Source organism: Zootoca vivipara, chromosome 13 (assembly GCF_963506605.1).
Source record: "Zootoca vivipara chromosome 13, rZooViv1.1, whole genome shotgun sequence".
NCBI lineage: Eukaryota > Metazoa > Chordata > Lepidosauria > Squamata > Lacertidae > Zootoca > Zootoca vivipara.
In genome coordinates, this window is record NC_083288.1 from 50,425,040 (window position 1) to 50,495,177 (window position 70,138).

A 70,138-nucleotide genomic window follows, 5' to 3' on the forward strand; every position below is an offset into this window, starting at 1 on the left:
AAACGGCATGCAAAAATGCGTGCATTAGGAGGAACAGGTACTTAACGGTTTGGCAGACTTTTGCGGGCATTTGAAATAAATTGCAGAGCGATGCAGAAATGCAGTTTTGAGACTGGAAGGTTGAAGAATGGGGGGGAATGAGAGACTAAGAGAAGCCCACTACCAAAGAGAAGGTTAAGGGGTGATATGATAGCCATGTTCAAATATATGAAAGGATGTCATATAGAGGAGGGAGAAAGGTTGTTTTCTGCTGCTCCAGAGAAGCGGACACGGAGCAATGGATTCAAACTTCAAGAAAGAAGATTCCACCTAAACATTAGGAAGAACTTCCTGACAGTGAGAGCTGTTCGGCAGTGGAATTTGCTGCCAAGAAGTGTGGTGGAGTCTCCTCCTTTGGAGGTCTTTAAGCAGAGGCTTGACAGGCATATGTCAAGAATGCTTTGATGGTGTTTCCTGCTTGGCAGGGGGTTGGACTGGATGGCCCTTGTGGTCTCTTCCAACTCTATGATTCTATGATTCTATGAAATGATTAGCACATCCTTGGGTGCCAGGAAAATAGCCACTTGCCAATCAGCTAACGTTAACGGGTGCTGTTTTGCCAGCACGAATGCGCTGGCAAGGCAGACCCCTTGCCCCGCAGGCCAGCTCTGACAGGTGAGTTTTTTGAGACATCATCACAAAGTATTTTATTGGCAGATGGGTGCCCCTTGCCCACCTCCTCAAGTTGGCTCCCCGGTGGGGGAAGAGATAAAGATCTGGCCTTATCTGAAGGGTTTGTCCCACAGAAGATGGCGCGAACGCCACCCGAACCAACAGATCCGGATTGCAATAAAGGAGATTCTCTTTGTGTCGTAGAAAGCTTTAATGAAAAAACTGTGCAGAAAGGGGGAAGTGAAAGGTGTTGTTTTACAGTGGGACAGGCTCCATCGGAAAGTGGTAGACTACCGTGCAGGGGTGTTGTTGTTGTTTAGTCGTTTAGTCGTGTCCGACTCTTCGTGACCCCATGGACCAGAGCACGCCAGGCACTCCTGTCTTCCACTGCCTCCCGCAGTTTGGTCAAACTCATGTTCGTAGCTTCGAGAACACTGTCCAACCATCTTGTCCCCTGTCGTCCCCTTCTCCTAGTGCCCTCCATCTTTCCCAACATCAGGGTCTTTTCCAGGGAGTCTTCTCTTCTCATGAGGTGGCCAAAGTACTGGAGCCTCAGCTTCAGGATCTGTCCTTCCAGTGAGCACTCAGGGCTGATTCCCTTAAGAATGGATAGGTTTGATCTTCTTGCAGTCCATGGGACTCTCAAGAGTCTCCTCCAGCACCATAATTCAAAAGCATCCATTCTTCGGCGATCAGCCTTCTTTTAGCAGGGGTGTTACGAAGACAAAAAGGAAAGGGGAGAGAAGGGTTTCGGTACTCCTGAGATGAAAAAGGTGGGATGGAAAACAAACAAGACAGTAAAACAGAACCAAACAGTAAAACCAAAAATAAAAGAAAAAATTGTTATATATATATATATATATATATATATATATATATATATATATATATAATTTTCATTCCAAATTCTTCTTTTTTGACTTCCTTCATCCTGTACACGGTTTTCTATTTTCTCCTTCTCAACTGCCTCTTTTTTGAATTATTTTTACGATTTTCCCAAATTGTAACTTAAGAACCATAAATCTTCCTGTTTTGCTTTTGGGGGGGGGCAAGGGTCGTGGTTTGTTCTGTTTTTGTCGTCCCTGTAATTGATTTATGTTCTAAATAATTTCGATAAAATTAGAAAAATATATATAGAAAAAATAAGAAAAATACGGGACGCAAATAATCAGCATTCTCATTACCAATGCTAACAATACAGGCGGTCGCCAGATTTCCAGTCCTCCTTTTCTGATACGCTCTGGCTGGACAAAGTCAGCCTGCGATCCCCTGCAGAAATGCACCCCGCACATGCTCAGGGGCAGCTTCCTTCCGGCCTGGGAGCCAGGATTAAGCCCAGCCAACCGGCTCGCTGGAGGCATCGCTTGTATGTAGGCCAGGAGGCCTCATCGTGCATCCGAGAAACTGGACCCGTTTGAGACCGTTTTTTATCATTTCGGCCTGGGGGGGGACGGACGCACGGCTGGGCTAGGCCTGGCAAGAGAGGAAATGTCCCCATAGGCAGGCAAGCCACGCTCACCCGCTCACCAGGGCCAGTTGAGTTTACACGGTTGCTGGGCAACCGCCTCTCCGTGCAAGAATTCACTTTGGGCCCATTAACAGGATCTATTTATACCACAATGGCGGGCGGGGGGGGGGGGCGGCAGGGCCAGCAGGATAAGAGGCGAGGAACACTGGGTGTGTACGTGCAAATTCTGCTCACCACCACACACACCCAAAATATTAAAAAAAACCTTTTACCGGCCGGTTTGAAACCTAGTTACGTTCAGGCTGGGTGAAGAAACCGGGATTTATTTTTATTTTTAACAAGCAGGTTTGAAATTAAGCGACATATCATCTCTGGGGAGGTAACCACGGGCTTCTTGAATCGTCCCCCACCCATCCTCGTAAGGAGAGCTATATTGCTTTACGGCGGTAATCAGGGACGGAGAATTAAATTTGCTTTTAATTCACTGGCAGGCCGGTTTTCTTTGAGGCAGATGCGTCCCTCAAAAGCTGCTTGTGCTACAAAAGACCCAACAATAAAAATGTTCAAAATCCTCTTCCACCCCCCCACCCCCCACTAAGGTGCACAGACCAGCACGCCACCAAAGAAAAAAAAATCAGCTAGGTTAAAAGACAACACCTACCGTAATTTGCAGATTTAAATTCGTGCCCAAGGCTGTGGTTTTTTAAAAAGCCTGTTTTGAAGGGCCATTTGGACATCTCTCACATGGAACTGAAATCCATATTTTTGGGGGGCGGGCGGGCAGGGAGATGGCTGAAAGGGGCACTCTGTTCTGGCTAACCTACTCATAGGGTGGTCAAGAGCAGGCACCCCCAAACTGCAGCCCTCCAGATGTTTTAGCCTACAACTCCCATGATCATAGCTGCCAAGTCTCCCGTATTCCCCGGGAAACCCCCGTTTTTCCAGCTGTCCCCAGCAGAAAAAATGGATTTTTTTTGTTTTCCCCCGGTTTATTCTGGCGCGGCGGCCATTTTGGAACTGGGCGGAGCATGCTCAGAAGTGACTTTTGATGCTGCTCTGCCCAGTTCCAAAATGGCTGCAGCGCGACTTCTGGTGCGGCGGCCATTTTGGAACTGGGCACAGCAGCATCAAAAGTCACTTCTGAGCATGCTCCGCCCAGTTCCAAAATGGTGGCAGCGCTACTTCCGGTCCGGTCCCTTATTTTTCAGAGAGGAACTTGGCACGTATGCCCATGATCCCTAGCTGACAGGACCAGTGGTCGGGGAAGCTGGGAATTGTTGTCCAAAACATCTGGAGGGCCAAAGTTTTGGGGGGGTGCCTGGTCAAGAGCACCCCAGACCCTAAGATTTCAAGTCCCAATCCTGAGACCTTGTGATTTCATGGGGACCAGCCCTGGAGATGGAAATTAATTGGGATAGAAGTGCAGGACCCACCCCACAAATGTGCTGAAGGACCTGCCTGACCTCCTATGAACCTCCTCACCTGTGATGATCATCACCTGAACATCTTCTCCAGCTTCCACCATCAGACTTTAGACTGGTGGCCATCCGAGGAGGAGGCCTTTTTTGTGGTGGCTCCTCATCAGCTTCCCGAGGCGAGACCTTCTAGGTTGCCCCAAATGCGCAGAACTGCTTTCCTTCTTGCCCCCACCTCCCATTAATATATTCTGCAAAAAGACACGAGGGGAACTGGGCGATCTGCTCACAGAAATAAAGTCGGGTGGGGTGCGGGAAGGGAACAAACAGGTTTTTTTTCTTGAAATTCCTCAACTGCAACCACAACACCCAACTGTGGAATCTCATCGATTTACAGAAGCAAGAAATCTGTGGGCAGAGGCTGCCCCCTTGTGGTACTAAAGCGAGTCTTGCAGCCCCCTTCCCATAATAGCCCATAAAACAAGAAATTCAAACAATGATTCCTGCTTCTCTGAGATAAAGGACTAGAAATTATTTGCACGCCAAGAATATTCCCCCCTTATCCCATCCACAATGGTCATTTCAAAATGTGGGTAGCTTCAACCTTCATCCCTTGTGTGACCTATTTCCATGTAAAAGTGAGGGCCAAGATTTGCAGCGATCGCAAGCTCCAAATTCTCCCCACCCCAACAGAAACCCATGCAACTTGAAAGCCTGTATTTAAAAATGCACCGCAAGTTCTCTGCATTAACTTACCTTGCAGGATTAAATGTACATTTTTACAGTTGATGTTTGCACGAAACAAGGTTCTTTGCTTTTAAGATTAAAAAATAAAAATAAAAATCCTAATTTAAGAATAGGCACTCTTAGACATTTTAAAGTACAGTGGTACCTCTAGTTGGGTTCACCTCCTTTGGGATACATACACAGCAAACCCGGAAGTATTTTTCCAGGTTTTGCTGCGTGCGCATGCGCAAAAAATACTAAACCACACCGTGCGCATGCACAAAAGCAGCACCTCTGGTTGCGAATTCCTGGGGATGCGGCCAGACCTCTGGAACGGATCCCATTCGCATCCAGAGGTACTACTGTACTAGTATTAGGTAAAGGTAAAGGGACCCCTGAGCATTAGGTCCAGTCATGACCAACTCTGGGGTTGCGCGCTCATCTCGCATTATTGGCCGAGGGAGCCGGCGTATAGCTTCCAGGTCATGTGGCCAGCATGACAAAGCCGCTTCTGGCAAACCAGAGCAGCGCACGGAAACGCCGTTTACCTTCCCGCTGTAGCAGTACCTATTTATCTACTTGCATTTTGACGTGCTTTCGAACTGCTAGGTTGGCAGGAGCTGGGACCAAGCAACAGGAGCTCACCCCGTCACAGGGATTTCGAACCGCCGACCTTCTGATCAGCAAGCCCTAAACTCTGTGGTTTAACCACAGCGCCACTTGTATTATATCATTTATAAAACGGAAGGCAGCAAACCACTCTCTGGAGGAATTTCTACTCCACCTCTGCATCTTTTTGTAATCCTGCGTCAGAATTCGCACCAACGCCCTCCCCCTTCAGAAAGGCGACGACTTAGAAAAAACAAGAGCTACGATCATAATAAACTTTTATTAATCATCTACATCACTTACTTGCCAACGAGAGGATGTATTCTTTAGCCAGAAAATGGCAACTGGTGACCAACATTCACGAACCCCACCACAACAGCCCTCCCCCAAGCGAAAACTATTTACATAGCACAGAAAAGTGGGGGGGGGGGCGCAATGGAAAAATCCCAAAAGAAGCAAACATTCTCCCCTTATATAAAAAAGCAAGCACACACACACACACACACACACACACATACTTACACAAGTCTCAGATTCACACACACAGATGCCCCAAAATCTTTCCCTGTGTGCAGCTAGTGCTTCCGCTAGCCAGGCGAGAGAAGGAAACTGCTGGTCCTCCGGGGCCAGGAGAGATTCCTTCCCCCTCAGTGAACAGCTCGTGCCTCCGGACCCATATGGGCACAGCGACAACTCTGACCCCACATCTCTCCAGGGCATGCACAAGATCTAGCCCCTTCCCCAGAACGGCAGCACTCCATTCTCTCAGAAACGCGCTGTTTTCAAACGTCCCCTTGCACGACGCACATTCTCTCTTTGGTACAAAAGCGTCACACGTAGAAACATATAAACACGGCGACATTTATGGGCCGGGGGGCACCCTCGGCGCGCCAGGGGTCCCGTGGCAGTTTCGAGCATTGGCGCTGGGCTCCCTTGCAAACCGCAGCAGACACAAGGAAGATGGTCGAGGCTACGGGTGGGCCTGCGGCTTCTCCTCTGCCCCGGCGTCCGGGGAGCACCACCACAGCTGGAGAGAGTTGTCGCCGCGGTCTTGATGGCGAGAGGACGGCCTTCTCCCTGTCTCCTGCTCGTCCTCCTCGCTGTCCCACGGGTCAGGGAATTTGCGCTGGCCGGAGGCCGTGGCCAGAAGGGGCAGGCTGGGGTGGAGGCTAAGAGAAGGAGGCAGAAAGTCAGAGGGTGTCAGGCTTCGGGGAATCTGATCCCCCCTCCCTCACCGCTGGGAAAACAAGAAGTTCTCACCATGGTATTTTATCCAATATTCACAGAGAGACGTATGGTGCCGGCTCTCTGATCATGGCAGTGCTCTGTGTAAAGTCCCACCCCCTCCATCTCTCCTGTTCATACCTGCCAAGTTCATCTCTGAAAAATAAGGGACCGGACCGAAATTAGCATACCGGAAGTAGCGCGGCGGCCATTTTGGAACTGGGCGGAGCATGCTCAGAAGTGACTTTTGATGCTGCTGTGCCCAGTTCCAAAATGGCTGCCGCACCAGAAGTTGCGCTGCAGTCATTTTGGAACTGGGCAGAGCAGCATCAAAAGTCGCTTCTGAGCATGCTGCGCCCAGTTCCAAAATGGCCGCCGCGCCAGAATAAACCAGGGAAAAACAAAAAAAACCGTTTTTTCGGCTGGGGACAGCTGGAAAAACGGGGGTTTCCCGGAGAAAACGGGAGACTTGGCAGCTATGCTCCTGTTATATATCATCCTTACCCCGGATGATCTGAGCTTCCTGCCTCTGAGCTTTCTGCTCCCCTCCTCTCTCTCTCTCTTAAAGATTCTTTTATTACAAAACAATTCACATAGAACATAGACAAAACGAAAAACAACATAAACAGACCATAGACACTGACTACCAACACCTCATTTGACATTACATACCCTTTAACTTCCGATTCACCTCATTCTGCTTTTTAGACCTTACTCGTCTATATAAGCATTCATTTTTATCATTCTTTTCAGTTAATTACCAGGGGGGGAAATTACTTTACCATTTCCTTAAACTTCAAGATTCAATCCAAATCTGTCAGGAGATTTGTGTTATTACAGTACTTTTTAAGATATTGTTTGAACATTGTCCAATCTTTACTAAATTTCTGGCGAGAATTTCCTCTTATTCTCCCAGTCACCCTTGCAAGTTCCAAATATTCTATCATCTTTGCTTGCCAATCGGTTTTTGTGGTTTCCAATTTTTTGCTATTAAATCACATTTCCAATTTTTTGCTATTAAATCCTTGCCGCTGTGGCTACGTACATAAAGAGGGTTATGTACATAAAGTGGGGGGGGGGTTTGTGTATCAATGGACATAATGCGTAACGAAAAGGCTTCAGGTTTTGTTTTTTTTGAAACGAGAATTGAAAGATCTTTTTGAATTCATTGTATATTGTATACCCCAAAATTCTCTTATCTTCACACAGTCCCACCACATGTGCATAAAGGTTCTGCTCTCCTACTCTCAATGCCCGCCGGGTTTTGGGAGAAGGGGGGGATCTGGAATGCTTTCTAAAGACACAGTTTGTCAGCTGTCTCTCCCCTGGTGGTGCTTCTTCCTCCTGCTCCCCTCCCAATATTTTCCAGCTTCTCTCCTCTGCAGCCTCTGGACTATGCCCTTCTGCAAACCACTGTTCTAAATCTATACTGTCCCACCTATTTCAGCAACCAGAAACACCGTAACCAGACACTGGAGAGACCTGTCAGGAGTAAGCATGGACCCAATGGTACCAAATAGTATGGGAAACAGCCTTACTAGAAAAATTAACCAATAAGCTGAAACTGACACGGGGACAAATAGAAGAAGACAGCTTCACCCCGGTATGGCTCCCCGTTATCACATACACAGCCCAACAAGACAATGACAAAAATCCACCAACAGCATACAAATCAATATGGCCAACCTGATCCAAAACACCCACCCACCCCGCTCACACATGAAACAGAGACCACCACAGCCAACCACAAAGGAACAACCATACCCTAGGCCAACCCCCCCATCTCTCCCCCATCTACCTCTTTTCCCCTTTTCTTCCCAATGTCTCAATAAATGAAACTGATTTGTAAAAATGTTACGAGACATTGCACTATAAACCAAGAAAATCTTTAATATTTTTTTAAAAAAAATCTATACAGTGGTGCCTCGCAAGACTCGTTCCGCGAGTCAATTCGATTTGTGAAAAAGTCGTCTTGCAAATCGCGGCTTCCCATAGGAATGCATTGGAATTTCTTTTTTTTGCCCATAGAAATGCAATAATTACATTTCAATGCATTCCTATGGGAAACCGCGATTCGCAAGACAAATTTTTCGCAAGACGAATTCGTCTTGCGAGTTACCATCAGATCGCAAGACACATTTGTCTTGTGAAAAATTTGTCTTGCAGGGCATTCGTCTTGCGAGGTACCACTGTACTGTCTGCCTCTTCTCTGGGAAGTGCAGGAGGAGGAGGCAACGGTCCCCACCATTCCCCTTCAGTCTAGTCCCTGACATCGGGTGGGAAAGTAAGGGTGGGGGGGAATGCCACCCGCCCACCCTCAGTGCCAGTCCCTCAACAGGCCTCAGGAGGAATGGCTGACCGAGTTGGGCATGCTTCGCCTGGAGGAGACTGAGAGGAGATGAGGGCCATCTTCAAATATCTGCAATAACCCCAACCTGAAAACCCGCTTCCACCTCCAAATTAAGGGCAGGGCCTCAACACACACACACACACACACACACACACACACACACACCACAATAAGTACCTGATCCCGTTGACACAGTCGCTCAGAGCCTGGAACTGCAAGATGGGCTCCAGCAGGGGGTGAGCCAGGTTGTTGCTGCCACTGGGGGGCCGAGCCGTGTCCCAGACGCTGACCAGTCCGTCTGTGTCGCCGCTCAGGAGAAATCTCCCACTCCTGCGGAGGAAAAAGCACCACGGGCCAAGCTGCGAGGTCGTCCCGGGGAGACGAAGTTGGTGGGCCGGGCCTGGAGGTGCCCCTAAAGGGCACCAGGAAGCCCCCACCAGATCCCAGAAGGGGCCGAATCCAGGGGTCTCCTTCTATGGCCCTTTCCTTGTAGCCTGGGTGCATGCAGGCCGCTGGGTGCATGCCTTGTAGCCTGGGTGCTAGCGGGCCGCTCCCAGCGCCGGCCTCCATGGGCGCCTAGAGGATCCCCGCCCCCGCCCCCTCCTGCCGCCGCCGCCCCGGCTTCGGCCCCGCGACAGCCATGGGCGCCCCCGGAGCCATCTTCGTCACCAGCCTCCGTTGTTCTGGCGAAGGAAGGAGGCGGAAACAGCAGCAGCGGGAGCAGCCCGGCCCGAGCGTGCCTCACCTTCCCTGGCCTCTGCCCATCCTGAGCTCCTCGCCCTCAGGAGGCCGGCCTCCATGGGCGCCTAGAGGATGCGGAGCAGCGACGGAGGAGCCCGTGAGAGGAGCGGCGAGGTCGCGGCCTTCCCTCCCTCTCTGCGCTCGGCCACGAGGCACGACGGGAGAGCGAGTTTGTTTACTTGCGTTCCCGGCGCCCCCCCCCCCGCGGCCGAGCGCAGAGAGAGAGGGAGGGAAGGCCGCGGCCCCGCTGCTCCTCTCACATATCTTCTAGCGCCCGTTTTCTAAACGGGCTGAATGACACTAGTGCAAAGATAAAGGTGGAAATAGAGATTCAAAGAAGCAGAATTGTGGCGGAGGGAAGCTGCAGGTGGGGGGGGGAGAGTATTATGTGATAAGTATGTAATACGTAGAATCATAGAATCGTAGAGTTGGAAGAGACCACAAGGGCCATCCAGTCCAACCCCCTGCCAAGCAGGAAACACCATCAAAGCATTCTTGACATATGCCTGTCAAGCCTCTGCTTAAAGACCTCCAAAGAAGGAAACTCCACCACACTCCTTGGCAGCAAATTCCACTGCCGAACAGCTCTTACTGTCAGGAAGTTCTTCCTGATGTTTAGGTGGAATCTTCTTTCTTGTAGTTTGAATCCATTGCTCCGTGTCCGCTTCTCTGGAGCAGCAGAAAACAACCTTTCTCCCTCCTCTATATGACATCCTTTTAGATATTTGAACATGGCTATCATATCACCCCTTAACCTTCTCTTCTCCAGGCTAAACATACCCAGCTCCCTAAGCCGTTCCTCATAAGGCATCGTTTCCAGGCCTTTGACCATTTTGGTTGCCCTCTTCTGGACACGCTCCAGCTTGTCAATATCCCTCTTGAACTGTGGTGCCCAGAACTGGACACAGTACTCCAGGTGAGGTCTGACCAGAGCCGACCTCACCTGGAGTACGTATTTGTTTTCAATGTTTTTGGGTTGTTTTCAATCTTTTCTTTCTCCCCCGCCCCCTGTATTATATAAACAAAAAGAAAGAAAGAAAGAAAGAAAGAAAGAAAGAAAGAAAGAAAGAAAGAAAGAAAAGAAAAGAAAAGCAGGGGGGTGCACTCACAGATCTAAGTCGAAATAGAGCCTCTGATTGGTGGCAACTGTCCGGGACACAGAAAACAGGACCTCGCCCGGCTGTCGAAGGTCCCAGCAGAGGATCTCAGTATCCTGAAAAATAAAAGGCAACAGAACGCCCCCATCAGAGGCCGCTTCCCCCAGGCCGGCCTTCCCCAAACTGGTGCCCCTCCAGCTGGTTCTGGTCTGTGCTGGTTGGGGCTGATGGGACCAATAGACAAAAACAGCTTGGGGGCACCGGGTTGGGGAATGCTATCGCAGACCTCAAGGGAGATGGTAAAACCTGAAGGCTCTCTCCTGTTCCCCCACATATTCCCAGAAAAGAGAGGGGGAAAGTCCACACTCGCCGGAAATAGCTGAAGGTTGGGCGAACGAAGCATTTTGCGCTGGTGTTAAACTGCGGAACTCGCTCCCGCAGGACGGCCACTGACCCGGATGGCTTTAAGAGGATGCCCTGGCGTTCAAATCTTGCTTGCTAGTTTCCCACAGGCGTCTGTGAGAACAAGATGCTGGACTGGATGGGCCACTGGCCTGATCCAGCAAGCTCTTTTAGGCTCAGGAAACCCGCAAAGGAGGGAAAGGCTACCTCCGGCCGCTAGCCAGGATTCTCCCCCCGCTGTCAGAGGCAGCGATGCTTCTGGGCTAGATCAGTTGGTAGAGACTCTTAATCTCAGGGTTGTGGGTTCAAGTCTCAGGTTGGGCAAAAGATTCCCGCGTTGCAGGGGGTTGGACTAAATGACCCTCTTGTTCCCTGCCAATGGCACAGTTCTATGGTTCTGAATGCCCGTGGGTGGAAAGCAAAGGAGTGGAGGCCACTAATCTTGCGCTCAGGTCCTGCTTGCCAGCTTCTGTTTGGAGTATCTGCTGCCCATGGAGAGGTAGGTCAATTCTGTGTCCAGGGCAGCTGTTTACCAGCTTCATCTGGGACGCAGGATGAGATTCTCCCTGCCTGCAGACTGTCTCGCCAGAGTGGCACATGCTCTGGTTATCTCCTGCTTGGACTACTGCAATGCGCTCTACGTGGGGCTACCTTTGAAGGCGACCCGGAAACTACAACTAATCCAGAATGCGGCAGCTAGGGAGTGGCTGGGAGTGGCCACCGAGACCACATAATACCGGTCCTGAAAGGCCTACATTGGCTCCCAGTATGTTTCCGAGCACAATTCAAAGTGTTTAAAGCCCTAAATGGCCTTGACTCAGAATACCTGAAGAAGCGTCTCCACCCCGATCGTTCAACCCAGGCACTGAGGTCCAGCTCCGAGGGCCTTCTGGCCGTTCCCTCCCTGTGAGAAGTGAGGTTGCAGGGAACCAGGCAGAGGGCCTTCTCGGTGGTGGCACCCACCCTGTGGAGCACCCTCCCATCAGGTGTTAAGGAAATAAACAACTTAGAAGACATCAGAAGGCAGCCCTGTTTGGGGAAGTTTTCAATGACTGATGTTTTAATGTATTTTTAATCTTTTGTTGGAAGCTGCCCAGAGTGGCTGGGGAAACCCAGAGTGGGGTATAAATAAATAAATAAATAAATAAATAAATAAATAAATAAATAGCCACTGTGAGAACAGGATGGGTTCTTAAGGGCCCGGCCCACAATGCCCCTCTCCCCTGTGCCCAGTCCTCAGTTCCCACCTCCCACAGGTAAGCTCTCACCTTGCGCCCCCCGGTGAAGAGGTGGAAGCCGTCCGGGGAGAAGAGGGTATGGGTGACGCCCCCCTGGTGCCCGTGCAGCATGGTGAGGGGGGCGCCCTCCGCTTGGGAGTAGAGGCCTACTGTCTTCGAGTAGGAGGTGCAGGCGTAGATGGGCTGCGTTGGGCTGAAGGCAATGCAAGAGATGATCCCGCTCTGGCCCTGCTTCTTCACTGGGAGACCAGAGTGGGGAGAGGTTAGAGGAGAGAAAGAGCTGCTTCACACAGAAGCAGGGGGGCTCTTGCGCTCGGATCCTGCTCGTTGGGTTTCCCACAGGTTGGTCGCTCTGCGAGAACAGGATGTTGGGACCAGGTGAGCCGTCGGCCTGATCCAACAGACGGTTCTTGTGCTCGGGAGTGCAGGGGCAGATGCAGGGCGGAGCGGGGCCTTTTCTGCAATCGCCCCCGAGGTTATGGGAAAACTTTCCAGAGGAGGCGCATCGACCCTGTTATAAGAATTCTAAGGTCTCAAATGTAAATTAAATGTTCATAAATGTACAAAGGCAAACACATACATAAGTATATAAACCACGTGTCTGAAATAGTACAGGAGAGCAATCCTGAAGCCATTTTGACTCTCCCAAATTGACCTCAATATATTTCTCTGCAAGGAGGGAGGAAATGGGGAAAGCCTTCCCATTGTCTCTATGCTCACAAATCCTGTCTTAAGGGTGTATTTGTGTATGAATAGAGTGAGCCTGTGACCTGGAGTCAGGAACGAAAGTATTAACCATCACAAAAGAATGGCCAGGCTGCCCAGGTAATACAATCAGTGACCATTATCAGGTATCCTGACAGACAGGATTTCTGCTGTAGACTGCCTCCTTCTGTGATGTATGTATGATGCTTTGGGGGGTGGTCTTGGGCTACAGAGTGGGCAATTTCAAGTCAATATAAAGGCTTGTTCTCTCCTGCATGGGGTGAGTGGGGGACCCTGTTGCAACAGTTTAATAAAGATCAGGCTTACTAGCTGCTTTGCCTTTCAATATACTCTGGTTGGCCTCTGTTTTTTTCTCCGACCGATAGGGAGCCCACTTAAGGACTCCATATGGGCTCCATATAGGGAAAGGAAACAGTTTTTTTTCTTATAGCAACGCAAACTCAGAACTGTTAGGCTTCCCAAAGCGGTGCAACAGCCATTTCCCTCATTTAAAAAGACACACATCTGATTTGAGCCAAGGTTTCTAAGGTTATGACTGGCTGCTGTTGGCACTGGGATTGATTAGTATCCTAGCTTCTTTCTTCGAAGGAGCTCGTGGTACGCCCCCTCCTCATTTAATCCCAACGACAGCCCAGCGAGGTAGGCAAGGCTGAGGAAAGCAGGGACTGCCCCCCCCCAAGTCATCACCCAGTGATCTTTATGGGTCAAAGGAGATTTGAACTCTGGTCTCACGGGTCGTAGGCCAAACACTCCGACTACGACACCACACTGCCCAGATCCCTCCCTCCCTGTCTCCGCCGTTTTGCTGCTGGCCCCATCGAGACACGCCAATGGGTCCCTCACCCCCAAAGCACCTGAGAAGGGGGAGATGTTGCCTCGCCCGGAAATTCCCCGTATGGAAGCGAAGCCGACTCACCGAGGGTGGGCCTGTTCTCGCACATGCGCCCGGGCCGCGCCGTGTCAAACACCCTCACGATCTTGTCGAAGCCGCAGAAGAGCTGGGAGCCGTCCGGGGTGAAGCACAGGGAGTGGGCGGCCGTGAGCTCATCCTGGCAAGAGAATGGGAGGGTCAGCGGGAACCAATTGCAGGAGTAATAATAATTTATTATTTATACCCCGCCCATCTGGCTGGGTTTCCCCAGCCACTCTGGGCGGCTTCCAACAGAAAAATAAAACACAATAATCTATTAAACATTAAAAGCCTCCCTGAACAGGGCTGCCTTCAGATTTCTTCTAAAAGTCCGGTAGTTGTTTTCCTCTTTGACATCTGTTGGGAGGGCGTTCCACAGGGCAGGCGCCACCACCGAGAAGGCCCTCTACCTGGTTCCCTGCAACTTGGCATCTCGCAACGAGGGAACCGCCAGAAGGCCCTCGGTGCTGGACCTCAGTGTCCGGGCAGAATGATGGAGGTGGAGACGCTCCTTCAGGTATAGTGGACCGAGGCCGTTTAGGGCTTTAAAGGTCAGCACCAACACTTTGAATTGTGCTCAGAAACGTACTGGGAGCCAATGTAGATCTTTCAAGACCAGTGTTATGTGGTCTCAGCGGCTGCTCCCAGTCACCAGTCTAGCTGCCTGGTGGGATTGTGGGATTGTGGAGGAGGGATTGTGTCATGTTCAGAGGCGGCAACGCAGCCGGCAGCTGGGGAGGAGCAGCAGTTGAGACAACTGCAAAGCAGGCCAAACTTTTGCTACCTTCTCCTCCCTGTTTTGCTTTGCTACCGCTACCCCTGGAAGGGAGGTGCAAGACCGTCCTTGCAGGGGGACCTGGACGCAGCTCCAAGTGATGTACAGGGGTACCTTGGTTCTCAAACTTACTCCGTTTCAAAGTCCGTTTCAAAACCAAAGCATTCCAAAACCAAGGCACGCTTTCCCATAGAAAGTAATGCAAAACGGATCAATCCGTTCCAGACCTTTAAAAGCAACCCCTAAAACAGCACTTTAACGTGGATTTTACTATCTGACGAGATCATGGATTCATAAAATGAAAGCAATAAACAATGTACTGCGGTCACACAATCAATCAGTAGCTGAACTGGGTTCTACACTGTCACAAAATCAAAACAAAAAAGCCACAAAAAGGCAAAATAAATAGCAAAAACAGTCAGAGCTCAGCATAACACTCAAATCGGAAGCGTAACACTCAAAATGGAGCATGTTCAGCTTCCGAACAAAGTTCGCAAACTGGAACACTTACTTCCGGGTTTGCAGTGTTTGGGTTCCAAGTTGTTTGAGTACCAAGGCATTTGAGAACCAAGGTACCACTGTACATGGTTCTCAAGGGAGTGCCATTTCAGGGACCAAAACTTAGTTTTTGCATATCTATTCAATGGGTCCTTAAAAACATGCTTTTGGCTTGTGAGGAATTCAAATCTGCTATTGTTCTTGCAATTGGACAACATTTACCTCTACATTTGACGAAGAAGCACATTAACTGCTTTTGGAAAAACCGAATAATTTTAAATTTTGCCTTCCGAAAATGTCAGATAATGCTAAATAATCATGATAAATAGCATTAGTATTAATAAAGGATTCAAGCACAAGCATTTGGCAACCGTTTTCAACAGATTCTTTGCCATTTTACACACAACTCACAACACAAAACTCAAATAAATAATTTAACCCAAATATCGTTTGAATTCCCAAGTCGCGTTACAACATTTCACAGCCCTTCTTATTTCGTAGAATTTGAAAGCTGGAAAAGCCAACACGCCCATATAGTTCTCCCCCTCCTGTTCCTCATTTAATCCCCCCAACAACCCTGTGAGGGAGTTTAGGCCGAGAGAGGCAGCGTCTGGCCTCAATGTCACCCAGTGAGCTTCGTGCCCCAGTGGGAGGATTTGAACCCAGGCCACTCTCAGTCTGACACTCTAACCACAATTTTAGCACATTGCCCACACCATGTCTGCCAGGCATAGCTGGCCACACACACACACTGGTGAACATGCTCACCAAGTGATTGTAGGGCCGAAAGGTGGCACGCAGGTCTCCGTAGAAAGCATCCCATATGTGGATGGGGTTGTCCCGGCTGCTGCTGGCGACACTGCAAGGGGTGGGGGGAGAGAAAAGCAGAAGGAGGGCCAGTGAGGGGCAGCCAGGGGGCCGGGTGAGCTAGAAAGAGGCAGGCAAAGGGGTGGGCAGCACTCGCTCACTTCCCAGCGCCACCTCGCATCTGGGCATAACCTTACCTTCCAAGTCCCGGACTGCAGAATCCGGGACCGGCAGCCGTGTGCCACCGGAAGTTGCGTCGACGTAACTTCTGGTGTCGCTTTGCCCTTCTATGGGCACCAAAAATGGCCGCCGCCGGCTTCAAAAGTAGCTTCTACGCATGACTGGAAGTGCGTCGACGCAACTTCCGGTGTCAGCCCGCCCATCTATGGGCACCAAAAATGGCCGCCCCCGACACCGGAAGTCGCGTCTACGCACTTCCGGTCATGCGTAGATGCGACTTTTGAAGCCGGCGGCGGCCATTTTTGTGCCCATAGAAGGGCAAATCAGAAGAAAATAAATGGCCGCCTGCAGGAGAAAATAACGGAGAAAAACGGGAGACGAAGTGATACGGGGGACCACCGGGAGAAGGTAAGTAAAAACGGGGGGTTTCCCGGGGAAAACGGGGTACTTGGCAGCTATGGCATAAACACCAAGGACGCACCCTGAATGAGCCCTGGCAAATTCACGGAGGAGAGGGCTAGCAATAGCGGCTTTGCCTTGCCTCCACAGCTGGAGGGAGCAATGCTTCTGAATTAACAATTGCTGGAAACCGCAGGGAGGGCTCTTGCACTGAGGGGTCCTGCTTGGAGGTTTAACACCTGATCCCACTGTGAATGGTTCACTTTGAGAGCCATTATTATCTGTGATGGTTGCGGTTGACATTCACAAATTTATCTGGGCAGCCCATTTTCAGAAGGGCACTACGGTTTAGTGTCAAAAGCCTTAGTCAGGTCAATAAACGCCATATACAGGGGTTGGTTTTGCTCTCTGCATTTTTCTTGAAGCTGTCTAGCAGTGAAAATCACGTCCACTGTCCCCCTGGAAGAGGAAGGCCGAAATCCATTTTGGGATTCAGGGAGGGTCACCTTAAGATACGGTTTGCTAAGATCCTTGCAAGAATTTTGCTGGCCGCAGCTAATGACTTTGAGAAGTCATGAGGCAGTTGAGAGGAGAGTTCAGGGATAGTTGTTTTGTTTTTTTGTTTTAAATAATTTTAGAAGTTGTGTGTCTTTGTTTCTTTTGTATGATTTGCGGTATTTTATGTATTGTGATTTGCTGCTATTTTAATCAATTATAGATGAGCACTGTAATTCTTGATTCTAACTGATAAGTGTAAACTTTCGAATTATTACCCGCCCACCTGTCAAACCACAACGGCAAGGCAGGGGGCATGCAGATTCCAGCTCCCTGGCCCTTGTCTACAGCCCCGCCTTTCTAATTAGGCGGTGGTTAATTTCAATTCAGTTAATTTAATTAAGGCAGCATTCAATTATTTCGGCAATTGGCTTTTCTGGACGCCTCTCCTGAGGCTGTTCAAAGCTCGAGCCTTCTCCTGCTACTTGGCAAAAAAAATTCTTTCTTTTTTTTCCCCACCAGCAACTGGGGAAGAAGAGGAAGGCAGGGGGAAAGAGGGGGGGGGAATGGATTTACAAACAAGTCTGCGGGTCGGAGGAGCTCATCAGCGGGAACCAGCAATAATCGTAGACGGTGTCTCCTTCTGCCATGCGCAAGACAGGACTCTGGTGAGAGACAGAGAGAAAAATGAGCACCCTGTCTGGAGCAGAGATCGCGACAAAGGTTGCCACCTTCGCGGGAATATTTCCTGTGTTGCTCTGGAAGACTGGCCCCCATCCAGCCTTTGCTGCCCACACTCTTTGACGTTCTCAACAAAGGGAGATTTGCGCCTGGGAAAGCGCCGCGAGGTCTTTCCCAGAATCCTCCTCTGTTCTGCGCACGGTTGGCGAGACCTTTCACAGCTCCACAAAATCCCTTTCTGAGGCAAGGAGACCAGAACCGTATTCCAAACAAAGTGTTTTGTTTTTGTTTTAACTATTTTTCCTGTGCTTTTATCCTGAGTTTTTGTCCTGTGAACCACCCTGAGATCTTCAGATGAAGGGTGGTATATAAATCTAAATTATTATTATTATTATTATTATTATTATTATTATTATTATTATTATTATTATTAGTGTAACAGCTTTACGCTTTACGGGACGCAGGTGGCGCTGTGGGTTAAACCACAGAGTTTAGGGCTTGCTGATCAGAAGGTCGGCGCTTCGAATCCCTGCAACGGGGTGAGCTCCCGTTGCTCGGTCCCAGCTCCTGCCCACCTAGCAGTTCGAAAGCACATCAAAGTGCAAGTAGATAAATTGGGACCACTCCGGTGGGAAGGTAAACGGCGTTTCCGTGCGCTGCTCTGGTTCGGCAGAAGCAGCTTTGTCATGCTGGCCACATGACCCGGAAGCTGTCTGTGGACAAACGCCGGCTCCCTCGGCCTATAGAGCGAGATGAGCGCCGCAACCCCAGAGTCGGACACGACTGGACCTGATGGTCAGGGGCCCCTTTACCTTTACCTTTACGCTATCAGCAGTTTTGTTTCCAGTTCCTTCCCTCATGGTCACAGAATCTTCCTTCTTTTCACAGCTTGCACACTGCTCCATGCTGGGTCGATATCTTCACGGAGTGATCTGCTACCACCCCTCACTCCTGGCCAGTCATGCCAGTTCAGACCCATGGATGTCAGGAACATTTTTTGCCCCTGCATGCACTGCTTGGCACCTGTTCTCGCTGAACTGCCTATGTCCCTTTACCACGCAACTTCGCTAACTTTGGAGAGGTCCTTTCGGAGCTCAACCCTGTCTCGTTTCAAAGACCCTGAACCGTTTAGCATCGCCGGCGAACTCGGGAATCTCACCGCTCGACCCCAATGTGGAACCTACAGCCCTCTGGGTATTTCTGGGGCCGCAATTCCCCATCACCACCACACCGCGCGCCCCCCCCCCAAGCACTGCCAATGGTTTTTGGAATGATGGGGGGGGGAGTCCAGCAACTTTGGGAGGACCAGAGCGCCCCCCCCCCCCCGATTCCTGCCGCAGGAGAATTTGGCTCTTCTACTCCCCACGCAAACATGCGCTGGCAGACAGACAAGATGCACACTCGGCGCTCATACCACTACCAACCATTTCAGAGATGGTCCCCCATTCCTCCGCGTACAGCTCGGCAGGGAGGTTGTAGATCCGCAGGGTGTTGTCCGCACTGTTGGTGAGCAAGCATGTCCCGTCAGGAGCCCTGGGGAGAGCGGGGAGGGACACACTGTTAGTGAGCAGAGTGGCAATTTGTTCCCTTGTTTGTCCAAACCAGGGGTCAGCAAACTTTTTCAGCAGGGGGCCGGTCCACGGTCCCTCAGACCTTGTGGGGGGCCGGGCTATATTTATTTGGGGGGGGGGGGGGAAATGAACGAATTCCTATGCTCCATAAATAACCCAGAGATGGCACTTTAAAGAAAAGGACACATTCTACTCATATAAAAACCATCCACAGGCCAGATCCGGACCATCCGCGGGCTGGATTTAGAAGGCGATTGGGCCGGATCTGGCCCCCAGGCCTTAGTTTGCCTACCCATGGTCCAGACTACGATAGGCCACGAGGCCCAAACAATCGTTTTGAGGATCAGGGAAGCCAAGTTACACAGCAAGAGGGGAAAGAGATAACACACGACCCGTTTCCCCAAATATGGTTACCCCATCCCCATCTTTCCCTGCTCCCTCCCGCTTCTAAAGGAACGGCCCATTGCTGTCCATCAAGAGTTCCCAAACTCGGGAACGTTATTTCAAATGTGGTGGACCTCTAAAAGGGTAAAAGAGTACTGGGAAATAATCCATAATGAACTGGGGGGAAAGCATTTAAAAGTCCTTTTCAAAAAACAAAACAAAAACAGAGTCCTTTTGGTTGGGGATAATTTAGATGGAAATTTCAAGGTGTCAAAAAGGGTTATTTACGTCTGCCACTACTGCGGCCCGTGTTTTGTTAGCCCAAAAATGGAAAACGAGGGAGGACCCAACCAAAGAAGAATGGCAACTTAAGTTGACAGAATATGCGTAGCATGCGGACTTAACATATAGAATAAGAGAACAAGAAGAACATATGTTTAAAGAAATTGGAAAATATTTGTTGAATACAGTATAGGGGGGGGGAATTGTGTACACTTGAAAACGCTGACAGCATTAAGATAAATTCAACAGTGTTTGACAGTGAAACGGTCTCCCTCGGGAGGTTGTGGACTCTCATTTCTTGGAGGGTTTTAAGGAGAGGTCGGGTGGCCATCCATCAGGGGTTCTTCGGCCACGATTCAGGGGGTTGGACTAGATGACCCTAGGGGTCCCTTCCAAGTCTACAGTTTTACGATTCCAGCCCACTCACCATTTGCAGCCTTTAAGGAAATTCTCCGGTATGTGGCTGTACTCCACCCAAGAGCCTGTCAGAGGTTTGGGGGCCTGCGAAAAATTGTAGGTCGGGAAGCTAGAAGGGGAAGGAAAAGGAGAGTCATGCCGTGCTAAGCTAGGAACACCCAGCCACCTCCTTACGAAGCTTGCTATCATCCCATTCCCCTCCCGGGATTCAGCCTGAAAGGAAGGGCAGGAGCTTCTATAGGAATACTGCAACGGATACAGGAGACCACCCCCTTCGCTCAGAAACGCTGGGGTCTCACCCTCAGAAAGAGAACTCTGAAATCCAGCCTCCCTGCGATTTATGGTGGATCCAAGTATCGATATACACAGTGGAATAAGCAGTAAGAGTAAGACTGAAGAGAACAGTGAATGAAAGGATGGTGTAAGGCAGGCATCCCCAAACTGCGGCCCTCCAGATGTTTTGGCCTACAACTCCCATGATCCCTAGCTAACAGGACCAGTGGTCAGGGATGATGGGAATTGTAGTCCGAAACATCTGGAGGGCCGAAGTTTGGGAGTGCCTGGTGTAAGGGTTTCAAGCTGCCTGTGAAGATGAGTGAGGGATTTTTCTAGACCCGGTAGATGAATTTATGGCTTTGCTTTCACTCAAGGCCGTGCCTACAATGCTACTTTTGCTCTTCGGACAAGGCCGTTGCACCTCTGCTTATCATGCGGCTTAATTTCTATGCATGCGTAGAGGCGATGGAATTCCTAAACCTGCGTAACTTAAAGGTCCGTGAAGCTGGCTTCTGTGGTTTCCCGGTAGCCGCTGTTGTTCTGGCCTTGCGCGTTAAAACACCACAACTGGTATGGCTGAGTACAAGGAAAGTGAAGTTAAGAAAACCTGTTTGTAACGTTAAGGAGTGAGAGCCTGCAAGCCTTAACTGTGCAAAGCCTTACAAGTAGCCAAGTGATCTTGGCTTGTGCAACTGAACTTGCTTTTATTTGTGTGGCCAGATTTATAATACTGCAAAAGGAGCCATCGCACTAAGGCTCGTGCCTGCAAGAGGGCAAAGGCTAAGTTTACTTCTTCTTTTAAGTAAATCTCGAACCCTACCACAAAGAAAGTTATGAAACAAAATGTGCAGGCACCTTTCTAAGCAATTTCAGTGAGATAGGCCACGCTGGCAGCTCATGCCTTTAAGTGCTTTTAGCCAATGCTGTGTTTAATAGTATAGCAATTGCATTAAAAAAAAAGCTATTGTGATTATTGTGAGACGCTTTGAGCTCAACATTTGCTGCTGGGAAAGCGGAATACAAATATTAAATCAGTAATTTAAAAAATCATCTTTCCCTTTCCTGAACTGGGCAAAGGACCCATCTGAGCTGGACCTCCACCCATCTGCCTGCAAGCCAACACCCAACACTTACTAATATTCTCCTTCCTCTGCCAAGACTTCTCCATCATTTGCATCTTCTTCCCTTTCTTCCTTGAGGTGATGCGCTGTCTCCCCGATCTCGGGTTCTTCTTTCAGGGGAAGTGCCTCGGCAGCAGTCCCCTCGCCTTCCTGGCCCCCATTTAGCCTTGGCACCTTTGCCGTAGGTTCAGAAATGGCCCCGGGGTCCACCTTGCTGTCGTCTGGCTGCCCTAGCTCCAGCATAACCTGAAGGTCAAGGGGCGGCTCGGCATCCATCACACAAGCCTCAGAGGGTCTCCTCGAGCCCTGCTCCTAAGAGGCAGCACCGCTGCTACTACTACTACTACCGTACTACTACTAAGAGGACAGTGTTTATGTAAGCCTCTGTCCTGGATCCAGCCAGACCACCAGGGAAAGCTTGAGTGTACCGCAGTGCCGGGTGCTTCATTCATCCCAACGTGAGGAGGTGGAGGTTGCCGAGAGGGAGGGAGGTTTCTGCATGGAAAGGGGAAAGTTGCAAAATAAATAAGAATGCCCAGACTGATACCCAAATATTCCGGTGATCATTAGGGCTGAACGTATTCTGCTGCAACCACAGAATACAGTAGCCTGCCAGTCTCAGCTTTTCTCAAAAGTAACAAAACGAAATCAAGTTGCTAGTCCCCATGATAGGGAACTGCTGAGTAGGATTTCCCATTGGCACAGGTGCACTGCCAGCCTTTTTTTTTTTACCCACCTCATGACTAAGAGAAACCCAAGGACGTCCTCAGGGGAATGAATCTGGGGTGGGGAAAAAAGAATTTCGACGAGGGGTGGGAGTAGACTTCTAAAACTCAAGAATCAATTTGCTGCTGGGTCAAGCTCTCTTTTTTTGTTATTTTATGTATTAAAATATTCACATACCTCTATTCCTAGAAAAAAATACCAGAGCGGTTTACAAGATTTACACATAAAGCCAAACAAAAAACGTCAAAATCAGAAATGATACAGATGACTGTATTGTGGAAGATGTACTCTTAATTGCCGGAGTAAGACTGAAGGAACAGAAAAGTTTCCAGCAGGTTTTTTAAAGTCACCATGTGCTAAGTTTTAGTGTTTAAGCTACTTGGGGCCGGGGGAGACCCTGCACTCCGGTTGCTCCCCAGCCCACTGAGGGTGCTGTAAATAATAACTGTGAAGAAAGGCTAGTCGTGAAGAGTGCTGAACTAGGACCTAGGAGAGAGACCAGGGTTCAAATTCCCCCACTCGGCTACATGAAGCAGCTCACTGGGTGGTGTGAGTTTGGGGGCCAGTGAGTCACTGCCTCTCTCCTTCTAACTTACCCCACAGAAGGGTTGTTGGGGATTAAATGACATGGAGAACCACATACTCCTTCGAGCAGAAAAGCTGGAATATTAATTATTTCATAATATTCATAATATTATTTTTTCATTCTTTTACTACATATGCTGTTTTAAATGTGCATTTTATATTAGACTTCCTTTAGTAATGTTTTCTTTTGAAACATTTATAATTTTTTTGTTAACTTTGCTGCATTAAATGCACATTCTGTACTTGACCTCCTTTGTAATGTTTTATTTTGAAATCTGTCAAGATAACATTTCAGTTTTCTGCTAATTATGTTGCTTCGAACGCATACTTTATACTTGACTTTCTTCTGTGTTGTTTCATTCTGTGATGTTTTACTTGGATGTTTTAATGTGGGCTTTGTGTTTTTATATTGTATTTTTAATGAACTGACCCACCCTGAGGCGGTATACAAATTTAATATATAAAAAGCTTGCAAACCGCTTTGAGATCCCCCCCCAAACACATAAAAAGAGAAAGTGGCCTCAAAAGGAAAGTAATAATAATGGATGTATTGATCGTAACGAAAGGAAACAAACCTCAAAGCCATTCACAAAAAGTGATAAACTCAGAGAAAGTGAAATGAACAAACCTCAACTTGCTTCAGGAAAAGGAAGAGCAATAAAATCGAGGGAGGGAAAGATCAGACCTACTTTAAAACATACGAAAGTGAAAACATTAAAGCAGATCAAGATTCACACCAACTTTCCAAGCAGCCTTGTGTGAACATGAATGTTTTGGGCTTTTAAAAAAAGAGAACAGCGAACTCTAGATGTCAACAGGCAGGGTCGTTTCAAAGTGCAGGCGCAATAGAAGAGAGGCAGATGAAAATGATGGACTTAGCGGAAGTGGCGAAGCTGATGTGAAAAATATCTGAAACCAGTTGGATCAAGTATTCCAAAAAGATTGGACTAAATTTATACAATAGTTGAAAGAACATTGTAAGCAGTAGGGTTGCCTGAAGACTTGTAATGAGAAATGTTTTTCCTTTTCACGTTTATTTAAATTTTGAGGTACCTTGTAACGAGTTTAATTAGAATTGAAAATGTATTAAATGCTATGATGTTGTTGTTTAGTCGTTTAGTCATGTCCGACTCTTCATGACCCCATGGACCAGAGCACGCCAGGCACTCCTGTCTTGCACTGCCTCCCGCAGTTTGGTCAAACTCATGTTCGTAGCTTCGAGAACACTGTCCAACCATCTCATCCTCTGTCGTCCCCTTCTCCTAGTGCCCTCCATCTTTCCCAACATCAGGGTCTTTTCTAAGGATTCTTCTCTTCTCATGAGGTGGCCAAAGTATTGGAGCCTCAGCTTCAGGATCTGTCCTTCCAGTGAGCACTCAGGGCTGATTTCCTTCAGAACGGATAGGCGTGATCTTCTTGCAGTCCATGGGACTCTCAAGAGTCTCCTCCAGCACCATAATTCAAAAGCGTCAATTCTTCAGCGATCAGCCTTCTTTATGGTCCAGCTCTCACTTCCATACATCACTACTGGGAAAACCATAGCTTTAACTATACGGACCTTTGTCGGCAAGGTGATGTCTCTGCTTTTTAAGATGCTGTCTAGGTTTGTCATTGCTTTTCTCCCAAGAAGCAGGCGTCTTTTAATTTCGTGACTGCTGTCACCATCTGCAGTGATCAAGGAGCCCAAGAAAGTAAAATCTCTCACTGCCTCCATTTCTTCCCCTTCTATTTGCCAGGAGGTGATGGGAACAGTGGCTATGACAGAAAGGTCAATTTTGGAAGCCACGAGGCAAGAGGGAAGGAAGTCCATAAGCTCTAAAGAGCCATGGAAGTAAAGTGGTTAATAATGATATGGTTATATATTATTAAATGGAAAATTAATAAAAGTTATATTTTTTAAAAAAACACAAAGTGCAGGCGCAATAAATAAAAGCAAATAAATTACCTATTTTAAGGGAAGGGGCTGGAGGGTGGGGGGTGCTAGCATAGAAAAAGCCCCCCCCCAATCTCCACCTCTGTTGTCCCCCCCCCCCGCCCAGAGAACAGGAGCGCCCGTTTACCTCCCAGCAGCTCCCCAACGGCAACTCATGGGCAGCCACTGGAGGCGGCCATGACACCCGCCGGCTCCGCCCACTCGGCGCCTCTCCGCCCCGCCCACTCGCGTCTCGCGAGAGCTGGAAGGCTCGGGCTCCCTCTCACGAGACGCCCCCCCCCAATCCTACTCATAGAGATACGGAAAGCTAATAGAGTAGCGCCTCGCCTCCTCGGTGTTTGGAGGGGGAGGTTCCGGGTTTGCAACGGGGTAGGCGGGATGGGGGATGAAATCCGCGAGTTTCGCCAGAGCCGTGTGAATGGGAAGTCGCGTGTCCGAACAAAAAAAGTAGCAGGAGGAGGGTGCCGGGGTCGGCCAAGGGCAATGCAAAATAAAAAAAGCAAGTCTGTGGCTAACAGGGGGGCTTACAACAGCTCTGCAGTGTAGTACGCTGTTTTTACTGCGGGTTAGGAGGTGGGGGCGAGCCATTTACGGAATTCTTTTAATGTTTGATGTTTTATCGTGTTTTTAATATTCACCAGATGGGCGGGGTACAAATTGTTGTTGTTGTTGTTGTTGTTGTTGTTGTTGATTTTCAGGCAAAACAAACAAACCCAAACATTCCCGAGTTTGCAGCAACCCACGGAGTATTTTTGTGTGGATAAATTTACATAACCCTCCGTTTCCTCTCCCTCTGTTTCCATCCTTCTCCACTTTATTTTATTTATTTATTTCTTACATTTGCATTTTTTTTAAAAAAGTATGCTTATCCCGCTTTTCTTCCAAGGAGCTCAAGGCAGCATGTAGTTCTCCCCCAACTCTCTCCCTTATTATTATTATTATTATTACTACTACTACTACTACTACTACTACTATTTTGATAACATTTTATTTATTTTCCAATGTTCTATAATTTTCTATAACACCAACAATAACAGAACAAAACAAAACAGAAAAAACAGCAATTCAATAATAATAATAATAATAATAATAATAATAATAATAATAATAACCACATTTTTAAACCATCATTTTTTTGTCGACTTCCCTCAACTCTCCCTCTTGGCTCCATTATAATACTGTATACTTGTTTATGCGCGTCCATACAACCTATATATTTAACAATCCAATTTTAAAACCTTTTTCATCTTATTACAAGTGACCTCTAAAAGTTATACTAATGTAAAAATCTATAGACAAAGCTTAACAAATATGCATTACACAGTTGCCCCTTTTTTGTACTAATTTGTCCTGCAAAGTTCAATAATTTATTTAGCCATTCTTTTTCTTTAACTTCTTCTTTACTGTATCTTCTTTGGCTGAGGTTTCTTCCTTCCATGGCCTGGCGCCTAGTCTTGCTCAAACAGTCCATCAAGTCCTGTCCATCTCAATATCATAATTTCAATTTTTTTAAACCATCATTTCCCACATTTTCTTCAGATCTTTGTATGTCTTTTCCCAGGCCACCCAACTATCTCCCTTTTTATACCCTCACGACAACCCTGTGAGGTAGGTTGGGCTGAGAGGCACCTACTGGGCTGGCCCCCAAGGTCACTCCCTCCCAGTGAGCTTCACCGGCTGGGTGGAGATTTGAACTCTGGTCCCTCCCAGGTCCTCACTTGCCCAACCCTCTCTAACCACCACGTCATCGGTTCCAAAACTCTTGATTGCCACAGATTGCTTGAAAACTGCCAAGGGTCTTTTGGCAGACCCCTTAGTCATTTTTCTGCCCATTGTCATGTTTTGGGGGGTCCTAGGCCCCTGTTCCTGGGGTGACCTCAAATGTCAATAAAACTGCAGCCAGGGTAGAAAGTTGGAAGAAGTTTATTTGGGGGCTTAAGCATGAAGACACACCAGGAAGCTCATGCTTATAGGTTTTTCTACAAAGTTTCACATGGACACTCCACGTTATGAATGTGCATAGAATCATAGAATCGTAGAGTTGGAAGAGACCACAAGGGCCATCCAGTCCAACCCCCTGCCAAGCAGGAAACACCATCAAAGCATTCTTGACATATGCCTCTCAAGCCTCTGCTTGAAGACCTCCAAAGAAGGAGACTCCACCACACTCCTTGGTAGCAAATCCCACTGCCGAACAGCTCTTACTGTCAGGAAGTTCTTCCTAATGTTTAGGTGGAATCTTCTTTCTTGTAGTTTGAATCCATTGCTCCGTGTCCGCTTCTTTGGAGCAGCAGACAACAACCTTTCACCCTCCTCTATATGACATCCTTTAATATATTTGAACATGGCTATCATATCACCCCTTAACCTTCTCTTCTCCAGGCTAAACATACCCAGCTCCCTAAGCCGTTCCTCATAAGGCATCGTTTCCAGGCCTTTGACCATTTTGGTTGCCAACCTAGCATAAATTACTGGAGGCATGATCAGCGCATAGGTACATTTCAGAGAGTTACAGAAACATGCTCCTATCTCCATTCAGCAATGCCATGACCATGGGGAACTTTAAGCAAAGTTGCCAATTTAACTGGTTCTGCTGTCCATCTCAGCAAGCTGTGGCCTTCCCTTCTTAAATTTACCACTGTCTTTGAGTTCCTTTGAAGTTCCCTTGTATTCTTCTGAAGGTCAGCGGATTCTCACTGCAACACGCCAAATGATAAGGACGGGGGGGGGCGGCCCAAAGATGTGCGCTGTACATAGAAAATGCAGTTTCTATGCTCAGATTTGAGGTCTGTGTGTGTGTGTGCGCGCGCACGCCCGCACGCGCGCAAGGACCAATGAAAAACCAGTTTGGGCAATGAGGGGGAAAGGCCCCAATTCGCATCAGTAGCAACTGCGGCTGATTTGCAATCGTATTTTCACAAGCATGCCACAACAGACCACCTAAATCACAATTCGGCTTTCAAGAGGGGCCGACATCCGTACGTGACTTTTTGGCCTCCCTCCTCTCCTGCTTGAACTTCTGCCTCCGATTCTGGACTTCTCTCTGCCACAGACTCTCCCAGCTCACTAAACCACCAGTCCCTGACCTCTGAGCCTCCTTCCCTGGGCTCTGCGCTCAACCAGCCCATGGCAACCACAGAGCTAAAGCCCTTCCCCTGGGGGTGCCCTCCGTGCGCTTTGAACTATAACTCCCGACAGCTTGCAGCCACAACATTCAGAAGGCACTAAGCTGGTGACGCGGGTGGCGCTGTGGTCTAAACCACTGAGCCTAGGGGCTTGCCAATTGGAAGGTCAGCGGTTCGAATCCCCGTGACGGGGTGAGCTCCTGTTGCTCGGTCCCTGCTCCTGCCAACCTAGCAGTTCGAAAGCACATCAAGTGCAAGTAGATAAATAGGGACCGCTCCGGCGGGAAGGTAAACGGCGTTTCCATGCGCTGCCTCTGGTTCCTCCAGAAGCAGCTTAGTCATGCTGGCCACATGACCTGGAAAAACTGTCTGCGGACAAACGTCAGCTCCCTCGGCCAGTAAAGCGAGATGAGCGCCGCAACCCCAGAGTCATTCACGACTAGACCTAACGGTCAGGCGTCCTTTACCTTTACCTTTTTAAGCTGGTGAGGGCTGATTTGGACTCAGCAATGCACATGACAGATGCTCACAGCTGAAGAATTTGGGGCAAAGACTCAAGCAGGTGCAGGGCACACGATTTAAGGTTCACCAGCTGAGATTTCCGCATTGCAGGGGGTTGGACTAGATTACTCTTGGTGCCCCCTTCCAACTGTGATTCTATGATGCCCCGTTTTGCCAGCTTGCCAAAGGCGTTTCCTGGCAGAAGTGCCATGTCCATCCGTAGAGCAACACAACTTGCTCTTTTCGAATGCTGAGAAAACGGCTCTTGCTTGCATGGGATGTCCAAAAATATATTCCTTTTGCATGTCCGGAATGTAACCTCTGACCACTTTTCCATCTGTCCCTGCCCATGGCTGGCTTGCGATGCCCCCCCCTCCCATCTAACCGACCAAAACCCTCACGCTAAGTGACCTCCTGGATTGCTTGGGTCAAGACTGCTTCAAGGCAGGGGTGAAAGTGATGCAGGCTCGTGCCAAAAGAAGTTAATTTTCACCAGGGGAGGGAAGAACCTTGTCACCTGTTTATGGGTCAGGGTTTGCAAACCTGCACAGCTCCCCAAGAAACCAGCTGACCGTCAGCTAATTGAGATGGCCTAGTGACCCAACTCCAGCCTTGGGGGGGGGGAGGGAGGGACCCCTCCCATTGTCAAATCCAGTGAAGCAGGAAAAAAGAGAGACCGTCCCTTCAGTGGATCAGAGTCCAGGACAGGAGAGCAGAGAGCAAGGATCTCGGAGGAGCCAGGATGAGTTACATTATACGCCCCTGGGTTGCAGGAGACCTTAAGGCCGTCATGCGACTTATTAGGGTAAGAGATTTGGGGGTGGGTATGATTGAGGATTGGGAAAAATTATGGCAAGAGAATATCAAATTCACTGCGTGTAGTTTGCTTAGAGAAAACATAATGAAAATGATGCACAGATGGTATCTTACACCAGTGAAATTAGCTAAGATTTATTATAATCATGATAATAAATGTTGGAGATGCAAGAAAGATGAGGGCTCCTTTTACCACATGTGGTGGACATGTCCACTGGTGAGTGACTTCTGGGACAAGATTTATAATGAACTGAAGAAAGTGTTGAAAAACACATTTGTTAAGAAACCAGAAGCATTCCTAGTGGGCATTGTCGGTAAGGAGATTTCGAAGAAAAATGTACCATTTTTAATGTATGCCACGACAGCGGCGAGAATTCTAATAGCCAAGAACTGGAAATCACATGTATTACCAACGATTGATGACTGGCAGATGAAGATGATGGAGTTTATGGAATTGGCTGAGATGACCGGAAGAATCCGCAACCGGGGGGAGGAAGCGACAGAAGAAGAATGGAAAGATTTTAAGTTATATTTTAAAAAATATGCAAAAGTGACATATTAGGATCAGAATTAGGCTGAAAATAAACTGTGGAATTTATGAATATGTTAAGTGAAATGATAAAATAAGATTATATAAGGTGATTAAAATGGAATAGAGATTGCTAAAGTATAAATTTGCCAAAGAACCACAGGGGAAGGGAACCCGAGGGGGTCCCTATATACAATGTGAAGCAAAAAAGGAATAAGTAATCTGATCCTTTGTTTTTAATTTTTGTGTTTTGTTATTGTTGTAGTGTTTTCTTTTTGTGTTTTTCTTTTTTTGTATTTTGAAAAACTGTAATAAAAATTATTATTTAAAAAAAAGAGATTGGGGGGGGAGGAGAGCGCCCAGAAAGCAGAAGATTTGGGGACAGGGAGTGCCTTAGACCCAGAGCTGGATTTCTGCCCACCCCATTTATTGTTGGGGTGTTTGGGGCGTTCGGAGAGGGGAAGTACCGGTACCTCTGTTGGGAGTTGTAGTCCAAAAATGATGGATGATGGGAGTTGTAGTCCAAAAACAGCTGGAGGCACAAGGTTGGGAAACACTGGGCTAGGCCAGGCATAGGCAAACTCGGCCCTCCAGATGTTTTGGGACTACAATTCCATAATCCCTGACCACTGGTCCTGTTAGCTAGGGATGATGGGAGTTGTAGTCCCAAAACGTCCGGAGGGCCAAGTTTGCCTATGCCTGGGCTAGGCTAAGGAGAGAGCGACTGGCTGAGTGGAGGATTTGAACCCTGCTCTCCCGGGTCCTAGGCCAATGCAGTAACCACTATGCCGCACTCAGATGGGCAGGGGTGAAATCCTTGAGAGATGCTCCTGCCATTCAGTGTAGGCAATGCTGAGCTGGACGGACCAATGGTCGGAGTCGGTAGAAGTCAGTTTCCTAGGGTATGTCCCTACGATGCGGCTGGCAGGCGGGTGCTCCTGGGAATCTGAGCTCCCTGGGAAGCCAGGAGACATCTTGTACTCCAAGGGCCTTGCGTGACTCATACACAAAATTTTGCTTCTTTCAGGAATCTGCAGCTTTCCACAAAGCTTTGACCCAGCTGACAACCACCCCAGAAAGTAAGGAAAATTCTGCCGCGACAGCAGCAGCATTTCGTATTTAAATGGATTTCAGCTGGCATGCTTCCCTGCCTCCTTGAGGGCTGGTATTTCCCCCCCCCCACCCGACCGCCTCCTTGACAGTGGCCTTGGGTGCTTCCATACTGTCACCTGTTTTTGGAAGGTGATTCCCCCGAAAGATCAGAGTTGTTTTTTTTCTTCCAATAAGGAAAGTGATGGGGAAATGCAGGGGGAAAGTATGAGATTAGATTCACTTTGATAAACTGCTGTCTAACCTCCCTGCCAACAAATCAAGATAAATGCTCTATAAATGGGGTGCCTGTAGGATAGGAGTATTCACAGCCTCCCCCACCCCCCACCCCAATTTCTGAATCCTGCCTTTTGCAAGACCTTTGGATTCTAGTAGAAAGCAAAATGGCTCTCACAAACTGGGATTCGGTTCACCACGATCTCCATAACAAATATCAATCTATCAATCTATTTATCTATCATCTATCTATCATCTGTCTGTCTGTCTATCTATCTACAGTGGTACCTTGGTTTACGAACTTAATCCGTTCCGGAAGTCCGTTCTTAAACCGAAACCGTTCTTAAACCGAGGCGTGCTTTCCCTAATGAAGCCTCCTGCCACCAGTGCCCTTCCACCATTCGGCTTCCGTTCTTAGACCGAGGTAAAGTTTGCAAACCAGGACACTACTTCCGGTTTTGCGGAGTTCGTAAACCGAATCATTCTTAAACAGGACTGTTCTTAAACTGAGGTAGCACTGTATCTATCATCTATCTATCTATCTATCTATCTATCTATCTATCTATCTATCTATCATCTATCTATCTATCTATCTGTCATCTATCTATCTATCTAGAAAAGGATCTAGGAGTCTTGGTAGACCACAAACTTGACATGAATCAACAGTGTGATGCAGCAGCTAAAAAAGCCAATGCAATTCTGGGCTGCATCAAGAGGAGTATAGCATCTAGATCTAGGGAAGTAATAGTACCACTGTATTCTGCTCTGGTCAGACCTCACCTGGAGTACTGTGTCCAGTTCTGGGCACCACAGTTCAAGAAGGATACTGTCAAGCTGGAACATGTCCAGAGGAGGGCAGCCTAAATGGTCAAAGGCCTGGAAACAATGCCTTATGAGGAACGGCTTAGGGAGCTGGGTATGTTTAGCCTGGAGAAGAGAAGGTTAAGGGGTGATATGATAGCCATGTTCAAATATATAAAAGGATGTCATATAGAGGAGGGTGAAAGGTTGTTTTCTGCTGCTCCAGAGAAGCGGACACGGAGCAATGGATTCAAACTACAAGAAAGAAGATTCCACCTAAACATTAGAAAGAACTTCCTGACAGTAAGAGCTGTTCGGCAGTGGAATTTGCTACCAAGGAGTGTGGTGGAGTCTCCTTCTTTGGAGGTCTTTAAGCAGAGGCTTGACAGGCATATGTCAAGAATGCTTTGATGGTGTTTCCTGCTCAGCAGGGGGTTGGACTGGATGGCCCTTGTGGTCTCTTCCAACTCTGTGATTCTATGATTCTATTCTATCTATCATCTATCTGTCATTCATCTACAGTCTATCTATCTATCTATCTATCTATCTATCTATCTATCATCTATCTATCTATCTATCTATCATCTATCATCTCTCTGTTATTTTATAGCCAGTTTTAACCATTTTCATCCTCTCCCTGTCCCCCAAAGGATATTGGGAATTGTAGTTTGTGGGACAGTTTGTGAGATAACGCTCAGGGCAGTCTCGAGCAGGTCGGGCACCCTGGAGCTGAGGGGCGGAGATCGCTCCGGCGCCCCCGCCCTTGCAGGGCGCAGCATGGCTTCTGGCGGCTTTGGCACGCAGCCCCCCACCTACCGGCCCTGCGCCCCGCGCCCCGCGCCACCGGGACTCTACCTAGAGCCGGCCCTGATAACACTTGCTCAATGCCATGCCATCTAGCCTCTCCGCAAACCAACTGGTAAAGGTAAAGGGACCCCTGACCATTAGGTCCATTCGTGACCGACTCTGGGGTTGCGCGCTCATCTCGCATTATTGGCCAAGGGAGCCGGCGTATAGCTTCCAGGTCATGTGGCCAGCATGACAAAGCCGCTTCTGGCGAACCAGAGCAGCGCACGGAAACGCCGTTTACCTTCCCGCTGTAGATGTACCTATTTATCTACTTGCACTTTGACGTGCTTTCGAACTGGAACGTTCAATAAACAGCTGGCCTCTCTCTCTCTCTCTCTGGCAGCGTTGAAATAAGTAAAACAAAAACAAAACAAAACCATTCGTGTGTGGTGCTTATACAGACAGGCAGATTCAAGGACAGGAACATTTCACGGGCTGAATTTCTGCTCGCTGTGCAGTTGCAGAAAGCCAACGGACCTCCCGTTTTGAAAGGGGTGGAGAGGCTCCCCCATTTTCTTCCAGCCCTGGTTCTCTGCCCAGTTGAAGCAGCCTCCTCTTTCTTTCTGCAGACCGGTCTCCCATGCCACACACTTGAAGACTTTGACAGGGCTTGGATGTTGGGTTAGAAAGGATAGAAGGGGTTTATTCTTGTGTCCTCTTCTTTAAGGGGCTTCTGATAGTTTAAAGCAGAAGGGAGATCATGGCCTGCCAGGATGGGGTAGAAAGCAAGCCTCCTTGCATCAGCTCTGCTGGAGGACCCATCCTTCAGGCACCTGCTGCCCCCAAACTGCACCAAGCTGGCCATAGTAGAAATTGGTGCCTGAGTTTTGATTCTTCCTCTTCCCTCCTGGTCCCTTTCCCCTTGTGTGTCGTGTGTGCGCTTTTTTTTTTTTAGATCATAAGTCTCTAACTAGGGGCATCCTTGTTTTGGTCGTATGTAAGCCTGTCTGGAAGCCCTTTTGGATACAAATACTCTTGAGGCAGACTTTGGTCTGGTCCGGAAAAGAAGGCATTTTGGAGGCTTGGGATAACTTCACACCGATTAGCTAATGCCCTCTCGACCACGTCAGTCTGCAGAACCGGCCCTGTTACAGGTGCCAGATAATATCCATCCCGTAAGATCTTTGTAAGAAGTTGATCTTTTAGTGTGGAACTTTTTAGAATGCCAATTTTTTAGAATGCCAATTTTTGCATTTTTAGCTTGTTGCTGGTTTTAATTTATTGAATGCTTTTACTTTGTGGGCATCCGTCTGTCCTGGGAGACGATGGAGGAATGTGCCTTTGGGGGTGAGGTCAAGCTGTTGGCAGGTCACAGTGCCTTCTGTGGTTGTAGAGACCGATGTGCGATATACATGTTTTGTTGCAACGGGGCAGATGAAGGTGTCCAATTGTGCTATTGCAGAAGCTCCATGGCATTTCTTCTCTTTGTGTCACATCTGCAGATAATAATAATAATAATAATAATAATAATAATAATAATAATAATAATAATTGTTACAGGTAGGTAGCCGTGTTGGTCTGACGCAGTCAAAATAAAAATAAAAAATCCTTCCAGTAGCACCTTAGAGACCAACTAAGTTTGTCATAGGTATGAGCTTTCGTGTGCATGCACACTTCTTCAGATACACTGAAACAGAATCAACCAGACCCTTATTTATATTCAGAGGGTGGGGGTGGGTGGGGGGGTGGGAATGGGTGATGGGCTGATAGGAGTGGTGAACCTGTTGAAAAGCAAGGCACAAAAGAAAGCTAGATCATGCATAATGAGATAAGAATCTGATATCTCTGTTCATCCCAGGTGGCTCCGTGGTTTTAAGCTTGGTAATGAGTCCCAATTCAGCAATTTCTCTTTCTTGTCTGTTTCTGAAATTTTTCTGTAAGAAAACAGCTGCTTTGAGATCTTGTATAGAATGTCCTGGGAGATTGAAGTGTTCTCCTACTGGTTTTTCAGTCTTATGGTTCCTGATGTCAGATTTATGTCCATTTATCCTTTGGCGTAGGGTTAGGCCTGTTTGTCCAATATAGAGAGCTGAAGGGCACTGTTGGCATTTGATGGCATACACAATGTTAGAAGATGAGCAATTGAATAGTCCTGAGATGGTATGTTGGATGTTGTTGGGGCCAGTAATGATGTTGTCCGGGTGTATGTGGCAGCAAAGTTGGCATCTGGGTTTATTGCAGGCTCTGGTACCAGTGTCCATGTTAAGTCTGGTGGTGGTATTATTGTGGGTGAGGAGTTGTTTAAGATTGGGTGGCTGTCTGTAGGCAATGAAAGGTCTTCCTCCCAGAGCTTGAAACAGTCGTTAACAGTCATCAGCAGGTTTATCACCCATTCCCATCACCCCCCCCCCACCCTCTGACTATACATAAGGGTCTGGTAACTTCTGTTTCAATGTATCTGAAGAAGTGTGCATGCACACGAAAGCTCATACCTATGACAAACTTAGTTGGTCTCTAAGGTGCTACTGGAAGGATTTTTTAATAATAATAATAATAATAATAATAATAATAATAATAATAATAATAGATTTATACCCCGCCCATCTGGCTGGGTTTCCCCAGCCACTCTGGGTGGCTTCCAGCAAAATACTAAAATACAATAATTCCTCAAGTATTAAAAGCTTCCTTAAACAGCGCGTCTTTGTAACGCAGAGTTGGTCTGACTAATAACCTTAGCAATGTTTTGTTCTTTTCGTTACCAACCCCTTGAGGTTGTTGCCGTTTTGTAGCCATAAAGTGGTATTACAAATTTTGCGAAGTAAATAAGATAATAATGAGTAACATCTTACGAAATGAAATATTTCCACCAATCTTCAGGAGGTCGCCGGTACACGGCTTTTGCTTTGAAAAAATAGAAAACATGTTAACGAAGGACGGAGAGATCTTGCGAAACTTCATCTCCCCCTCTCCAAAACAAACAAACAAGCAAAATGTAAGCCATCTGTGTTTGAAAAGGGCAACTCTCATTGTGGAACATCTCGGGGCGTTTGCAGAATCTAAAGCCCTACGCGGTTTGCAATTTTGGTCTTGAAAAGAAGTGATTTCCCAATGCAATATTTGCCAAGTGGGTGCCCTCCAGCTGGAAGAGGCTGATGGGGGTTGTCGTCCCGAAACAGCTGCAGGGCACCCAGTTGGTGAGAGCTGCCTTAGCTGTTTCCATGCAGTGTTTTCAATAAATCTGTCCCGTTCTTCCTAGTTCTCAGGAAAGACGGGTTTGAGAAAGATTCCACCTTTGGATGCCTTGTAGCGGAGCTGCCCCCGGAACAGAAGAGCAAAGATGGTAAGCGAAAGAGTCAGGCTGAGCCTTGCAAGGGAAGCTGCTAAAGTCTTTTTGGTGTGGATGGGAGAGTGGAGCAGTGTTGCCTAGTGGGTGGGGAAGCAAAGGAAACTGGCTATATATATATATATATATATATATATATATATATATATCTTTGGACCCAGGTGGCACTGTGGGTTAAACCACAGAGTCTAGGGCTTGCCGATCAGAAGGTCGGCGGTTCGAATCCCTGTGACGGGGTGAGCTCCCGTTGCTCAGTCCCAGCTCCTGCCCACCTAGCAGTTCGAAAGCACATCAAAGTGCAAGTAGATAAATAGGGACCACTCTGGCGGGAAGGTAAACGGCGTTTCCGTGCGCTGCTCTGGTTCACCAGAAGCAGCTTTGTCATGCTGGCCACATGACCCGGAAGCTGTCTGCGGACAAACGCCGGCTCCCTCGGCCTATAGAGCGAGATGAGCGCCGCAACCCCAGAGTCAGCCAGCCGGGAGCTGGGACATTTACGCAGCTGAGGAGCCTCCCTGGCCGGCAGGAGCTGCTCTCTTATAAATCCGGGGAATTTACGGGATATTTTGCAATTCGGGATCACAGCGGGAAACGGATTTAAATACGGGGGTTTCCCGCGAAAAACGGGAGGGTTGACAGCTATGGACAGGAATACAAAACCGGGATGATTATATGGTTGGGGTTGTCGATTTATTAGATGATATGCTGTGGAGTGAATGGAGGTGGGGATGGCCTCTAAGCTGGAGGGCTTTAAAAGAGAATTAAGCAAATTCATGGAGAAGGAAAGGGCTGTTTATGGCTAATAGCCAAGATGGCTCTGCCCTGCCTCCAACACTTCTGAACGCCAGTTGCTGGAAACCACAGGAGCGGGAGAGTGTTGATCCTGTGTTCGAATCCCGCTTGCGGGTTTCCTGTTAAGGCAGGAGTGTTCAAACTTGAAGTTGTTGACCTTCTTTTGGGATTTTACCCCAGGAAATAAACTGCCACAGGGGCTGGATTAAAGTGGCCGGTGGACCGGATTAGGCCCTCGGACCGGACTTTGGGCAAGATGCATTAGGGCATCTGGTTGGCCACTGTGAGAACAGGATGCTGGACTAAGCGGGGCCGTCGGCCTGATCCAGCAGGTTCTTCTTATATTCTCATGTGAGTTAAAACTCACAAAAACGATGGCAAATCTGCTGCTTCTTGTGCCCCCACAATAAAACAACTGGACCCTAAAACACCCAGCGAATCGTTTTGAAGGAGGTGTTCCTGGTTACGGCGACTCTCGGGTTCCTCTCCCTTCCGGCACCCCAAGGGAGGGATCCAGAGATCGCTTATCCCCCATGCGGCTTAGAGCATCAGACCAGCACCTGGGAGCGAACGGACTTGGACCTATCGCTGCCTCCCTCACAGGGTTGTTGTTGTGGGGCTTAGTTGACCTCCCCGGAGGGAATGGTGAGATAGAAACATGATGAATTAAATGAGTGGAATTATGGGAATTGCACCGGGCAATATCTGGAGGACTCGTAGAAGTCCCGTCCGTCCGTCCCCCCAAAAACCTTTGACCTGGAAGCTCGCAGCCACTAGAATAGTTATAGCCTTTTCTGCAGTGGCTCCCGGTTTGTGGGGTGCTCTTGCCGGGGAGACAACTTTAGGCGCCAGGCGAAAACTTTCCTATACAACCCAGCCTTTGTCTAGTTAACATCCTATATATCCATTAAATAGTTTTGTGGGAGGTTAGGTTATTGGTTTGGTTTGTTCTTGCTTTTTGTTATGTATGTATTTTGTGTTTCTATCTTGTATTTTGATGCTGTGAACCGCCCTGAGATCTACAGATGATTATTTAATCTACAAATATTAATTTGCATTAATTTAATTATTGAATAATAATAATAATAATAATAATAATAATAATAATAATAATAAACTACCATATTTTTCCGTGTATAAGACTAGGTTTTCCCCCTAAAACATAATGTCCAAAATTTGGGGGCATCTTATGCACGGGGGCCACCTCCCCCCATTTTCTTAAATCCGAGTCCCCAAAAATAGGGGGCATCTTATATACGGAAAAATACGGTAATCATAAAACTGGGGGTGAAGTGATTTGGGCTTCCGCTGGAGGCGGGAATTGTATCTCCCATTCCCTTTTCATATGCTGTTTAATTCTGCTCCTCCTCCCTCCTCTCCAGGTCGCACAATCATCGGGTACCAGTTCCATTACCTGTCCTACTGCACGTGGGACGGCGGAATCCTCTTCGGCGAAGATCTCTACGTCGTGCCAGAATTTCGAGGTACTCGGGAAGTTGGGTGCCCCTGAGCATGTGCAGAGTGCACCCCTCTCTCTCCTCACTGAGCGCACACAGATGATAATCAGCAAACTAGGATGAGGAATAGTGAAGGATCGGAGGGGCAGATAAGCGGGGAAAGACTTCATAGCCTTTTTTGGGTCCATTTTATGGGTTTGCTGGGCGGGTCTAGCTGGTGGGGATGTGGTTGTTGCAGTTGCAATAAAAGTGTCTGGAGAGTTGCCTGCCATACTGTAAAGATTATTTCACCCAGTTTTGCCTCTGGCCCTGCCCATCTCTGGTATGTGGCCCCCAGAAGGTTGTGTGCATCGGAATCTGGCCCTCAGACTAAAATAAGTGTTCGCACTGCAACTTTTTTCCCTTTTCTTTTTTAAAGTCCTCAGCCACAATTTGGCAATATTATCTGAACCAAGCAGACCTTTTTAAACTGAGAAAACGCTCAAACCCTAGTTCAAAATGTCTACAGCTAAAAATGAAGTGTGATTAACTTGTTTATTTATTCATTTTCCCCCCATTTTCCCAACCAGGCAAAGGTATTGGCACAAGCTTAATGAATAAAGTGGCAAAGGTGAGGCTGAACAGGGGCGAGGGGGGGGTGTTGTTGTTGGGAAGGAGCCTGGCCAGCCACTCCAGGGCTATGCAGGGTCCCTGACTGATCCAGGCCAGAGTGTGAACGGAGTATTTATCTGTTTCTTACATTTATACCACACCTCCTCCTCCAAGGAGCTCAAGGTGGGGTACATAGTTCTCCCCCTCCTCGTCATATCCTTGCAACAACCCTGCGAGGTAGGTCAGGCTGAGATGGAGTGACTGGCCCAACCAGGGTCACCCAGTGAGCGTCGTGGCCGAGAGAGGATTCGAACCCAGGTCAGGTCCTAGTCCAATACTCTGGCCCAGGGGTCAGCAACCTTTTTCAGCCGTGGGCCGATCCGCTGTCCCTCAGACCATGTGGGGCACCGGACTATATTCTGGGGAGGAAAAAAATGAACGAATTCCAATGCCCCACCAATAACCCAGAGATGCATTTTAAATAAAAGGACACATTCTACTCATGTAAAAACACACTGATTCCCAGACCGTCCGCGGGCCGGATTGAGAAGGCGATTGGGCTGCATCCGGACCCCGGGCCTTAGGTTACCTACCCCTGCTCTGGCCACTGCACTGCACTACCTTTTAACTCTTGATTGTGTACGCACTACTGTATACCTTCAAAGCCCATTTCTCTGCTGAAAGAATGATTTAGCCGCCTCCGTTTGCTAAAGGTTACCGGGGATTGTAACTACGGTACCAGAAATTCTTTCAGGAAAATGTTCTTAAGGTTGTACACTGCCCTGAGATCCTTTGATAAAGGGCAGTTTTATTCCTGTTTAGACCCACCCACCCGGATGCTTAGAACAGGCACCCCCAAACTGCGGCCCTCCAGATGTTTTGGCCCACAACTCCTGTCATGAGACTGTATACATTTCTATCTTTGGTTCCTGCGAAGCATTGTGGGAGCGTGCAGGGTCTGATGGGACACTGGCCCTGGCTGGGAACCTCAACTTTTGAACTTAAGAAGGAAGGGTTTTTTTTCTAATCCTTCCTGCCCTTTTGATGTAGTGGGAAGGCTCTCACTTTGTGAGCTGTAAATTCTGGCATTCCTGCGATAAGCAATTTAGGGAGGATGGTTCTCTCTGAGAAGCCTGAGAGTCGGGAAGTTAATTGCTCTCTGGTGTGAGTAATGAGTTAACGAGGGGCACCTGCGTAATATCACTAATTGATGAATGAAGTCCATGACGGTCAATCCATTGATTGGGCTGTTTGAATAAGGGAGAGATGAGGGAGAGATGTAACTTTGATTCAATTTCTCTAAGTAAGTTAGTTGTTTCTTGTTTTAACTTTGTAATTCCTTTTATGAGAACTGCTTTTACTTTGTTATACTTTGTAACACTTTGTCAGACTTGTTTGCTTAACTTCTTATTAATAAATAGTTAAAAAGGATTTCTGTTCAGTTTGTTCTTTCCTGAGCCGCAGTACTAAATCTGGTTCCTACGCTGCTTGGTTACCTACCAGACCTGTGTTTAAGTGATAAGTTGCAATTTGCTGGTAAAGGCAATTGCTGGTGGCAGCTACCGTTAGTTTGATTCCGCGGTTAGCCCACCCGGTCATAGCTTAGTCGTCCTAAGACAGGGGTGCCGGTCCAACTCTGGAGGGAGGCGGGCGACACCGGGTAGAGGACAGACGAAAGGTGGCTGGGGGCTAACATGACAACTCCCATGATCCCTAGCTAACAGGACCAGTGGTCAGGGATGACGGGAATTGTAGTCCAAAACATCTGGAGGGCCGAAGTTTGGGGGTGCCTGGCTTAGAAGGTTGAGGTAATGCTAATCTGCTGTTAGTATTTTAACTGCCGTGTGTTTTAAAGTTGAGTTGCAGATTTTACTTGATTTCCTTGCGTTTATCCTTTTTTTGTGTGTAAACTACTTTGAGGGTTCCCCCCCCCCCACATACACAATGAAGCAGTGGATAACAAGCATCCCCAAACTTTGGCCCTCCAGATATTTTGGAGTACAATTCCCATCTTCCCCAACCACTGGTCCTGTTAGCTAGGGATCATGGGAGTTGTAGGCCAAAACATCTGGAGGGCCGCAGTTTGAGGATGCCTGGTGGATATTTTTTTTTCTGAAATAAAATGAATAAAGAACAGTCTCCAATTCTGCCCCCACCCCCTCAGATCGCGTTGGAGAAAGGCTGCTCCGAGTTCCGCTTCATCTCCGCCCGGTGGAACCAGCCAGCGATGGATTTCTACGCCAAGTTGGGAGCCGTGAATGTTACGACTCGGGACCACTGGCACCTCTGCCACATTGAAGGGCAGCATGTCCGGAAGCTGGCGGAGCAAGCGAGGAAATAGGAGCCGAGATATATTGGCAGTACAGTGGTACCTTGGTTCTCAAACGTAATCTGTTCCGGAAGTCCGTTCCAAAACCAAAGCGTTCCAAAACCAAGGCGTGCCTTCCCCTAGAAAGTAATGCAAAACAGATTAATCTGTTCTAGACTTTTAAAAACAACCCCATAAAATAGCCATTTAACATGGATTTTACTATCTCATGGGACCATTGAACCATAAAATGAAAGCAATAATCAATGTACTGTACTATAAAATAAATAAGACAGTATTGTAGATGATGCCTGTTGTCTTTGTCCATGGAGTTTTCTTGGCAGGGATACTGGAGTGGCTTGCCGGTTCCTTCTCCAGGTGGATCACATTTGGTCAAAACATAACTTCTCTGAGTTATTTAAGCCCCTTCGCCACGACAAGGCAGTGATCCATGAAAGGGACCCTGATGTTGGGAAAGATTGAGGGCACTAGGAGAAGGGGACGACAGAGGATGAGATGGTTGGACAGTGTTCTCAAAGCTACGAACATGAGTTTGACCAAACTGCGGGAGGCAGTGGAAGACAGGAGTGCCTGGCGTGCTCTGGTCCATGGGGTCATGAAGAGTCGGACACGACTAAACGACTAAACAACAACAACAATTGTAGATGATAAAAATAAAAAATATTTTCTTTTCTTACCTGCACTGATGATAGTCATTGTTTGGATGGGGGGCTTTTATCCATTTCCGCAGTCACACAATCAATTAGTAGCTGAACTGGGTTCCACACAGTCACAAAAACAAATTAACCGAAAAACCCTCAAAAACAAAAATGCAAAATAAATAGCAAAAACAAAAGCGCCAAACGTAATCCGTTCCGGAAGTCCGTTTGACTTCCGAAATGTTTGAAAACCAAGGCACGGCTTCTGATTGTTGCAGGCGCCCCATAAACAATAGCCGACAGCCGCATCAGATGTTTGGCTCACGAAATACGTTCGAAAAACGGAACACTTATTTCTGGGTTTTCGGCGTTTGAGAACCAAGGCGTTTGAGAACCAAGATACCATTGTACTTTTGGGCCCAGGTAATTCAGGATCCATTTTCGTGCCCCTGGCTCCAAGCCCTAGAGGCCATTTTGGCAAAGGTTTAGACCCCCTCCTGCTGGACGGACCTTCACCAAGCCAGGTGCCCTCTGGAAATTTTGGACTACAACTCCCATCAGACCCAGGGAGCTCGGCTGTGCTTGCTCAGGATGATGGGAGTTGTAGTCCAAAGCATCTGGAGGGCACCAGGTTGGTGAAGGTTGTGCTACACCCCGAAACCCCCCCTCTCTCAGGAGCCCCAGAGCCCTGGTTCCTTAGGCTTTCTTCTGTCCCCACAAATCCTAGTTTTCTTTTCTTTTGATATATATTTTTTTATTTTCCAAAAATAACATATATAAAAGCAACAATACGAATTCAAAACAAATCAAGTTGACTTCCCCCTAGTCCCTTCCTTGGTTCCATTATTACTCAACATACTGCATGTCCATTTTGTTAGATTTTAAAACCATATAAATCAACTATTATCCATTCATATCCAAATTACAAGTACTGTAGTCCTAAAACCCTGTTAATGCATTAACCTGGGTACAATGCTTCTGTATATATGCAATAAACATCGCCCATTCTTCTTTAAATTCGTTGCCGGCTATTCCTCTTAGTTTCATTACCAATTTTGCCATTTCAGCATATTCCATTCATTTAACTTGCCAATTCTGAAGGAAATCAGCCCTGAGTGCTCCCTGGAAGGACAGATCCTGAAGCTGAGGCTCCAATACTTTGGCCACCTCATGAGAAGAGAAGACGCCCTGGGAAAGACCCCGATGTTGGGAAAGATTGAGGGCACTATTGAGGCACCTGATTGAGGCCTGTATGAATTTAAAAGATATATTTGCAAATGTTTAATGCTGCTCCAGCCGGCTAAAGCATTCTAACTGTTGTTTGTTTATTTTCCTGCTCTCCTTGCTAGGGCCCCCTGATTTATGACAAGCAAAAGACCTTTACAGCCTCTCAGGCTGTAAAGGTTAAAATTACTGGCTTGAGATGACCCAGCATATTTAGAAAATACAATCCAGCTGCAAATACACTAGTTAAGAGTTGGTAAATATTGTTTAACAGAAAGTGATACCATGAGAGAGTTCTAGCCATTATTTTTCTAAAGTATAAGGTTTACTGAGAATATTAGAAGCAATTGGGAAGGGCTAATGACAAAAGCAGCTGGGGAAGGAAAGGGGGGGCTCATTTCTAAAGAAGCCTTTTCAAGCCTCTGCTTTGCTTGAGGTCTTTTGTACACAAGCCTTTTCTGAAAGTTTCTGTTATATTGTATACTATTATAAACCAATGTGCCTTTTATGAGATTTGTTGGCTTAATGGAGTTATGCAAAGGATTTAGAAAGTAAGAAATGTTAGATTCTTATGTTAGATTCTTATGACTCCTGGGTGTGTGGGAATGCACATCCAGGCTTTTGTTTAGATAGAATTTATTACCATAGCCATCTGTTTTAATCATTTTGTTTTAGCCATTTGTTTTGGAATGCAAGGGCAAAGGTGATCTGGTAATTAAGGTTCCTTGTTTAGGCAAATATAAAGATATATGACTACATGTCTGCCATTTATGATAGAAGGAAATATAGCTCTTTGTCTCCCATAAAAGGTAATAGGAAATGGGTGTATCTTTTATTATTGGCTCTAGCACACAGCCAATAGGAATTTCCACCAAGCTGATTGGACAGAGGCAGCCAAAAGGAGGAGCAAGGGAGCTGGGCTGAGGGAATATAAGTGCTGACCAGCAGGGCTAGAGCAGGCAGAGCTTTTTGGTAACTATACCACTGTGCCTCTCATTTATTTGTCTGACAAATAAATTATTATTTTAATTTCTCTATTGCTGCGTTGAATATTTCATTCCAGCTAAGTGTCAACCACAAGCAGGGTGCTACACTAGGAGAAGGGGGCGACAGAGGACAAGATGGTTGGACAGTGTTCTCAAAGCTACCAACATGAGTTTGACCAAACTGCGGGAGGCAGTGGAAGACAGGAGGGCCTGGTGTGCTCTAGTCCATGGGATCACGAAGAGTCGGACGCGACTAAACGACTAAACAACAACTTGCCAATCTTCTTTAGCTTCTTCTTTCCAATTTTGTGCTAACAGTGTCTGTGCGGCCGTAGTTGCATACATAAATAAGTCATTTTGTGATCTTGGTATGTCTGCTCCTGTAATACCTAATAGAAAAGCTTCTGGGTTTTTTTTAAAAAAACAAAGGCTATTTTAAACTTCTTCATTTCATTGTAAATCATTTCCCATTATTTCTTTATGATTTTACCATCCCACCACATGTGAAAGAAAGTCCCCTCTGTTACTTTAGCAAATCCTGCTTTTCAAATTGCATTCTCCCCCCTCCCCCTCATCTTAGAAGGTTCAGGTGTATTTCCTGAGACCTAAGGTCCCGATCCGAAACCATGCATTTGAAGCACTCCCGCCCCACTTTGAGAGAGTCGCAGCTCCCCATAAAGGATCCTGGGAACCGTAGTTTCCTAAGGGTGCTGAGAGTTGCCACAAGATCTTTCATAAAACTACAGTTCTCCTCGCCCTGTCAAAGCAAGGAATTTGCAAGGCATAAATCTGAAACCTTATCCCCAATTATTCTGTTCACTGATGCACACAAAATTTGTCTTTGATCTTTGCACAACATTGATTTTGTTGGGGTGCGCCCCCCTTCTACTTCTGGAACGACCCAAAGAAATGTTTGAACCCCGTTCAGTCCTGTTTTCCAAACTCTTCTTCCGTGGTTTCTTTCTTACACAAAATCAAAACAGGGTCGGAAGGAACCAGGAAGTTTCTATTTAAAAGCAAGGACGCTGCTCTACACTTTTTGTAACTCTATGTTCTTATCCTGCGGCGGCTTGTGTGGACACTCCGCTTGTTTTTGCTCGGATCTCGCGAGAGCGCGAGGTCCGATCTCGCCGAACGCTTCACGCCTGCCTCCAATCGCGCGAAATTATAGCCTCAAGTCTCGCGAGATCCTGTTTCAGGCTCCTCCTTTGGAGACCCAGGGTAAAAACTTTGTGCGCAGCCCAGTATTCTGTCTCCAACAGTGGTCAGCCATTGTGCTTCTCTCCCCCCCCTTTGCTAGAAAGGGATTATTTTTTTAATTGCGCTCTATTTTCTTTCTGCTTTGGGGGTATTTTGTGTTTAAATTTGTTGTGTGTTTGGTTTACAGCCCTTTGCTTTAAATATTGCTTTGTAAATTGCGCCGGGTTGGCGCTGGCAACGGGAAACGGGGTGGAAATAATTAGTAAAGTTTGTGCGGTTCAATTAATTTCTATACCGCTGTATATTTTTCAGGAAATAAAATCTCAGAGCACTTTAAAACATCCAATAAAAAGGATCAGATTGAGAAACAAAAGACACACAATTTATTTCTTTACAAAATTTAATCCCGGAGCTCCTTTTATTCTGGAAAGTAGTTCATAAAATTATGCCCGGCACAGAGCAAGTGTTTAGAGAAAAGTTTCTCTTCCATCTCTCCCAACACCAGAACATGCGGACAGCCGGCGAAGCTGAATGTTAGGAGGTTCAGGGCAGATAAATGGAAGGATGTACTTATATGAGCAGCACGTGGTTAAAACTATGGAACTCCCTGCCTCAGGAGGCAGCGATGGCCACCAACCTCGGTGGCTTCAAAAGAGCAGTGGAGGAATTCGTGGAGGAAAATGGATTCCAGCCACAATGGTGATGCTCTGGTACCATCGGCAGAGGCAGAAATGTGCCTGAACACCAATTCCTGGCAACCACAGGAGGGCAGGGGGCTCTTGGGCTCGGGGCAAGGCCTGATTTTGATTAAGAGAGGCCCTCAGCTACTCCACTTGTGAGGCCCCTCCCAACCCTCACGACTAGAAGAAAATGGAATAGTGTTATAAACAAAATTGAGTGAAGCCAAGGATGACGACAGGTATTTAAAATTCTGCAATTCCCAATTTCTCCTCTAAAGGACATCAAAAAAACTTCATCAAAATTTTGTTTGTCTAAGTTTGTCACTTTCATTGTACGGTGGTACCTTGGTTTGCAACCATTTTGGATTACAAACCCGGAAGTGTGTATCCCTTTTTTTGGATTACAACCCTTTTTAAAAAAGAAAAAAAAGCGTGTCTTGGGTTACAACCTGTTTAGGTTTACAACCGGACCTCCGGAATGGATTATGGTTGTAAACCAAGGTATCACTGTACAGAATGTGTATCTGAAGAAGTGTGCATGCACACGAAAGCTCATACCAAAATAAAACTTAGTTGGTCTTTAAGGTGCTACTGAAGGATTTTTTTTCTATTTTGCTTCTCGACTCAGACCAACACGGCTACCTACCTGTAACTAGAACTGTACAGAATGCTCAGTGTGGACCACCTCTCTTGAGACATCCTGGCCCTTAATTCATTTTTAATTCTTTTGAGTCTTGAAATCAACTCTTCTCTCCCGAGCAGTTAGTGACCATAAAGCTAAGAATTAGCTGCAAGATTGCTTCCTTCCACATTAGGAGATACCATCAGAATTTTTTAAATATATAATTTGATAAAGGTCTGCATGAGACAGAGAGTGCTCTGCTGTATTGCTGTAAGCTTATATAGGGCTTTGTCTCACGTACAGGTGAAAGTGCAGAAGTTCATCAATAAGCTTCAGGTCAGTATCTTCTGGGTATGCTTCCATCAATAGTTCAACACCTGGCTGAATTTCTTGCTTAGATGCTACCAGAATAGCAAGAATGGAAAAACAATTGTGCAACATCACTGTACACAGCACTTCTTTTTAAATTGGCTTCAAGTGCATCTAATATAGAAATACAGGATTTTATCCTAAAATCTCTTGAAGAAAGTGCATCTAAGGCCCTAGGCTTCAGCCTACTTAGCCTATACCAGGCATCCCCAAACTTCGGCCCTCCAGATGTTTTGGACTACAATTCCCATCATCCCTGACCACTGGTCCTGTTAGCTAGGGATCATGGGAGTTGTAGGCCAAAACATCTGGAGGGCCGCAGTTTGGGGATGCCTGGCCTATACAGTACATAAATCCTGCACTGCTTGCATGTTTCCCTTTTGGGGTATCCTACAGGGACAGGCAGAGACATCACCTTGCCGACAAAGGTCCGTATAGTTAAAGCTATGGTTTTCCCAGTAGCCAGTAGTGATGTATGGAAGTGAGAGCTGGACCATAAAGACGGCTGATCCCTGAAGAATTGACGCTTTTGAATTATGGTGCTGGAGGAGACTCTTGAGAGGCCCATGGACCGCAAGAAGATCAAACCTCTCCATTCTGAAGGAAATCAGCCCTGAGCTGAAGCTCAGATCCTGAAGCTGAGGCTCCAATACTTTGGCCACCTCATGAGAAGAGAAGACTCCCTGGAAAAGACCTGGTGTTGGGAAAGATGGAGGGCACTAGGAGAAGGGGACGACAGAGGACGAGATGGCTGGACAGTGTTCGCGAAGCTACGAACATGAGTTTGACCAAACTGCGGGAGGCAGTGGACTACAGGAGTGCCTGGCATGCTCTGGTCCATGGGGTCATGAAGAGTCGGACACGACTAAACGACAACACAGGGACAGGAAGCTGGACTAGATTGGCCTGATCCAGCAGGCTTGACTTTTCTTTTTAAGGCTGCATACCCACAAGCAGAGTAGTCTCCGCTATTCAGAAGGCGCGTGCGGTTCTCCTCTGGCGGATCTATCCTGTTCCTGCCTCTCTGGGGTCAGCAAGGTCTCTGCCGAGTGGGAACATTACCCGGGATGAAGAGCTTTAACCTGTCATAGCTAATAGCCACCCATGAATTTGAAGCCTTGGCTTGAGAAGCTGATTTGCACTGAAAGCCATAACCGCATTTTAGGACAACGGATACATTGAGTCAATTGTGCCTTGAATAATATTCCCTTTGTTTGTCCTGATTCTCTACACAGCCTGTCTGTTCCTTTGGATGGCATGGACTTCTAGCATTTAGAGAACGAAAGTATTTTAATATTTTGCTGGAAGCCGCACAGAGTGGCTGGGGAAACCCAGCCAGATTGGGGGTAGTGGTGGTTATAAATAATTTATTATTATTATTATTATTATTATTATTATTATTATTATTGGCTTTCCTCTGCTGGAGCAACAAAGCGAGTGCTGTTCCTTGTTACCAGTCAGCCCTCAAAGTTTCCTGGGTTCAAGACAGTACCTCTCTGCTTCAACCAGCATTTCTTTTTTTCCCCCCTTTTTTGATTTTAAAATAATCTTTATTGATTAAAAAAATAAAATAAAAATAAAACAATACATCCAACTAAGATAAAACAAAGTAAATACACAAAGAATCCATCATATGAATCCAAATATAGTTTAACCTATCTTCTACAATATTCTTAACTTATACCTTTTCATGTTGTTGTTGTTTAGTCGTTTAGTCATGTCCGACTCTTCGTGACCCCATGGACCAGAGCACGCCAGGCACTCCTGTCTTGCACTGCCTCCCGCAGTTTGGTCAGACTCATGTTCGTAGCTTCGAGAACACTGTCCAACCATCTCGTCCTCTGTTGTCCCCTTCTCCTTGTGCCCTCAATCTTTCCCAACATCAGGGTCTTTTCCAGGGAATCTTCTCTTCTCATGAGGTGGCCAAAGTATTGGAGCCTCAGCTTCACGATCTGTCCTTCCAGTGAGCACTCAGGGCTGATTTCCTTCAGAATGGATAGGTTTGATCTTCTTGCAGTCCATGGGACTCTCAAGAGTCTCCTCCAGCACCATAATTCAAAAGCATCAATTCTTTGGCGATCAGCCTTCTTTATGGTCCAGCTCTCACTTCCATACATCACTACTGGGAAAACCATAGCTTGAACTATACGGACCTTTGTCGGCAAGGTGATGTCTCTGCTTTTTAAGATGCTGTCTAGGTTTGTCATTGCTTTTCTCCCAAGAAGCAGGCGTCTTTTAATTTTGTGACTGCTGTCACCATCTGCAGTGATCAAGGAGCCCAATAAAGTAAAATCTCTCACTGCCTCCATTTCTTCCCCTTCTACTGTATTTGCCAGGAGGTGATGGGACCAGTGGCCATGATCTTGGTTTTTTGATGTTGAGCTTCAGACCATATTTTGCGCTCTCCTCTTTCACCCTCATTAAAAGGTTCTTTAATTCCTCCTCGCTTTCTGCCATCAAGGTTGTGTCATCTGCATATCTGAGGTTGTTGATATTTCTTCCGGCAATCTTAATTCCGGCTTGGGATTCATCTAGTCCAGCCTTTCGCATGATGAATTCTGCATATAAGTTAAATAAGCAGGGAGACAATATACAACCTTGTCGTACTCCTTTCCCAATTTTGAACCAATCAGTTGTTCCATATCCAGTTCTAACTGTAGCTTCTTGTCCCACATAGAGATTTCTCAGGAGACAGATGAGGTGATCAGGCACTCCCATTTCTTTAAGAACTTGCCATAGTTTGCTGTGGTCGACACAGTCAAAGGCTTTTGCATAGTCAATGAATCAGAAGTAGACGTTTTTCTGGAACTCTCTAGCTTTCTCCATAATCCAGCGCATGTTTGCTATTTGGTCTCTGGTTCCTCTGCCCTTTCGAAATCCAGCTTGCACTTCTGGGAGTTCTCGGTCCACATACTGCCTAAGCCTGCCTTGTAGAATTTTAAGCATAACCTTGCTAGCGTGTGAAATGAGCGCAATTGTGCGGTAGTTGGAGCATTCTTTGGCACTGCCCTTCTTTGGAATTGGGATGTAGACTGATCTTCTCCAATCCTCTGGCCATTGCTGAGTTTTCCAAACTTGCTGGCATATTGGGTGTAGCACCATAACAGCATCATCTTTTAAAATTTTAAATAGTTCAGCTGGAATATCATCACTTCCACTGGCCTTGTTATTAGCAGTGCTTTCTAAGGCCCATTTGACTTCACTCTCCAAGATGTCTGGCTCAAGGTCAGCAACCACACTACCTGAGGTGTACGAGACCTCCATATCTTTCTGGTATAATTCCTCTGTGTATTCTTGCCACCTCTTCTTGATGTCTTCTGCTTCTGTTAGGTCCTTGCCACTTTTGTCCTTTATTATGGTAATCTTTGTACGAAATGTTCCTTTCATATCTCCAATTTTCTTGAACAGATCTCTGGTTTTCCCCATTCTATTGTTTTCCTCTATTTCTTTGCATTGCTCATTTAAGAAGACCCTCTTGTCTCTCCTTGCTATTTTTTGGAAATATGCATTCAGTTTCCTGTATCTTTCCCTATCTCCCTTGCATTTTGCTTGCCTCCTCTCCTCCGCTATTTGTAAGGCCTCGTTGGACAGCCATTTTGCTTTCTTGCATTTCCTTTTCCTTGGGATGGTTTTCGTTGCTGCCTCCTGTATAATGTTACGAGCCTCCATCCATAGTTCTTCAGGCACTCTGTCCACCAAATCTAAATCCTTAAACCTGTTCCTCACTTCCACTGTGTATTCATAAGGGATTTGATTTAGATTGTATCTTACTGGCCCAGTGGTTTTTCCTACTTTCTTCAGTTTAAGCTGGAATTTTGCTATAAGAAGCTGATGATCTGAGTTACAGTCAGCTCCAGGTCTTGTTTTTGCTGACTGTATAGAGCTTCTCCATCTTTGGCTGCAGAGAATATAATCAATCTGATTTCGATGCTGTCCATTTGGTGATATCCATGTGTAGAGTCGTCTCTTGTGTTGTTGGAATAGTGTGTTTGTGATGACCAGCTTGTTCTCTTGACAGAACTCTATTAGCCTTTGCCCTGCTTCATTTTGAACTCCAAGGCCAAACTTGCCAGTTGTTCCTTTTATCTCTTGATTCCCTACTTTAGCATTCCAATCCCCTGTAATGAGAAGAACATCCTTCTTTGGTGTCATTTCTAGAAGGTGTTGTAAGTCTTCATAGAACTGGTCAATTTCACTTTCTTCAGCACCGGTAGTTGGTGCATAAACTTGGATTACTGTGATGTTAAAAGGTCTGCCTTGGATTCGTATCGAGATCATTCTGTCATTTTTGAGATTGCATCCCATTACAGCTTTTGCCACTCTTTTGTTGACTATGAGGGCCACTCCATTTCTTTTACGGGATTCTTGCCCACAGTAGTAGATATGATAGTCACCCGAACTGAATTCACCCATTCCCTTCCATTTTAGTTCACTGATGCCCAGGATGTCAATATTTATTCTTGCCACCTTTTCATAATCACCTATATTCTTATCTTCTTATACATTTCGACTTCCCCTTCTCTTCCTTCCTGGCTTCAAATTTATAATCGTTTTTGCTGCTTCTGCTTATCTTCCTCTTGGGAACTTTACAAGATATTTGTCTTAAACCCAAGTTCCTTTATATATATATTCCAAATTTTCCCCAATTTTCTTTAAATTTTTTGTTCGAACCACCCCTTATCGAGTTTGTCAATTTGGCCAAATCGATGTAGCTGATTACTTTCTCCTGCCACTCTCTTATAGTTGGGACTTCCTGGCTTCTCCATAATTTGGCAATTAAAGTTCTTGCTGCCGCTATTGAATATAGAAATATCTTTTCATCCTTTTTATCCACTTCTTTATCAACCATTCCTAGTAGGAAAGACTCAGGAGTTTTCTTGATGTTATATTTAAATATTTTCTTAAGCTCTTCTAATACCCCACTCCAAAAAGGCTTAATCTTAGCACAGTGCCACCATATATGTGCGAATGAGCCTATTTCTTTCTGGCACCTCCAGCACTGATTATTTTTATTTTTATACATTTTACTGATTTTGACCGGTGTCAAATACCACCTATAGAACATTTTGATTGAATTTTCTCTAATTGCCTCTGATGCCGTAAATTTCCAGGTTACACTCCATAGTCTTTCCCACTTATCCATTTCTATTGTTTTTCCCAATTCCATCAACCAGCATTTCTTATACCTATTTCAAAAGCTGCCCCTCCGTCCCACAAATATGTTCCCAAGGAGGCCTCCAATAAAAGATTTAATAAAATAGAATGTTAAAATAGTTTAGCAAACTGGAAACGGCTCCCTCCAAAACTGGATTCTGGAGAGAGACGGCCTTATAAAATATTATTTCACAATAGTACAATTACATGGACACCTTCTCAGCTTACAAGACTGTTGCTTCATGCAGAAGAATATTCCAAACTGGGGAGAAGGAGGAGCAACTCCACAGCATTTTTCTACAAGCACAATTGCATCAGAGGCTAGTAGAGGCAAAGCTGCAATCCCTGCCCCCCCCCGCCAGGTGTGTGGCAGGTAAAACTCAACCGTTACAGCCCTTTCTTTCTGTGCTAGGAGAAAGGCTGTACCACTAGCTTGTGATCAGTGATGTGGCTTTTCTTGAAAATTCTTAATTGTATCTCCCCCCCCAAAAAACAAAATGTTCCTATGCAAATCACAAAAATTGTCTGGTGCCCTAGAGAGTGGTTTAATCTAGCGGTGTATTTAGTAAACAAAGAAGAAAAAGCTGAAACTGCCAAGCTTTTGCCTATTTGCAATTGGCAGCTGTTTGTGGTTACCAGTGTACTTGCGAAACAGAAAACAAAAGCGTTAGGAAACCTTCAACTCCTCATCGCTGCTCAAAATACAAGGAACGGGCTTGGGGGCGGGGGACAGAGTAGCAAACCTGTTGTAATAAATAATCCTTCATAAAAGAGATTGCATTACATTCTTCATTAATAAAAAAATTCTTTCAGTAGCACCTTAAAGACCAACTAAGTTTTTATTTTGGTATGAGCTTTCGTGTGCATGCACACTTCTTCAGATACACTTGAAACAGAAGTGTCAGACCCTTATTATATATATATATATATATATATATATATATATATATATATATATATATATATATATATACAGAGGGTGGTGGGGGTGGGTGGGAATGGGTGATGGGCTGATGGGAGTGGTGAACCTGTAGATGGCTGTTAACAACTGCTGATGACTGCAATTAGTCCTGGGGGGGGGAAGTAAGGGCTGAGGCGCTAAAGAAAGCTTGATCATGCATAATGAGATAAGAATCCGATGTCTTTATTCATCCCAGGTGGCTCCATGGTTTCTCTTTCCAGTCTGTTCTTGAAATTTCTCTGTAATAAAACAGCTGCTTTGAGATCTTGTATAGAATGTCCTGGGAGACTGAAGTGTTCTCCTACTGGTTTCTCTGTCTTGTGATTCCTGATGTCAGATTTATGTCCATTTATCCTTTGGCGCAGGGTTTGGCCTGTTTGTCCAATATAGAGAGCTGAAGGGCACTCATTACCAAGCTTAAAAGCATGGAGCCACCTGGGATGAATAAAGACATCGGATTCTTATCTCATTATGCATGATTAAGGTTTCTTTAGCGCCTCAGCCCTTACTTCCCCCCCCCAGGACTAATTGCAGTCACCAGCAGTTGTTAACAGCCATCTACAGGTTCACCACTCCCATCAGCCCATCACCCATTCCCACCCACCCCCACCACCCTCTGTATATATATAGGGTCTGACACTTCTGTTTCAAGTGTATCTGAAGAAGTGTGCATGCACACGAAAGCGCATACCAAAATATAAACTTAGTTGGTCTTTAAGGTGCTACTAAAAGAATTTTTTTATTTTGCTTCGACACGGCTACCTACCTGTAACTAGAACTATTCTTCATTAAAATATATTTCCATTGATATATATAGTTTCATGGTATTACTCCCCAAAAAGTGGTGTTATGAGCCATGATTGCCACAACAAGATAACACCTGATTGGGTCTCCTAAACTCTCCTTTTTCTGGTTATTTGGCTATAACTTTTGATAGAATACATATAATTGAACAAACTTTCTCGCATTACACTCTTCATTAAGTTATCTTTCCACTGATATATAATTTTATGGTGTTACTCCAAAAGAAAATGGTGTTATGAGCCTTCAAACTTCAGAAACACCCTTTCTCCAAAAGGTTTCCACAATTTTGACCACTAGCGCAGAGCAGAACTGTGGAACTCCCTGCTGCAGGAGGCAGGGATGGTTACCAACTTGGGCAGCTTTGAAAGAGGATGGGACAAATTCATTGAGGAGGAGAGGGCTATGGGCGATTCTTCTGAATATCAATTGCTGGAAACCACAGGAAGGGAGAGCGGTCTTGTGTTCAGGTCCTGCACCGGACTGATCCAGCAGGTTCTTCGTATATTCTTAAATCAGCCTTCACCAAACTGGTGTCCGCCATGTTTTGGACTACAAAACCCATCAGAGCCAGGGAGTTGGGCCGCGCTCCTTCGGGATGATGGGAACTGTAGTCCAAAACATGGAGGACGCCGTTTGTGTGTGCTTTGGAATCGTACTTTAATTGAAAAATTAATCGGCAGGGGAAAGGAGGGGGCAGGGGAAAAAATAACCCTCTGTAAGCTCACTTTTAACAGAACAATAAACAACATTGCAGTATATCCATCTTAGTTTACAAGTCGGTATACGCCATCCAAATGTCTGAAAAGGTATCCAAAGGGAAATGGTGTTTATAGAAAGTGCATTCCAATGCAGGCAGGCGTTGAGGTCTTTAGGCTGCTGCGTGATAGATGCTGGGTATTTTATCCTTCCAAGCTCAAAGTAGTGACCATAAGGGCTTGGAAAATCCATTTTTGTTCTTGGCGGACAGCAGACTGTCAAAGAACGTGCTGTTGCTCTTTTAATCATTAGGAAGAACTTCCTGACAGTAAGAGCTGACAGTAAGAGCTGTTCGGCAGTGGAATTTGCTGCCAAGGAGTGTGGTGGAGTCTCCTTCTTTGGAGGTCTTTAAGCAGAGGCTTGACAGGCATATGTCCAGAATGCTTTGATGGTGTTTCCTGCTTGGCAGGGGGTTGGACTGGATGGCCCTTGTGGTCTCTTCCAACTCTATGATTCTATGATAATCCCGGGTGCCTTGTGCTCTCACTGCAGGCCAGGAAAGACTCTGGCATCTTGGGGAAAGGAGGGTCAGAGACGTTCTCGAGCAGCTCAGCTTGGCCTAAGCTCTTCACCTCGCTTCCTGCGGCAAATACCAGCTCACCCCACCCCCCTGGTCCCCAGAGAGTCTCCCCCATCAGCCCCTCGAAGCTCGGAGCAGAACGGAGAAGTCTTTGATTGCCGGTCACCGGCGCAGCCTTTCTCCCACCTTCTGGACCCTCTCGGAGGTGTGGGGTACCTGGGTCAAACACCGTCCGCACTCGTGCCCTGACACTTTGGCCCCGATGTCTTTCGTGGTGCCCCCCCTGAGAAGCCCACTATAGACGGAGAAACCCCAGGAAGGTCCCATGGCCAGTCAGGTCAAACGATGCGTTGAAACGAGGGATGCGGAGGTTCAGCCGGTCTCCAGGCTGCAGGTGGAAAATCCCTAAGAGGAGGAGGAGGAAGAGGGTCAGGCGGAGACACAGCGGGGCGGAAACCCCTTCCTCTCAAGGGCCCCTGGTTCGGATTCACTTCTGCCAGCCGCCTGATTGGCTGCTCCTGCAGGCCAATCAGGTTGCGGATTCACTTCCACCTGGAGTTGGATTGGGTGGCTCTTGCGGACCAATCAGACTGCTGATTCTGAATCCTATTGTTCTATGATTCAGCTCAGTACATAACACCGCGCCATTAATTCCCGTGGAATATACAAAGGTTGCCCCTGCTTCCCGTCCCCACCCCGTCCCCAGTCTGGCCTTTGACAGCTGACTAACTTTCCGAGGTTCAACAGGTGGAGCTCCAGTCCAGCAAGAAGGTTTCAGGTTGCCCAGGAGAGAGGCGGCAACCTGAATCCTTTCAACGCCAACACCCCAAGTGCCCTCACCAAATCCCACTCCCCTTTGTTATAAGAATTCTAAGGTCTCAAATATAAATTAAATGTTCATGAGTGTATATAAACCGTGTGTCTGAAATAGTACAGGAGAGCAATCCTGAAGCCATTTTGACTCTCCCAATGGCCTCAAATATTCCTCTGCAGTAAGGGAGGCAAATGGGGAAAGCCTTCCCATTGTCTTTTTGCTTTCAAATCCTGTCTTAAGGGCGTATTTGTGTATGAATAGGGCAAGCTTGTGACCTGGATTCAGGAACTAAAGCAGGCATCCCCAAACTGCGGCCCTCCAGATGTTTTGGCCTACAACTCCCATGATCCCTAGCTAACAGGACCAGTGGTCAGGGATGATGGGAATTGTAGTCCAAAACATCTGGAGGGCCGAAGTTTGGGGAAGCCTGAACTAAAGTATACTATTAACCATCACAAAAGAATGGCCAGGCTGCCCAGGTAAAGCAATCAGGGACCATTATCAGGTATCCCAGCAAACAGGATCCTGAACTAAAGTATTAATCACAAAAGAATGGCCAGGCTCCCCAGGTAAAGCAATCAGGGACCATTATCAGGTATCCCAGCAGACAGGATTTCTCCTGTAGATGCCTCCTTCTGTGATGCATGTATGATGTTTTTGGGGGTAGTCTTGGGCTACAGGGTGGGCAATTTCTAATCTAGATTCTATATAAGGACTTGCACACCATTGTTCAGGGTTCTCCTCCCTGCTGCATGTGGGGAGTGGGGACCCTGTTGCAACAGTTAATAAAGATCAGGCTTTGCTTCTCAATATAATCTGGTTGGCCTCTGTTATTTCCACCTACCAATAGGAGGGCTCCGAAATACTCCATAAATGAAAGGGAGCAGTTTCTTCCTTGAGTACCATAAAGTCTTGTGGAATACACAAAGGCTGCCCCCCCACTTCCCCCCCTCCATCCCCAGTCTGGCCTTTGACAGCTGACTGACTTGCGGAGGTTCAACAGGTGAACCCCCAGCCCGGGAAGAAAATGCCGGGGGAGTGGGATTTCTGCCCAGGTGAGAGGCAGGAACCCGAAACTATTAAACGCTGCAACACCCCAACCCAAATCCCACTCCCCTTGCAACGGAACCCAGGTGTCCTGGATAGCAGCTCTCCCAGGTCTGCACCGTGGGCCCTGCTTCTCCTCTCACCTCCACTATAGCAGCTGTTGAAGGCCTTTTCTGGGTTTGGGGGCATGCTCTGGACGCAGCGGAACAGGATTTGGCCGGGCTTCCCAGGAGCTTCCCGCCACAGCACCTGCCCCATAGTAAAGGTGGGGTCATGGAACAGCACCTAAGGGGGAGAAAATGGGTGTGTGGGTCAGTTCCCCTGGCCCAGGGGCAAAGAAGGGCAAAAAGACAGTGGGGTGTAATCCGGACACTTGCTGAAGGGTGCTCAACGTCGCTCTTCTCAAACACAAATATTTCCGGCAGCGTCTGTATGGTGCCGCCTGCCTTAAAATGCTGGGCCAAGTTTCTTCCCAACACATGCGTACAAATTTTATCCAATTTTCAGGTGTACAGTCCACGGGGCATTACGATTTACCGTGTCGAAAGCCTTAGTCAGGTCAATAAACGCCATATACAGGGGTTGGTTTTGCTCTCTGCATTTTTCTTGAAGCTGTCGAGCGGTGAAAATCATGTCATTGTTAAAACCGTGTTTATGGAAGACAATCTTACTCGGCTACGAGTGATCGAAGAAGAAGAAGAAGAAGAAGAAGAAGAAGAAGAAGAAGAAGAAGAAGAAGAAGAATTTTATCAATTGCCTTACTGATTTCATTTATAGAACACCCTTATCTTCCATGGATCTCAAGGTGGGGTACCTAGTTCTCCTCCTCCCCAGTTCATCCTCACAACCACCTTGTGAGGAAGGTTGGGCTAACACAGAGCTTTCCAAATCTCTGTGTTGCGACACGCTATTGTGTTGGCTGCAGGGTGCAGGCCTGTCGCACAAACGCTCCCTGCGTTCCTTCCGGGGCTGGAAAGGGGTTGGCTAACCTCCGGTTTGCTAGTGAAACTGAATTATTAGGTCTTAAAAATGATGCATGCCTAAAAAGTGTGTCACCAGCATGAAAGCTCTGGGTTAAGAATTGGCAACTGGCCCAAGACCACCCAGCGAGCTTCATGGCTAAGCAGGGATTCGAACCCTGCCCCTGGTCTAAACTGACTAGGTGGCAGCAACTCTCCCGGGTTTCAGCTCAGCCAGTAGATAGCTCAGTCCTTAGAGTCTGAGACTCTTAATCTCAGGCTCGTGGGTTCGAGTCCCACATTGGGCAAAATATTCCTGAAGGGCAGGGGGTTGGACTAGATGACCCTCGTGGTACTTTCCTATGCTGCAGGTCTACAATTCTATGAAATGCCACTGGGGACTGAAACGATGGTTCGGTCACTGAGCTACGTACCACCACCCAGTATAAGAGGGTGTGTTGCAATGAGGCCTCCTCTTCCTCCTCCTTCCCAGCCCTACCTAATTGGGTATGTGTATCTCTCCAGTAGTACAAATCTTGCTTCAAAAGGGTGGTGATAGTGTTGAGATCCCTGTATTTCAGAAGGGTTGGACTAGATTACTCAGGGTCCCTTCCAACCCTTTGCTGAGAAGGGGAGTTAAATGGTGAATTGTAGGTTGAATTGTATGTTGCAGGTGATGTAAAGGTGATAATGTTCAGTTTCTGATAATTGGTTCTCATTGGAAACTTACAGTTTCTTGCTTCACACAATTAACTCAAGGCAGTGTCAATTTACTCTTGGCAGAAAGCCACGGTCGGCCTGGCCTGGCAACAACTCTCTCATTGGTTAATGACCAGCACTGAACTCTGTTATCTGGGAATGCTAGCACAGTTGTTTCTTGTGGGTGTTAGGAGTAGGAGTGCTGCGTATGGTTGGAGAGAGAGAGAGGGGAAGGATTTATTTTGCCTTGTATGCAGAAACTCTGCTGGTTTTCTTTTCTTTTAATAAATCCTGTAAATAGTTATTCTGCGTCTAGCCGACTAGTCATTTCCACCTCGACTAGCTTCTGCGCTGTGCAGGAAAACTCTGCTACGTTTGGGCTAAAGCCACTAGAGCTATGCCTGACACTTCAAAATTCTAAGAGATAAGTAGGTAGAAGGAGAGAGAGAGATAATGTGTCTGCAAGCACTGAGTTAACAGAAATTTAATTAGACTAACTTGTATATCCGGGTGGCCCCCACCACTGGCAGACTCAGGCCAGGGTCAGTATCCTGCCCTGCCCTCTTACCTGGCTGTAAACGAAGTAAAGCCCCGTGTGCCTCACCATCACGTCCCGTCCGCTCAGCTCCAGGGCTCGGCCTTGCTGGAGGAAAGGCTTCCACCATATTTCTGTGGCAAATCCATCTTCTAAAATGCGGGCGACAGGGAAAGGACGATTACACTACCGTCCCGTTTAAAGCTCACCCGTGGCAGTCCACCCCCAAAAAAAGATCATAGAATCATAGAGTTGGAAGAGACCCCAAGGGCCATCCAGTCCAACCCCCTGCCAAGCAGGAAACACCATCAAAGCATTCTTGACAGATGGCTGTCAAGCCTCTGCTTAAAAATCTCCAAAGAAGGAGACTCCACCGCACTTCTTGGCAGCAAATTCCACTGTCAAACAGCTCTTACTGTCAGGAAGTTCTTCCTAATGTTTAGGTGGAATCTTCTTTCTTGTAGTTTGAATCCATTGCTCCGTGTCCGCTTCTCTGGAGCAGCAGAAAACAACCTTTCTCCCTCCTCTATAGGACATCCTTTTATATATTTGAACATGGCTATCATATCACCCCTTAACCTTATCTTCTCCAGGCTAAACATACCCAGCTCCCTAAGCCGTTCCTCATAAGGCATCATTTCCAGGCCTTTGACCATTTTGGTTGCCCTCTTCTGGACACGTTCCAGCTTGTCAGTATCCTTCTTGAACTGTGGTGCCCAGAACTGGACACAGTACTCCAGGTGAGGTCTGACCAGAGCAGAATACAGTGGTACTATTACTTCCCTAGATCTAGACGCTATACTCCTATTGATGCAGCCCAGAATTGCATTGGCTTTTTTAGCTGCTGCATCACACTGTTGACTCATGTCACGTTTTTGGTCTACCAGGACTCCTAGATCCTTTTCACATGTACTGCTCTCAAGCCAGGTGTCACCCATCATGTATTTGTGCCTTTCATTTTTTTTGCCCAAGTGTAGTACTTTACATTCATAGATGAGTTGCCAACCTTTCGTTTTCCTTTATGCACGACGCCTGGGTCGCTTCACAAGCCAGGCAGACATTCAAAAGGTAAAGCCACACAGATCTTAACAACAGTCGGAAGACTGAATGACGAAGCCACAGAGCTCCACGGAAGAGAGCGACCGAAACTCACCACTGTTGGAATGTCGGAGGGGAGCCAAATGCAGGACGGACTGCTTTCCTGGCAGGTAATAATTAATAAAATAAATAAATAAATGAATAAATAAATAAATGAAATTTTTTACTCTTTATATGCCGCCTATCTGACTGGGTTTCCCCAGCCATTCTGGGCAGCTTCCAGCAAATTTTAAAAACACGATAAAGCATCAAAAATTTAAAACATCTCTGTACAAGGCTGCCTTCAAACATCTACAGAAGGTTTGTTTATTTATCTCCTTGACAGCTGACGGGAGGGCGTTCCACAGGGCGGGCGCCACCACCGAGAAGGCCCTCTGCCTGGCTCCCTGTAACTTCATTTCTCGCAGGGAGGGAACCACCAGAAGGCCCTCGGAGCTGGACCTCAGTGTCTGGGCTGAACGATTGGGGGGTGGAGACGCTCCTTCAGGTATACAGGGCAAAATGTACACACCGCTTGATTGTAAGAAAAATAACCACATACGTTGAAGCGGTTTACAAAAAGATTGCAACCGTGCTTTAAAGGACAGAAAAGTAATAATGCTAAAACTGATTAAAATCAGCTCCGCCTTCTAAGCTTGTCTAGATGGGAATGTTTTTAAAGGTAAAGGGACCCCTGACCATTAGGTCCAGTCGTGACCGACTCTGGGGTTGCGCGCTCATCTCGCATTATTGGCCGAGGGAGCCGGTGTATAGCTTCCAGGTCATGTGGCCAGCATGACAAAGCCGCTTCTGGCAAACCAGAGCAGCACACGGAAACGCCGTTTACCTTCCCGCTATAGCGGTTCCTATTCATCTACTTGCATTTTTGACGTGCTTTCGAACTGCTGGGTTGGCAGGAGCTGGGACCGAGCAACGGGAGTTCACCCCGTCGCGGGGATTTGAACCGCTGACCTTCTGATCAACAAGCCCTAGGCTCAGTGGTTTAACCCACAGCGCCACCTGGGTCCATGCTATCGTAGCTGGCGCCAAAAATACACCAAATTTGGCATCAGGCGAAAATCTCTGCCCAACGTCCAGGGCCCTGTAGCCAGGAAGGCCCCTCTCTCTGCTCAGCCACGTATCCTCAGGAGGGGGCTCCGGATCAAGGAGCTGGCTTTGCATAGGCCTACTCAGGTGTTTTATTTAAATATCACTTTCACTTCCCCTCCAACTTCACTTGTGCTTCCTCTCCATCCTTCCTCTCCTCGCTCTGGGGGGCCGAGAGCAAGAAACAGGAGGGGGGGAGACCCAGCTTGCCCACCCGTCTAGCTGGGAGCGTGTGCCGTGCGTCGGAAGGAAGTATTATAAGAATTTTAAAGTCTCAAATATAGAGGAAATATTCATAAATGCACACTTATCTAAATATATGAACCATGTGTCTGAAATAGTACAGGAGAGCAATCCTGGAGCCATTTGGACTCTCCCAATGGCCTCAAATATTCCTCTGCAGTAAGGAAGGCAAAGGGGGAAAGCCTTCCCATTGTCTTTTCGCTTGGAAATCCTGTCTTAAGGGTGTGTTTGCACATGAATAGGATGGGCCAGTGACCTGGACTCAGGAACTAACCATCACAAAAGAAGGGCCAGGCTGCCCAGGTAATGCAGTCAGTGACCATTATCAGGTATCCTGGCAGGCAGGTTTTCTGTTGTAGATGCCTCCTCCTGTGATGTATGCATGATGGGGTTTTTTGGGGGGGTGGTAGTGGGCTACCAGGTGGGCAATTTCAAAAGTCCATATAAGGGCTTGCACACCATTGTTCTCCCTCCTGTGTATAAGTCCTTGCTTATTCTGTTTTCCTCCATCGGGAGTGGTTTCAGGGGAGGCAAATGGTGTCTCACAATGGCCTACTCACTGCGGGGACGTGGCCGTGGCGAGTCCTGGGGGGTTCTTCCAGTATCCCTCCTCCTCCTTTCCAGCTGTGTGGGAGACCTCTCTGGAAGATTTCCAAGACTCTGAAACCGGACCAGAGAGGAATGGCGTTAACCTGGGTCCTTGCCTTAGAAAGAGTGCCGTCTCGCCTTCAACCACCCCGTCGGTTCCCACGGCCGTGTCCTTTTCGGCCTTTGGAAGCAAAGGGTGTGGTTGTGTTCAGGTGAGGAGCAAATGGAAAGAGGGATGTAGCAATGGGGACCACCCACCGAAAGGTCACCACACGAGGGACCTCCAGGTCTGACATGACGTCACTAGGTTTGTGGTGATAATAACAATAACAATAATACTGCAAGGTCATACATGCATCTCATAGAATCACGGAGTTGGAAGAGACCACAAGGGCCATCCAGTCCAACCCCCTGCCGAGCAGGAAACACCACCAAAGCATTCTTGACATATGCCTGTAAAGCCTCTGCTTAAAGACCTCCAAAGAAGGAGACTCCACCACACTCCTTGGTAGCAAATTCCACCGTCGAACAGCTCTTACTGTCAGGAAGTTCTTCCTAATGTTTAGGTGGAATCTTCTTTCTTGTAGTTTGAATCCATTGCTCCGTGTCTGCTTCTCTGGAGCAGCAGAAAACAACCCTTCTCCCTCCTCTATATGACATCCTTTTATATATTTGAACATGGCTATCATATCACCCCTTAACCTTCTCTTCTCCAGGCTAAACATACCCAGCTCCCTAAGCCGTTCCTCATAAGGCATCGTTTCCAGGCCTTTGACCATTTTGGTTGCCCTCTTCTGGACACGTTCCAGCTTGACAGTATCCTTCTTGAACTGTGGTGCCCAGAACTGGACACAGTACTCCAGGTGAGGTCTGACCAGAGCAGAATACAGTGGTACTATTACTTCCCTTGATCTAGACGCTATACAGACTCCTATTGATGCAGCCCAGAATTGCATTGGCTTTTTTAGCTGCTGCATCACACTGCTGACTCATGTCAAGTTTGTGGTCTACCAAGACTCCTAGATCCTTTTCACATGTACTGCTCTCAAGCCAGGTGTCACCCATCCTGTATTTGTGCCTTTCGTTTTTTTTGCCCAAGTGTAGTACTTTACATTTCTCCTTGTCATCTTGTTTGCTTGGGCCCAGTTGTCTAATCTGTTAAGGTCATTTTGAAGTGTGATCCTGTCCTCTGGGGTATTAGCCACCCCTCCCAATTTGGTGTCATCTGCAAATTTGCTCAGGATGCCCTCAAGCCCATCATCCAAGTCATTGATAAAGATGTTGAATAAGACTGGGCCCAAGACGGCACCCCAGCCAGGCATGAAATTATACTACAGTGGTACATTGGTTTATGAACTTAATCCGTTCCGGAAGTCCGTTCTTAAACCAAAACCGTTCTTAAACCGAGGCGCGCTTTCCCTAAAGAGGCCTCCTGCTGCCGATGCCCTTCCACCGTTTAGCTTCCCTTCTTAGACAGAGGTAAAGTTCGCGAACCAGGACGCTACTTTCAGTTTTGCAGAGTTCATAAACCAAATAGTTCTTAAACAGGGCTGTTCTTAAACCGAGGTACCACTGTACAGACATTCTGGGCAGGTCTGCCCTCCTTCCCAATTAACCTCCATCTCCAGGACCTGTTGATCAGTTTTGGGCCCTGAAATCTCAGGGTCTGGGACGATCCGTCCTGATTTGGCGATCCTATCGGCTTCCTTCAGCAGTCCATCCGTTCCCCCGCACAAAAATAAATAAAATAAAATATCCAGGTGAGATAAGGCAAACCCTTTCTAATTTTAAAACAGGTCTTAAAAACTGGCTTAAAAAACACAACAACACATAGCCTTTAGGAGCTAATTAAGTTTTGCAAAGTGGGCGTTGTATTTTCCCCAGCTGGATTGTGCCTTTTCTTCTGTAGTAATGCCAGTTTTTGCAAAGACACACTGCGGGGTCACCTCCCAATTAACCTCCATCTCCAGATGCCGCCCCCAATGACATCACCCATCCCCACCACAAAAGCGCCAACATTACTGCTTCCACATCGGCAGTGACCGTGGATGTGTAATGTGTTGCTTTTTCCCCAAAGGGTTTTCCTGCAGCAAGAGGAAATCCGGATTACAGTAAATAAAAAGGACAGGCTGGCATCTTGAAGGCGACAAAGGCAAAACAAAAGAAAAACTCTGTGCATGAGCAACACTGATCCCATAAAAAAAAGAGGACACATTTGCCGACTTCTACTTTTAACTACTTTAAAGGTTTTTGACTATGCAGAAGCCTTTGACTGTGTCGACCACAGCAAACTATGGCAAGTTCTTAAAGAAATGGGAGTGCCTGATCACCTCATCTGTCTCCTGAGAAATCTCTATGTGGGACAAGAAGCTACAGTTAGAACTGGATATGGAACAACTGAGTGGTTCAAAATTGGGAAAGGAGTACGACAAGGTTGTATATTGTCTCCCTGCTTATTTAACTTATATGCAGAATTCATCGTGCGAAAGGCTGGACTAGATGAATCCCAAGACGGAATTAAGATTGCCGGAAGAAATATCAACAACCTCAGATATGCAGATGACACAACCTTGATGGCAGAAAGCGAGGAGGAATTAAAGAACCTTTTAATGAGGGTGAAAGAGGAGAGCGCAAAATATGGTCTGAAGCTCAACATCAAAAAAACCAAGATCATGGCCACTGGTCCCATCACCTCCTGGCAAATAGAAGGGGAAGAAATGGAGGCAGTGAGAGATTTTACTTTATTGGGCTCCTTGATCACTGCAGATGGTGACAGCAGTCGCGAAATTAAAAGACGCCTGCTTCTTGGGAGAAAAGCAATGACAAACCTAGACAGCATCTTAAAAAGCAGAGACATCACCTTGCCGACAAAGGTCCGTATAGTTAAAGCTATGGTTTTCCCAGTAGTGATGTATGGAAGTGAGAGCTGGACCATAAAGAAGGCTGATCGCCGAAGAATTGATGCTTTTGAATTCTGGTGCTGGAGGAGACTCTTGAGAGTCCCATGGACTGCAAGAAGATCAAACCTCTCCATTCTGAAGGAAATCAGCCCTGAGTGCTCCCTGGAAGGACAGATCGTGAAGCTGAGGCTCCAATACTTTGGCCACCTCATGAGAAGAGAAGAATCCTTGGAAAAGACCTTGATGTTGGGAAAGATGGAGGGCACTAGAAGAAGGGGATGACAGAGGACGAGATGGTTGGACAGTGTTCTCGAAGCTACCAACATGAGTCTGACCAAACTGCGGGAGGTAGTCCAAGACAGGAGTGCCTGGCGTGCTATGGTCCATGGGGTCACGAAGAGTCGGACACGACTAAACGACTAAACAACAACAACAACTTTTAACTACGGATCGCAACGATGACTCTCGTGATGGAAAAGAGGACACGTCCTGGAAAAAGAGGACGTTTGGCAATCCTAAGTTTGCAGACTCGCTTGAGAGAAGGGTTGCCAGCTTCCCGCCCCGCTTCACCGGCTATGCTCCTGTGCTTTTCGCAACACTCCGACGTGCAAAAGAGATTAGCTTGTGCAATTTCCCCAAGCGTGCAGATTATGGAAGGGCAGGTGAATTTCCTTAATTTCTGCGTGTCGGGGTTTGGATAAGAGCGCAGCAGCAGGACCAGTAGGGGAAAGTTGGCAACCTGCTTTAGAGGAGGCACACCTAAGAGCAGTTTCCTGGTCTCAGGATGGGAGGGAGAGGCAACGGGTGGGGGGCAGGGGGACTTGTAGCCTTCAGGTTACAGGAACACCTGCTTCCGTCTTCACACAGATAATGTGTGTGTGTGTGTGTGTGTGTGTGTGTGTGTGTGTGTGTGTGTGTGTGTGTTTATTCCCGCTTTTTCCAGAGAACTAGTGAACAGGAAGTTCAAAAGGGAAGGAGGTAAGCTGCGATAAGGGATGGGGTGAGAAGGCAAGCCTACCCAATCTGTACTTTCTGCAACAATACTGTATGCACACCCTCTGAAATTCGGGCCTCCCTCTCCAAATTTTGCAGAGCAGTTCTCCAGCCCAAGGGAATGTTTGCAAAAATGCATCTACTGGGGTAAAGTGTGCGTAAAAACAGGTATAATTTGGTGAGAATCACATGCAAAAATGCATGGGAAAATACCGGGAATAGTTTACACTCAATGCACTCCCCTTTGTCCTGACTTCTATTGACACCTGAGGTGTATATTTTTACGACCCACCTTGTTTTTGCGAGCTGATAAGTTGCTTTAGACTGTTTCTAGCATTGTGTTCTAATGGTGTGAACCGCCCGGGGACCTTATGGTGAAGGGCAGCTACTTAATAATAAGAATAAATCATAGTGATAACGATAATAATAACAGCATCGTTATAATTCTTGATGAGTCTCCACGAGGACTAAAACAAATAAGTCGCAGACTGATATGGGAATGGAACTTAAGACTTGAAACATGAAAAACTGAAAGAAACAGAATGGATAAAATTCCTCATCCCCCCCCCCCCCCGCCAAGAGGAGAATCTAGGGGGGCGGGGAGGTGACTGGAAGACCGGACTCCTGGGTCCTCTCCGCAAGTTTGCAGCCAGTGTCAGTCACGGAGGCCAAGCCCCAAAGCCAATCCTGAAATATGTGACAGAACAACAACAACAACAGTGCCCTTGAGCATGTGCAGAGTGCATTCTCCTCACCCACCCACACACATTAGGAGGCAGGCCACCTACAGCTTGTGAGGCCACCTGCAGCTTGGAAGAAAGAACTGAAGGCCTGACTCTGTATATGCTCAGAGGGATCTTTCCCTTTTTATTTACTTCTGACGGTAAGAGCTGTTCCTGTAATTCACATATTCCAGGAGGGTTATTCTATCTTCCCTTTCCCTTTCCCCAGAATCAGGCATGTCCAAAGTCCGTTTCAGGGGCTTAAATCGGCCCTTCACTTCCTCAAATCTGGCCCTCTTTGAAAAAAGTTTGGACACCACCGCGCAGTTTCTGGGAATGTGTGCCTTCATTCCTGCCCAGACTGGATTTGCGCCCAGCTGGGATTTGGGGGAAACCCCACCAGAAGAAAATGTAAACTTTTGCTGGAAAAAAGAAATAAATCTGGAATGGGAGGGGGGTGGGGAACAGGAGGGAAAGGAAGGTTTGGGGGAAGGTTTCCATTTTTAAAAACTCAATTCAATAAATCCACACCATTTTGCAGGGTGGGGTGGAAAGTTGGTTCTTGGAGGCCGGGGAACTCCGAAGTTCCCGAAATTGCACAAGGCCATTGTAACACAGAGCTTTTTCATTCTCTCTTTTATTATATAATTTTTTTTATTAAAATTTCTGTTTAGCAATTTAAAATACACATTTTAACATCCTTATAATATCAACAACTTCCCTTCTTCTCTTCCCATGGTTCATTTTGCATATCATAAAACCCCTGCATATTTTACAAAAACTAAACCATTCAATATTCCATTATTACAGCCAAATAATAATAATAATAATGATAAATTTTATTTATACCCCACCGTTCCCAGTTTAGAAACCGGGCTCAGGGCGGCTAACAAATATAAAACATTGATTAAAAACGGCTTTAAAAACAGCATAAAATACAAAAACTTATTTACGCTGTTGAATTTATCTTAATGCTACCAACTTTTTCAGATGTACACAAATTTCACCCATATAGTCAATAAACATTTTCCAAACTCTTTCATTGTCCTTCCTCCTACCCTCAAGCAGGAATCCCTCTTGCCCTCATCCTGTTAAGATGTTCTGCCTTAACAGATTTCGGCAGAGATCACAGAATTGTAGAGTTGGAAGGGGATCCTGGGGGTCATCTAGTCCAACCCCCTGCAAGACAGGAATATGCAGCTGTCCCCTTAAGGGAATCGAACCCACAACCTTAGCACCACGCTCTAAACAACAGAGCTCTCCAGAATTCAAATATCTCACATCACTTCTGGCCTTCCACTGGCCTCGACTCTTGTCCAGACATTTAGGCCAGAGACAAACATACAAAACCAAGCCAGCGATAGCCTTTAATGGTGTGGGGAGGCACTCTGCCCGTTCTCAGAAGAACTCTTTGCTCCTTGGCGGTTTTCCAGGCACGGAGAAATTTGCTCCTTAAGCTGAAAATAGGAACATATCCCGGGGAGAGCTTGGTCAGTGGAGCACAGGACTCTTGACTCTTGGGGTTGTGGGTTCGAATCTCACACCGGGCAAAAAGATTCATGCATTGCAAGGGGGCTGGACTAGATGACTCCCAGGGTCCCTTCCAACTCTACAATCCTATGATCCTGTATCCATTTCCCCTCGTGGCCAGTACCCCCCTCCTACCTCCCTTCTTGCTGTGCCCCCTTTCCGGCTCCCCCCTGCACCCGTCTCGACTCCTCCTGCTTACCTGGCATGGTCTGGGGGCGTCCTGGCCCCCCGCCGTCCCGTGCATTGCGGATCTCACCTCCCTTCGCAGCTGGGACAGCTCTCCGCGTAGCGCTTCCAGGCGGCATTGGGTGGAGATCAAAATGAGTAGGCAGGCCAGGAAGACCGTCCCCAGGATGAACCCGCTCACCCAGATGGCGGCCGGCAGAGAGGACCCCCGCCGTGGGCTGGTCTTTGCCATATGGGGGGGGGGCCTGGAATAGCAGCCGGACCGCCGTCCCTGCTCTCCAAAAACGGCCTGGCAGCTCCAAAATTGGCAAAAAAAACCCTTGCAGGATTCCTGCACCCAGATTCTCAGGGCCGAGGACCCAGGAAATCTGCACCCTCGACTTCTTCTTTCCTTGGAGAACCTGGGCTGGCCTTTGGGGGAAACGCACAAAAAACACCCCTCCTCTTAAGGAGACCCTTTTTGCTTGCTAGGGTCCCCTGGGCACAGAAACACCCCCATTGCATGACCGCCAAACCCAATACACCCCCCCTGGTCTGCTGCCCGAGGTTCTTCCTTGCCAAAGGACACCTGCTGGTTCAGGCCGAAACTCAGCCTGGAATCTCTCTGCCCGTCTGATGTGCTGCACCCGAATTCTGAGGATCTGGGCGACGGGGTGTCGATCCTCCACACACACACACACACCCAGCCTCCCTACCTCCGGCAGCGCTGGCATGCGTCTGGCTTTGGCCGTCCCTGCCTCTTGTTCCGCCTGGCGGGATCTGAACCCGTGCCAAGAACAGCAAGAGAAGGTTGTGCAAGATTTCGAGGAAGCAGGCTCACAGGCGGACCACTAAGGCTGCCTTCGCCCGCCCAGCGTGGAGAGAGGCCAAGAGGCAGACCTTCTCCGTGTCGTCCGGCACCCAGATCTCGGAGAAGGAAAGCCCACTGCCCTCCACCGCTGCTTGGCACCCTGCCATGCCAGCTTCTAAAAGGGACTCCTTTTCTTTGCAAGGAGCCTCACGGCAACCCTGCGAGGTAGGCCACATTGGCACCATGCATTTAAAGCGCTGTGGTGCCAGCTGAAACAGTCACGGCTAGCTCTGGGAGCTGTAGTTTGTCGAAGGGTGCTGTTAGACAGAGGGGTGCCCCCTGCTTCCTCTCACAGAGCTACAATTCCCAGGGCGCTTTGACAACAAGTCCCGCTTCTTCCACCTAAACATTCGAAAGAACTTCCTGACAGTAAGAGCTGTTCGGCAGTGGAATTTGCTGCCAAGGAGTGTGGTGGAGTCTCCTTCTTTGGAGGTCTTTAAGCAGAGGCTTGACAGGCATATGTCAAGAATGCTTTGATGGTGTTTCCTGCTTGGCAGGGGGTTGGACTGGATGGCCCTTGTGGTCTCTTCCAACTCTACGATTCTATGATTCTCCAGAAACTCTGGGAACTGTAGTTCCATGAGGGGGAACGACGGGGGTCTCCTAAAAACTGCGGCACCCTCAACAAAACTACGGCTCCCAGGATTCCTTGGGGGAACCGTTTTAACAGTCAATTCCCAGGGAACTCTGGGAGCTGTTGCTCTGTTGGGGGGGGGAGGGTCTCCTCCCAATTCTCAGCACCCTCATAAAACTACAACTCCCAAAATTATTTGTGGCGTTTAAAGGCACCGAATGTGGGGTTTGAATGCGGCCTATGAGAGAGCGAGGGGCTCAATGGAAGGGATAAGGTGGGGGGGGAGGGACAGGGTGAACGTTGCCCCGCGAAGG

At 47.2% G+C, this 70,138-nt stretch overlaps 3 protein-coding genes across 6 annotated transcripts; 1 reads left to right on the forward strand and 2 right to left on the reverse strand.

Annotated features, from left to right (window-relative positions):
- Positions 1 to 5,004: 5,004 nt before the first annotated feature.
- On the reverse strand, positions 5,005 to 24,894 carry WRAP53 (WD repeat containing antisense to TP53). Of its 4 annotated transcripts, none has more exons than XM_035136527.2 (11): positions 24,815 to 24,894; positions 21,457 to 21,938; positions 20,057 to 20,155; positions 18,817 to 18,925; positions 17,288 to 17,376; positions 15,599 to 15,689; positions 13,564 to 13,696; positions 11,952 to 12,160; positions 10,294 to 10,397; positions 8,621 to 8,773; positions 5,005 to 6,038 (listed from the first exon to the last, which is right to left on the reverse strand). In XM_035136527.2, exons 2-11 carry the CDS (start codon positions 21,717 to 21,719, stop codon positions 5,840 to 5,842), a joined length of 1,449 nt encoding a protein of 482 aa, XP_034992418.1. In that variant the 5' UTR covers positions 21,720 to 21,938; positions 24,815 to 24,894; the 3' UTR covers positions 5,005 to 5,839. The 4 variants fall into 4 exon arrangements, with proteins under 4 accessions (XP_034992418.1, XP_060137887.1, XP_034992419.1 ...); XM_060281904.1 differs by having other exon boundaries at positions 24,854 to 24,875; XM_035136528.2 differs by lacking the exon at positions 24,815 to 24,894 and adding an exon at positions 24,700 to 24,751.
- Positions 24,895 to 29,336: 4,442 nt separating this feature from the next.
- On the forward strand, positions 29,337 to 42,185 carry LOC118095759 (thialysine N-epsilon-acetyltransferase-like). Its single transcript, XM_060281392.1, has 6 exons — positions 29,337 to 29,346; positions 30,686 to 30,737; positions 35,799 to 35,914; positions 38,092 to 38,193; positions 38,736 to 38,776; positions 40,922 to 42,185. Exons 1-6 carry the CDS (start codon positions 29,337 to 29,339, stop codon positions 41,096 to 41,098), a joined length of 498 nt encoding a protein of 165 aa, XP_060137375.1. The 3' UTR covers positions 41,099 to 42,185.
- Positions 42,186 to 53,645: 11,460 nt separating this feature from the next.
- TNFSF13 (TNF superfamily member 13) lies at positions 53,646 to 69,130 on the reverse strand. The gene is made up of 6 exons (XM_035136131.2): positions 68,414 to 69,130; positions 62,042 to 62,141; positions 60,208 to 60,255; positions 59,088 to 59,206; positions 57,005 to 57,146; positions 53,646 to 55,405 (listed from the first exon to the last, which is right to left on the reverse strand). Exons 1-6 carry the CDS (start codon positions 68,630 to 68,632, stop codon positions 55,296 to 55,298), a joined length of 738 nt encoding a protein of 245 aa, XP_034992022.2. The 5' UTR covers positions 68,633 to 69,130; the 3' UTR covers positions 53,646 to 55,295.
- Positions 69,131 to 70,138: the final 1,008 nt, after the last annotated feature.

Bases quoted from the DNA above. Each gene is read 5' to 3' on its own strand.
- WRAP53 (XM_035136527.2), bottom strand. From the start codon at position 21,719: ATGGATGCCGAGCCGCCCCTTGACCTTCAGGTTATGCTGGAGCTAGGG. The intron at 20,156-21,456 runs GTAAGTGTTGGG...TTCCCCTTCTAG, and splicing joins GCAGAGGAAGGAGAATATTA to CTTCCCGACCTACAATTTTT. The intron at 12,161-13,563 runs GTGAGTCGGCTT...CTGGTCTCCCAG, and splicing joins CGAGAACAGGCCCACCCTCG to TGAAGAAGCAGGGCCAGAGC.
- LOC118095759 (XM_060281392.1), top strand. The intron at 30,738-35,798 runs GTAAGGAAAATT...GTTTCCATGCAG, and splicing joins GCTGACAACCACCCCAGAAA to TGTTTTCAATAAATCTGTCC. The intron at 38,777-40,921 runs GTGAGGCTGAAC...CCACCCCCTCAG, and splicing joins TAATGAATAAAGTGGCAAAG to ATCGCGTTGGAGAAAGGCTG.
- TNFSF13 (XM_035136131.2), bottom strand. From the start codon at position 68,632: ATGGCAAAGACCAGCCCACGGCGGGGGTCCTCTCTGCCGGCCGCCATC. The intron at 62,142-68,413 runs GTAAGCAGGAGG...GTCCGGTTTCAG, and splicing joins ACGCCCCCAGACCATGCCAG to AGTCTTGGAAATCTTCCAGA. The intron at 59,207-60,207 runs GTGAGTTTCGGT...CCCGCATTTTAG, and splicing joins CCTCCGACATTCCAACAGTG to AAGATGGATTTGCCACAGAA.